Source organism: Chroicocephalus ridibundus, chromosome 15 (genome assembly GCF_963924245.1).
Source record: "Chroicocephalus ridibundus chromosome 15, bChrRid1.1, whole genome shotgun sequence".
Classification (NCBI taxonomy): Eukaryota; Metazoa; Chordata; class Aves; order Charadriiformes; family Laridae; genus Chroicocephalus; species Chroicocephalus ridibundus.
In genome coordinates this window covers 7,757,039-7,828,554 of record NC_086298.1, presented here as the reverse complement: position 1 = coordinate 7,828,554, position 71,516 = coordinate 7,757,039, and positions in this window count along the sequence as shown.

The following is a 71,516-nucleotide window of genomic DNA, read 5'->3' as shown; positions in this document are numbered from 1 at the left end:
GGTGCCGCAGGTGCGCACGTGGCACACGTGGCCACGTCCCGCCTGCATCAGCCACCTTTCCTGGGGTGGGTGGTGGCTCCCCTTTGGGGGGGCGGTGGGGACCCGCGGGCATCCCCGAGGAGCACACCTCCGGGCCAGTGCCCCCCGCGGGGAAGGGGCCCTCCTCCTCCCGCCACCCTGACACGCTCAGCCCTCTGGAGATGGAGCCTGGGAGAAGGGGGATACCTGGAGTGGCTGGGGGGCATCCCCTTGCCGCACCTCCCGGGCATCTCTGGTGGTGTCCCCACCCCACCGACGTGGAGGCTGTCCACCCAACTGCTCGCCTGGCAAAGCTGCTGCCGGGGCAATGGTGCCCTTCTCCAGAAGAGCGCAGACCCCGAGGGGAGCAGGCACACCGGCAGCGGGCTCCGGCCCCAGCGCATCCAGCCCTGCCGCCTTTGGGGAAGCAGAAGGGGAGATGGCGGGAGCTCCTCTGGCACCGGCACCGCTCCCCGCGCCGAGGCTGCTGCTCCCCGTGCCGCGGAGCGAGGGCCTGGCACCCGTGGACGGCTCGCTGCCTCCCTCGCCGCTCGCTGCCGGCAAGCCCGGGCAAGGCTTCGGGAGAGCAAACGGGGCCGTTGCTCATGATACGAGATCACCTATTAACGCTATCTATTAGCATAATAAAAGGCTGTGTTTTTTGTGGTAAAATTCAGCATAAAGAGCACGCGTCATTAAATATGGAAATCCAGAATTTTATTAGCAATCTGCTAGATCTGAACTGACGCCAATTAAACAAAAAAGATATCATTTATAAAAAGGCAGAGTTCAAGTTGTATTAAATACGAAATGCAATTTTCTGCTGCTTGTGATTTATTACCGGTGGTACATTGTTCAAAGAAGCATGTTATATTTCAATAGAGAAATATTGTTTATTCATTAATATTTTAAAACTTGCTTATTGCTGTGTATGACTCTCCTGCAGCATGAAACTTATGATTTAAAACATGAATTAATAAACACATTTGAAAGTGTTAGACAATATCATAACCACTCATTTTTCATTTTACTGAGAGCGTATTAAACTTTTATAATTCTGTGTGTACTATTATTTTCCAAATAAAGGTATGGACTCTAAATTGCTAATTTCAGGTAAAGATGAGAGAAAGCAATAACATATGTTGGGAATCAGTCACTATGTCGTGCTAATATGGGCTTGGTACTTTTTTCGTTACATTATTCATAAATCTTCTGCTTAGCGCCTCGTCCCCCGAAGAGGGTTCCCGGGCGCCCCGAGTGCTTCTCCCTCAGCAGACGGCGAGGGTGCCAGGTACGCCGGCGCCACGGGGATGCGTCACGCTCTTAATGCAAGGAAACGTTTGATAGAGGCTGACATCCTAAATGAGGCCGAAAATATTTTATACAAAACGTGATAAAGCAATAATGATCTCGGAGGCCTCAGGTTATCTTGGTTATTACCTGCACCCACCGCTTGAATCAGCAGCATTAAGGGGGCCAGACCCAATACGTAGATACCTCTGAACTCATTAGTCCTGAGTACTTTATATAGACTCACCTATCAGTCGCTTGATTTAAACTAACCTTTTTTGTATCTTAAAATCTCTCCTGCCGCAGCCTCGCTGTATTACCATAACAATAACCAGTATTTCAATTTTAAGAACTCATTTTTCCTCAAATAGAAAGTGCCAATCAATTTAAAGAGCAGAAGATGCACGCTGAAGGAACAGGCAGGGCGCGTGCTCCGGGTGTGCTGCCCTCCTGCTCCCAGCCCGCTGTGGCCGGGAAGCCGGTTCTACATGTGCGGCCCCTCGCCGGCCACGGCGGCTCGGCACCGTGGCACGCCTGGGCAGGGGGGATTTACCTTGTAACCTTTATTCGCGCGGGCGCGGGGTGGAAATAATTGAGCTGGATGGGAAGCTGACATTTGGAGAGCTTCCCTGACTGCTGGCGGGGAAATGCCAGTAGCGGTGAATCGTGCGTGACTGACGGCAAAGCCCTGCTGCCGGCGCTCTCCCCTCGGGAGCGGCAGCACGGGCTGAGTGGTGGCCAGGGGGTGCCGGCAGGGTCCCCAAGGGTCCCCAGCACCCAGCGGGGCACAGGAGACTCCCCGACGGCTCAGCCGGAGCTGGGTGCTGAGCGCTGCAGCTTTGCCCGCTTGCAGAATCTCCAGCCACGGGGATGGGATTTTGGGGGGGTCCAGGATGCGTGTCGGCAGTGGAGGGGGCACAGGGGCTGGGCGGGGGGGGCAGGCCCCCCGTGTGCTCTCCACCTTTGATGGAGAGGTGGAGGAGAGCGGCTCTTTGCACCATGGCAGCCCTCACACCTGACAGTTCGTGTAAATTAACTATTCACTTCTTCGTGTGGCAAAGTGAATCGGCAAACCTTATTACTCCAAGCCAGTCAATTAATTAAAGTTCAGTGCTTAATCAAGTTCCAGTGGTCATACACAGGGCACCGGGAGCACCATGCTCCGAGGTTAAGCGAGAAGCAGAGGGAAAGGGCAGCAGGGCTGAGCCAGCCCCACGCCGTGCCCGCACCCCGCTGCCCGATTCCTCCCCAGACGAGCCCCTGCCTTTTTCCCGCTGGACCCAAGGCAGCCACGCGTGAGATGGTCCCTCCCGGCAGCACTGGGGTGTCCATCGGTCTCAGCAGTGACCTCCGCGTCGGTGGCTTTGCCCTGCCAAGCCTGGCTGCCCGCGGTGCCGGGGCGGTGCTGGGAGGGGAGGGAGGTGGCACTGCGGGGACACAGGGGGTGTGAGGCATCAGTGTCAGCCCCGAGAGCCCCTCACCACCACAGCCCCTCGCCGGAGGGGGACACGCAGGAGGGTTCACTTGGAAACCCCTTTCCCCACCACCGCTTGGCAGACAAAGAGCCCCAATGAAACTTGCTCCTGGTGCAGAAGAAGCGGCTGCAGGAACGGGAGCGCTGGGTCCTGTGGGCACAAAACTGGAGAGGCCGGGGCTGGTGGGCACAGGCTGCCCGAGGCCGAGAAAGGAGGGGGTACAGCATTGATACTGCAGGTCCCCTCGCAGAAAAATGTCTTTCAAATAGGCCTGACCGTGTGTTTTAGTAACTCTGAAGACCATCCATAACTGGGAAGGAGATGCTGTCCAGTGCACACGGGCAGCAGATTCAATTAGGTTTCTCCCTCCCCAGAATGTGGCACGAGAAGCAATCTCTCTTTTTTGAAGAATGTAATAACAGAGTGCAATGGAAATGCGTCAAAGAGGCTCAGAGAACAGGATCCCTGCCTTAAATCTTGAAAAGCAGTCAAGAAAAATATGTTGTTTACCTGAATTTGTTTTTCATAAGGTCTCCCAGTGGATTAATAAACTAACCTTTCGTCTGTGAACACCTGGTCCTACATGCCATCAATAATGCAAGCTTCACCTACTGCATTAATACGCACTTAGTGCGGAGAGGCAAATTGCAGGAACCTGAACGAAAGTTACCAAAAAAGACTGTACTTGTGACAAAGAGGTCACCCAGGGCCTCTGCCCGTCCCTGGGTTTGTCTGGCTCCAGGAAGGAGAGAGCTGGATTCGGCCCCCTTGGCCCGACCTCACAGATGTGCCGTGCCCACTGCCCAGCAGCTGCCGCGAGTGCAAGTTATAAAGAACCGACAGGACATTTTAGCTGCAAAACATATCCAGAACGAATAATTAAGGCTGGAAAACATGTTTCTTTACAAGCTCCTTCATCCTTTTTTGCAGCTCGTAATTCAGCAGTGAAACACCACACGTGCTGGGGCTGGCCATGAGCAAGGACAGCGGAAAAAAAAACTCGAGTTCAGACGTCATCATGTGGTGGAAACACCCCAGTCAGCAGTGTTGTGGGGCACTGGGTTTGCAGCTTGTGCTGGAGAGAAGAGCCCATTTCCGTGCCCTTCAGAGAAGAGCCTCGCTGGCCGGCAGCCTGCAGCGCGCGGGGCAGGTGCCCGGGCTGGGGGTCGGAGGCTGTGGCCTCTGCTCCTGCCCCCCTTGCATGCGACGTGCTCATCTGTTTGTGGGGTGCCAACGCCGGGCAGGGGCCTGGCTGACCCCGTGTCTTCCGACGAGGCCCTGGGTGCTGCCTCTCGCCATGTGTCCCAGACGTGGCCCCGATCGGGAGGCTGTGCTGTCCCAGGGACCATTGCCACGGGAGGAGGGAGCCCCCCACCCCCGGCACTGCCTGGCCTTCATGGGGGTCTGGGGGCTGTCCAAAGAGCGAGGTGCCTCCAGAACAGCACACCGAGAGCAGCGCGCTCCCACCAAGTGAGGCTGTAGGCTCGAGCCTGGCATCCCTTAATTGATTGATAGGCTAGGACTGTCAGCGCTTAAAGAGATAATTCAATTTATAAAATCCTATTAAGTGGTGAAAGATTTTTTGATTGTTGAATTGTTTCCTATGTTATGCAAGTCATTTTGGTCCCTCTCACTTGGAAATCCGCTTCCCATTTGCAAGAGGGCTGGTGATGGAGTCGTTCCTCGCCGCCGGCTGATGCTCAGACGCTCAGAGCACGGGACATGGGCAGGGAGGGCAAAGATGCTCCAAGCCTGCTGCATCCCGGTGTCCCGTGGTGTCCTGTGGTGTCCCACTGACCCGCAGCATCCCAGCGGGCAGGATCGCCCCTGTGGCCTTACCGTGACTCTTGTCTCAGGCAGAGGCAGGGGCCCCAGCAGCAGCTCCCTCCCAGCACCCCAAACCGTCCCCTCTCCCGCGGGTGTCCCTGTGCCAGAGCAGCCCCACGGCACGCCAGGGGGGCGGCCCCTCCCTTGGGTACCCCGACCCCGCCGCCCCGGGTGACCCCCCGGGATGCAAAGTCCGGGCGCAGGTAGGAGGCCCCCGGGTTGCCATGTGGCAGCTGAACTTTCTTTTCTATTTTCAGTGTGTGCTCTTTGTTTCCATCCACCACCCCCACACTGATGCAAACTCCCCTCTTCGGTTTGTTTCCATAGAAATCCTCAGCTGTAAATCCTTAAGTAACTTTTTTTTTTTTTATTTATAGTGTGCTATTAATGTCCTTTCAAGCCGAGGACTCCAGGAAATGAAATAATAGAAAAGGCACCACTTTGAAATGCATCCAGGCATTTATTGTTAGTAAGTGAAAAAGTAACATGAGCATTTAAAGAAAATATTGGCAGATAAATTGGGTTTTAAAGAAAATATAATTGGATATAATTTCTGCTTCATTCAGTTAGATATTTATTGTTTTATTGACTTATTTTCTTTTATTTATAATAAGAAGCTTAAGCTGAAATTTAATTTTGTTGATATAAATATACGTTTTCATAGAAAATTTGGCATTTAAAAATGTTATCTAAGACGTTACTGGCTTTGATAAAAGCATGCAGCTTTTGCAAGGGTTTGTTTTAAATATTTCCAATCTCAGTAAATATGAAGTAGTGTATATAATCATCATTATCATAACAATTAGCATTATTCTAATTAATGGGCAGGGCTAATGGCAATGCATCCACGTGGAAAATCAGTGCTTTCTGCGTATCTGAGTTCTTCCCACAGTTTTTGCTGAGATCTACAGAATTTGAGCTCTCCTTAGGAAAAGCCCCACCCCGAGCAGCCTCTGTCCCTTTTGGGGCGCGGATGAAGCCTTTTCCCCGCGGTGGGCTGGGGACAGAGGTCTCATTTTCTTAGCAGCCAGACAGACTGAATCGGCAGCACCATCGGAGGCAGACGCTTTCCATTAATCTTCGTGGAGAGGGTCAGCCATCAGGAGATGTCACCAGGAGGCTGTGGTGCCACCGCTGCCGGTGGGACACACTCGCGGGGTCTTGGTGGCCAGGAGCGTGCGGTGGCCGCCCCACAGAGCAGCGCTGGGCTCCTGGCAGCGCCCAGTGAGCTCCCTGCCCAGGCTGCCCAGCACCCGAGGGGCTGCTCTGCAAGTTGTTGCTTTGAGTACAGGCGAACTCCGGACACAGGGTGTCGAGGGACCCTCGGAGCAGCTCAGAGCCGGGGGTCTCAGCGGTCAGGGGTCCCTGTTGTCTGCTGCCAGGTGGGCAACAATGTGTCCCCAGCGCTTTCAGGCATTGCTGCACCTTTCCTGCAGGTCTGTGTTTCTGCCGGCCGGAGTCTCCCAGCCGAGCCGAGGAGCCGTGTGCCGCCCGCGCCAGATGGGCTGGGTGCATCCCATGTCCCCTCCCGGGGTGTTCCAGCCGGGCACCAGTGCGGTGGGTGCCTCCGGCCAGCGGTGCCCTCGCCGGGGCGGCAGCGCCCAAGCACCACGGCATGCTCTTCCGTGCAGCAAACAGCCGTTTCCATGGCAACGGGTTTTCCAAACTCTCCTTCAGTGCCAAGCTCCCCTGGTCATGCTGGAGTGCGCCGATGGGACACCGGGCTCCCCTGATCCACTCCCCAGGAGCTGCAGTGGGACGGGGACACTGGTGCTCACCGGAGCTGCTGCCCCAGCACCACTGCTTGGGTGCTCCCCAGCTGGCCCCTCCTGGTGTCAGGAGGACTCACTGGTTTTTGGGGTCTCATGAGCTCTCCCCTCCTGTCCCCAGCAGTGTTTGTCCCAGGGCTCCCGAAAGCAGCAGGGAGAGCTCGAGCCCCTTCCCCTGCCCTCCCGAGCCCCTCTGACAGGATGGCCAGGCACCGTGCCAGCACGGGGGACCCTTTCACCACGTGAGAGCTTGGTCATTAGGACCGAGAACAGCCCAACTCGTAACAGGGATGCGGCCAAACGACCTCCAGATGGTAATGGCTTTTGGATTCAAACCAGCGCTCCAGAGGTGAAAGGCTGCGTGCTCCATTACCAACCCCCTGAGTCACCCGGTCCCCCTGAAATATGTCATGCACACTTCAAACCTTTCCGTTTTTATAGGCAGATTTAACTGCTGCACATTACAGCTTATATCAACAACATGCGAAAAAATGTCCTATGAAGAACAGGCCTGAAACGGTAAATATTTAACAGGTCCTTTCTGTCCTTTCCTTATATGTATTAAAATAATTAGTTTAACAAAGAGGACTTTGTTCCCCTGTGTTTGAGCCACGACGGTGTCTGGCGCAACAGTACAGCTGTAATTCAGTCTCGGGGTTTTGCTGGCATTTATACACGCTGCTTTGAGCTGCTCTCCCAGTTTATAGTGTCAGCAGAACATCTTGATTGAATTACAGCCTTGTATTCAGTTAGGAGCCATGTATTATTCTAGATGCAGTTGAGTTGTAGGTATCTGTCTTTGCTTATTTGGGGGGATAGACCCTCAGGAAAATCAGGAGACCAGATGTGGGACGGGTGCTGCTGGCCCCGGTGCCGCAGGGCAGAGAGCCCCGAGGTGCCTGCCATGCCCACGGCGGCTTCGGGCAGGCGGGAGGGTGGCAGCTCACCTGGGTGCAGGACGAGCTCCTGCCCCTGCCCCGGCAGAGCCAGCATCCCGCACCCTCCGAGCACGTGGGACGGCAGCACTTGGTGGCCCTGCCTGGTGTCCTGTCCTCCCCACCAGTCCCAGCCTCCTAAATAAGCGTCAAACAGCAGGTTCTGGGCTGAGCCGCTCACCAGCCTGTTGAGCACATTTATTTTCCTCCCGCCAGCCTGAGGTTCCGCCTGTTCCGAGCCCTGCGCCAGGGCCGCGGCAGCGCCTGCAGAGGGGGTTTGGTGGGTGAGCCCGGCTGTGCCCCCACGCAGCAGCACCCACCCACAGCAGACCCCCATGGGACCCGCAGCGGGCGCAGGGGTCGGTTCTGGAGGGGAAACTGCACCTTTAGTGTCCCCAGTGAACCCTCCGGTCTCAGCCCCTGGTTCCGTTCTGAGAGGCAAGAGGAAATCCTGTTCTGCTGCACCGTTGGCATGCACCACCGAGATGCCTCGTCAGCTCAGCTCCTCTCTTCAGGCGATTAAAACGAAAACTATGCTCTGGAAAACAGGATGGGAGGGATGAGGTGTCGGGAGGGTCCCAGGGCAGGCCAGTGGGAGCGGGGACAATACCAGCCCCTGGGGACAGCCTGGACCGCGCCGTGCCCGATGTGCAGGAGGGTGATGGAGGGGACGGAGCTCTGCCCAGCGTCACGTGCAGCACCGAGGCCACAGGGAGCTGCCGGCGGCCTCCGCACATGGCAAGGGGCTGTCCGTGTTCACAAGCTAAAGGGTGGCAGGTTTCCCTCCGTGTCCGGCATGTCCCACTTCACCCGCTGGGTGCTCCGAGCAGGGGCTGTGGGGCGCGTGGCTGCAGGAACTGTATGTGCCTTGCTGCTCTTGAACATGGCATTTTTTTGGAAGTGCTGTGGGTCCTCCCTCAAGGCTGGCAGCAGAGGGGCAGTGATGAGGCCACGGGCTTTGCTACCTGTGCAGGAGGGAAGCGCACGTGTTCTGGGAGAAGGACGGCTCCATGCAAGGGATGTCCCAAGGGATGCTGGGCGCTGGTGCCGCTTCCTGCCTTTGTCCGCACCCACACACGCCCCAGGACGCGGCGGCAGCGGCTCTCGTCAGCCATTGTCATAGGAATGCCCTTCCCCTAATTTGTCTTATTAATCAGAGACAGCACATTGATCAGTCATCGTGAGAGCTGGAATAATTGCAGACTCAAAATAGCACAGATTTAAATGTTTCAGATGGTAATCTCTTGCCTTGGAAATACTCATGCTAGCGTAGCTGCAGGACCGGTGCTCAGCAAGCCGCTTCCCGGGAACGCGGTGCAGGAAGGAGAGGAAGCCCTCGAGCGTGGCAACGCCGCGTTCCCAGACTGGGGCGGGGGGCTCTGGACCTCGCGCCTCGCAGGGACCCGTGCGGGAGGCCCGGGGACGCCCCGCTGGAGCAGCGCCCACCGCAGCAGCAGCTCCGCGGCTCCCGGCTGCGCTTATTTCCACCTCTGCCAGCGCCGGCGCCTCTGCCCTCGCCATGGGAGCCCGCATTAGCTCTGCCTCCGTAATGGGCTTCCTCTCTCCTCTGCAGTGCCAACATTTCCAGTAGGATCTATATCTTTCCATAGGCAGTTTGTTTCATCACAGTAACATAATAATGTGCTGAGAAGAGCTCATAGTTGTGAATTAATGTTTAAAAGCTCTCACTTTTGGGTTGTTGAAATGAATGTTAATTTGACAAATGGCAGTCATTGGGATTGAGACGGCATTAACATGGAAATAAGAGTTAACCTCCAGCAGGGCAGATACAAGGTGAGATGAGCAGACGCTGCAGAAGCTGTAGTTTTTCACCTGATGCTCATACTGTAAATACTGCCAGTGTCCTATCTATTTATAGAACTGTAATTTAAAGGCTAGTTCAGGAAAATCTGAATGACATCTCCTTAAGAGAAGCAATCGTAGGGTATCTTGGAATATGTCAGGCAGCTCTCTTGCTTTCTCTCTCAAAAATACTCATATGTCCACTAAATCAATTTGCCTTTCTCTTGTAACTGCATTTGCGGGGCCATTCTTTTCCATTTTCTGTCACTGTCATACGCTAATTCATGTCACTCTGCGGCGCGGGAGGGCCCAGCCACCAGCTCTGCAGCACCAACACCAGCATGGCTCGGCTCGTGCAAGCCACTGGCCAGGCCAGAGGGCTGCTGGGGGGCCGAGAGGTCTCAGCTTCAGGCCAGGGCTGAGGGTCCCACCCCAGAGCACGCGCGGGAGCGACTCCTCCCATGGAATCTCTGCACACCCGTGCAGCTCCAGGTGTATCTTCTGTGGGCTTTCCCTTAAGGATTTCAAAAAAACCTCAGTTCTTTACTTACCCTGCTTCCATGCTTTTTCATCCGGTTCTCACTTAGGAGGAAGGAGGAGACTTTTCAAAGAGGAAAAAAAAAGCAATGCCAAAGCCCAGATCTAGATCCACAAAATTTGGAACAAAAAGAATCTTGAAAGACACTACTTTTTGGAGAGAATCTTCATTTTGGAATAAGCTTTTTTTTCAGTGAAAACATAATGCAAAAGCAAATGTTTGGCTACTCTACAAATTAATTGTTTCCAGTGCCGTGCCTGGCTGGCAGCCTGTGCCTGAGCCCCCGTCCCAGGTCCCCATCCCGGGCCTGTGGGACTGGGCACGCACCGGAGCGTGCGCTGCACTAGCTGCCACCTCTGTCCCCTCGGCAGCTCTGCTGAGGGGCTTTCCAATAACTTTTAGCTTTATATGTGTCATGCAACAAAAAAAACCCCTCCACCCAAAGTTTTCTCCTTCAGTTTTGACACCAGTCTCTTCTCTCCTCCTTTTTTCTTTCTCTTTGGCCCAGGGATTTCATTCTCTGTGACAGACGACACGGCCTCTTTCCCCCGGCCAGGGCTCGGACACAGTGCAGACGCACCCGCGCCGCTGCCTTCGCTGTGGCCCACAGCCACCCTGAGCTGTGCAGGGAGGAGGGGTCCCTGCCCGGGGCTCGGGAGCCTGCAGGGACACGGGAACGGGAGTTGGCGCTGCCCAAAACAGGGCTGTTTTCTGCCCGGGGGTCTGGAGCTGCCCCCTCTCCCTGGCTCTCTGGAGCAGCAGTGGCAGAAGAGAGCAACATTTTTGGTGTGAGCAGCAATAACAAGACCAGGAGCTGCATCACGTAACCCTTCGCTTCTCTGCGCTAGGACGGGGGGACACACGGGGGAAGCTGGTACCTTGGGGAGATTTTGCTGCCCACGAAGTGGTGTCTCATCATTGTCTCACCACCCTCAGAAATCCTTTGCCGTGAGGGTGGTGAGTCCCTGGCCCGGGTTGCCCAGAGAAGCTGTGGCTGCCCCATCCCTGGAGGGGTTCAAGGCCAGGTTGGACGGGGCTTGGAGCAACCTGGGCTGGTGGGAGGTGTCCCTGCCCAGGGCAGGGGGTGGGACTGGGTGATCTTTAAGGTGCCTTCCAACCCAAACCATTCTGTGATTCTATGTGAGCTCTTGGTGTCCTCAGAGAAGAGGCTGCTCCTGCCAGCCCAGCGCGTGGCTCTGGCTGCAGAAAGCGCCTGTCCCTAATGCCTGGGTTTTTGTGTACGGCCACGTCCTTACTCTCCAGCCTGTGCTCGTGGGAATAAGTAGAGCAGAAAATCCAGGGAGAAAAATTCTGAGCTTAGGGCACTGGCTCTTGAGTGAAATTACCCCCACGCAGGGATCTTCTAATGGGGCACATACCTGAGTCACTCCTGTGTAAAGGTGTTTGACCACCATCTTCCAGGAGGTAACATTTAATTTGTCCCTAAACAAACAAGCAGAGAAGTCCACATTCATTCTCTCCACCTCTGGTTTTTGCAGCCATTGTTTTTTAAAACCAAGGTGGAGCAGAGTCTGTAAACCAGACAATCTCACCCCAAAAACGGCAGCTTTTTTTTTGCAAATTGTTTAATGTTTTGAAATGTTCCTTACATCTGCAGACATAAATATTCTGACTTGCAGCTGGGAAACTTCCTTCCAAGTTGTTTTGTTTGTCAGGTTCAAGTACAAATTTTCAGTTAGAAACCTTCTTTCCTTGACTTTTAATAGTTACTGGCCAACAAATGAAAAAGAGGAAAAGGGAGTGAATTACATGACCTGTCTCTTTTTGTTTATTAAGAACTTCTTTCCAGCGTCTGATTCTTACGGAAATATGGTTTCAATTTTCTCTTTGAATTGTGGATCAAGAAATGTTGCCAATACATATTTTTCTCTGTCAAAATTTCATTTAATCTGGAGTCTGTAGATGTCTTGAGAGCCATGTCTCCTCACTGGGTTATTACCGTGCGCGCCTGTTGTCATGTTAGTTTTCAATTGGAATCACGTTTGTTCCGGAAAGCGGCGCCGGCGCTGGCTCGTTAGCGGTGTGGCGGAGGGGTGGGCACGGGCTCGTTAGTGGCACGGTGGAGGGGTGGGCACCAACCCCTGCCTGCCCGGGGCTGCGGGATGCCCCGCGCTGTGCTCACCCCGGGCTCCGGGGCAGAGGCCTGCTTGCTGCTTCGGGCTCCCACGGGACCAGCTCCCGGACCTGGTGGAGCAGCACCGGCACCCGCCGGTCGGGGACCTGCCAGAGGTGGCTGCAGATCGCGGGCGATGCCCCAGGGACGAGGGCCGGCTGGGATCACCCGGGATCACTCTGCTCCTCTGGGTGCTTCGGGGTCAATCAGGTCCATGAGACGATGTCACCCCCCCTCGCCGAGGGTGCGCACCCTGCAGCAGCCCCGCTCCCTGCAAGAGGAGGGGAGTCCGTACAGCCCGGCTGTGGCTGCACCATCACACACATAACCCAAACACACAACCGGCTACAGCTGTGACAATTTATTCCCTCTGTTATTATGACTTCTCTTGCAGGATTACAGTTTCTCCAGATACTGCTCTGGCCAAGCACTTCTCCTCTTGCATTGTGGAACGGCACGCTCCCTCGCAGTTAGTTGTGGCTATTTCAGACTTTGAAAGGATTAACCTTTCCTATCTAAATGAGAAGAAAAGGGAAGAAATGACTCACAGTCTCTCCCCAGCCCCTGAAAAGAGCGTTTTCTGATGGAACTGGAATGCTGGAAATAATCCAGAGGAATTCAGAAAATGAACCTGTCAGAAGAATATTTTAATAAACCCCCTTTTTCAGCCGCAGTATCAACAACTCGCTCTCTTCCCTTGTCAGCTGAAAGGAGCCCAAGCAGCCATCAAAGAACAAAGCCAGCCGAGGGGCTGGACCCCGTAGCGCTGTGGACGTTTCCTGGGGGGCAGCTGTGCCCCGTCTCTTCCCCATAAGCGCTTGTAGGTCACAACATGCCATATCATGTTGCTAAATGGCATGTGGGGCTTTGACCATAGACCTTCCCAAGGGACTTCGCAGAGGTCTCACCAGGCGCTAGTGTGTGTGGGCGGTGTGGGGACACAACTGGGCTTTCCCTGGAGCTGCTTTACGGATGGGTGAGCCGTGCTGGGTACCTGCAAAACTGGGTATGACACTGCAGTGGTGCTCCACACATCTGTCTGGGCCGGCAGGGCCAGGGCAGGTCCAGCCCCGTGAGGTCTGGTGCCCAGAGGTGGTCTGCAGAGCGATCCCAGGTACAAGGTTCAGCAGCGATGGGTAATGGCCACGGCTTCCCGGCCGCTCTGTCCGGCACATCACGGCGGTACCGACACTGCTTGCAGGACTCTCCCCGCAGGGAGCAGCAGCCTGGCCACGCGGCCGGTCCCGCCGGCCCTGCAGTGCCCGCGCTGCACGGGGCTGTGCTGCGGCACCAGCGCTGCCTCGGGAGAGGAGGCTCTCGAAGGCCGGCGGGAGCCGGGTGGGCAGTGAGCTGGGGCAAGAACGCGGCTGGTACGAGAGCAGGGCACACTAACGCTGCTCCCTTCATGGGACTCATAGCAAATTTTCTCCAACCTCATCCCGTTTCTGTGCGCCGCCTGTGCAAAGGTGGTTCTCTTTCTAAAGCCGTCTTTCTCATCGTTCATGCTGCTTTTAAGTAACTGACACTCACGTTTTAAAGAGAAATCAGCGAAGGCTGCACTAGATGAAATGTATAATGTGGCAGCAATTTGCGAAGTACGGCTTCTAAAATAGACCTTTCCATCTGCAGAGATTCAAAGATCCCAAAGAAATCCAGGAAGCAGAACTGCTGGAAGAGGCTGACCGTGGGCAGTAAATTAGCCGTGCATGTGCAGTGTAACGGGGGAGCAAGCAAATATTTCGGTCACATGAAGTAGTGACACATCAGAGACCAAAAAAAATAAAAGGAGCTCTACAGGGCTGGGCAGAACCGTATTTGTTGCATTTAGTCCTGGATACCTGATACTTCAGAGTTAGACACTTCAGAGAGGATCTAAAAATAAAATAAAAATGCTTTGGAACTGCAATAAGTCGTCTACTAGAACACCAGAAAGTGAGTCTGCTTGTGCTCCTGGGCTTGGGTGGCATCTGGGAAGGGCACAGTGGGAAAAGGCCAGGTTGGAACGGAGCCCCCGCGGGTGCAGGGCTGCCCTTCGCTCTGCCCTGGGCTGGGGGCTCGTGGGGCTCTGGGGGCTCTGGGGGCTCTCGGGGCAGGGGGCAGGTGCAGGCGAGGGCAGGGCTGCCTCGCGCTAAAGGGAGGACCATCAAGCGGCCGCTCCGGCCGGTGCCTATCTGGACACACCGCTGAGTGCCTCAGTCCTCGCCTGGAGCCGTGTCTCATCCGGGAGATCAGTGTACGCAGCAGGGTATCTTCATCAGTTTGGAAATTCATTTCCTGGTGTCGAGGCTGCGAGGACGCGAACAGATAAACTGGGAGGCTGCTGGCGGAGGCTGCGCAGGGCCCAGGGTGGATAGAAATGTCAGTCACTGTCAGAGGGGAAGACGCCCGTCCCGCTCTCCCGCAGGAGGTGTCCTGGGGTGACAGGAGCTGCTCGGCTACAGCTGGCGCTGGCAGGGCTGGCTGGGATGGGGCCGTGGCCAGGCTCCTGGTGGGAGAGAGGTGACCCCAGCCCTGGGAAGAGGGAGCAGCCATCCATCACCTGCCTGGCAGAGCGGCACTGGGAGCGTCGCGCGAGGAAAGGCGCCGCTGGGGCTGGCCCCGGTGCAGCTCGCTGGGGCGGCAGAAAGCCAGGGCTGCGGGAACTCCCGGGGTGCCCAGAGCCTGCGCTGGAGGCTCCCAGCTCCCGGCGGTCCCTTACCGTGCCTGGACAGCCATAAATTAAAGGGGAGAATCTTGAAGGAGGCTTTAATCAAAAGTTAGGAGTTGCAGCCAGCATGTCAGAGTTCCTCATTAGATTGCCATTATAATGCTCTGTAATTGGAAAGACGTTAATATTGACAGTGTTGTGAAGAATGTCCTGCTTCTCCTTGCATGCGTGGATTTGATAGAGTTGAATAATGGAGCAGATATGATGGATTAGAAAAATTCCCTAGTTAAGGTCCCTAATTATAGAGTTTTACCTGCCCAATTAAGGTGGAGTACTTGAGAAAAAACTAGACACTGCCTCTCTCAAGGAACCCGAGTGCTCTGTGAAGTACCAGCAGCCCCAGCCTGGAGGATTACTGGAATTTTATCCTACTTGAAATGTTGTCTTCCTGCTTTTTCTGCAGTATGAAGCTAAAATTCACTGAGCGGCTGAAGCAGTACCAGCAAGTCCTGCTCCTCGACACGGTCTGGAGCTGCACAGCTGTTTATCCTGCCTGGATGTGGATTCAAGAAGCAGGAGTAATTTAAACCAGCCACCACCATGCCCCTGCAGCCCAAGTTTTCTTTGCTCTTTTTTAACAAATCGGAGTGATTCTGGGAGGAAGAGCCCATGGCTTGGCTGGCGTGTCGGACGGAGATGCAGGGAAAGGTTTCAGCAGCAGGACCCATGGCCCGGCCGCTGGGAGAGGCAGCAGGAGCGGGGCCATTGCTGCTTCGGACAAGAAATGACCATCCTCCGTTCTGCTTTTGGAAGATATTTTGCAAAATTTAAAGATAAAAAGGCCAAACCTAGTCGTAAGGGGACGTATGTGAAGTCATGCTGCTTGGCACAGACTGGGACGGGTGGGACGTGGGCAGGACAGTGCAGAGCACCCCCCCCTGCCCCCAGCCCCACGTCAGCCCCACCGCAGCCGCCTGGCGCTGGGCTGGGAACCCCCGACGCACCCGGGGCTCAAGGCTGCCGTGCAGACCCTGAGCGGCCCTAAGGCTTGAAAATTCAGTATCTTAGGCACGCTAGAGATATAATTTTTTGAAGTAAATAATAATTTAGCTGTTTGCAGCCTAAGGATGAATCACGGCCATTTTCCTTTAATCATCTTAAAAAAACAAAAAGGCAATGTTGGTCCTGGAGGAGCCGCCGGGTGACACCCGCAGTGTCCGCTCGGTGACACCTGTCCCATCGAAAGGGCAGGTACAGCAGCACAGACCCCGCACCTCCCCTCCTGAGGGGCAGCCGGCATGCCACTGTAGAGGAAATTTTAGCATCCAAGTCTCCCTCTAATCCCTCCCTGTAGTGGTGGGACAATTATCCCATAAATTAGGAAACAAATATTCCGCATGGGCTCTGGAGTTTGTAATTATTTACCCAAGGTGTGCTTTCTTCTCCGGAGATATTCCTGCGAGGCTGCTGAGGGATGGAGACGTGCCTCTGCTTTTTTCCGTGCCCCTGCCTCCCTTTCATCTGCGCCTGTGATGAATTGTAGGGAAAAGCTACCCAAGCCCGTCTGTTTTGGCTTAGATCAGCTTTTCTTCTCATTATAATTTAAGTCTTTAAGGGTCTTCAGTAGGAGCCTGTAAAAGTCAGATCATTCATTCCTGTTGACGCCATGTGTTTCATGGCCATTCGGGCCGTGATTCATGCGGCGGTGCCCGGGACGCGCCTCCTTTGTGCCGCGGCAGAACAATGCCTTTGTGCGCCGGGCTGGCGCGCCCGCGCCGGGCGGCAGAGGGTTAACCAGAAAAATCTTGTAATAGCTGAAAACTATGGATTGAGCAAAATCTCCCTGTCAGCTCTCTGTGATTTTGCTGAGAGCACTTGGACATGCTGGCATTGGATTTACAAATTGAAAATCATTAATAATTCTAACCAGGCTGTGATAAATCTGAGATCAGTCTCGATGAACCTGGACACCATTTCATAAATCAAAAAGATTACTTAGGAATTTTTTAAAATCTGACGTCAAAATGTCATGGTTACTAATGGTTTTTGTAGATCTCTTACAGTGATATATCATTTATCTACGCTACATCTAAAATGTGACACCAGGGCAGAAATGTGATGTCTTTAATATCATGAATACATTTTATCCCATAATAAAGGTATTAACAACTTCTTGCTGTGACTTGTACTTGAAGTTCTGTGCCTGATTTAGTGCTATTGTTATCATATTAACTGTTTTCCCCCCAAAAAGCTGCAGGCAAACTGTTGCTTATTTTGTGCAGTGACGGGCTGAGGACCTGCCGAAGCAGAGGATTCCTGGGGCTGGGCTCTTCGCGCCTGCTCCCACCTCCCCGCTGCCCCAGGCCCTGGGCACCGCTGGCTCCTGTGGCACGGCCGCAGCCCGGTGCGGCTCCATGGGGCTGCCCACCGCCGGCTGGCAGGGTCACCCTCTGGGAGGCTTCTCTTCCCACGGGGACGCGGGCTGTGGGTGCACAGGGCCCTGGGTGCGATGGCAGGCGACAGTCTCTGCTTCTGATGGACCAGCCGTCAGCTCTGCCCCTCTCCCTGACGGAACCGGCTTCTGGAAGGCTGGCGACCTTTGGAGCAGGGGCTCCTGTTGCAGGGGCACACGCTGCTGGTGGGTTTTGCCAAGGAGGGGCCACCAGCAGACTACGGTTCGGCCAGCACAGCCGACGCAGCATCTTGCTGTCCCCTTCCGCGGGCGTGAACAGGGAGCTGGGTGACACGCACAGGGAAGGAGGGAGCTGAACACCTCGTGGTGCCAGTAACGCGTGCGAGCACAAGACCGCATCCAGCACACAGCCTGGGTGAGCACCAGTGGCAGGGACATGCAACACGGTGATGAGAAAACGCCAGAGCCAGAACGGAGCTAGCACCTAGGCATGGCTCGCAGCACTGCGTTCTGTTTTATAGTGGTCCTTAAAGAATTTTTCCACTCCTTTTAAGTGAGCTCTTCTGAGAAAAGTTTACCAGACTTATGGAATAAAAACCCAGCAAATAAGCTCCAGAAAATACCCTTCAGACCACTCCTTCAACCAATTAATGAAGCTAATGCTAAAAAATATCGCTGAGGATGTAGGTGACGTCTAAAATAAGGGAAGAAGCTCCACCTATGCCACTGCTTTGGCCGTGGGATCAAGCCCAGCTGTTATTTTGCACAGCCTGATGTGGATGCCCTGATCTCCTTGGTGAAGCTCAGGTTTGTGCTCTAGGATGGGTCTGTATTTCATACCACACCTGGCGTTACCTCTGACTCCAGGCCACAAAGGAAAACCTTGAGGTGGAGGGAAGTTTGCTGGAAGCAAGCGGCAGCCAAAGCCCAGGTCCAAACTTACCCTGAGCACACATAAACCTAGTCTAGCAACTCAACAAACCATTAAAATACCAAAACTTAGTGTTAAAAGAAGGCCTAACAAACATGGAGATGCTTTTCTCATTTCGGAAGCAGCTCGCTCCGTGCTTGTGTGGCAAATGGTGTGGGTGTGCGGAGACTCCGCACCCTGGGCATCCGCACCCAGCCGGGCAATGGTGAGGCGGGTTTACAGCTCTGTAGGGGTGCACATACGTGTGCAGGGGTGCACATACATGTGCTGGTGTGCACATACATGTGCAGGGGTGCACATACATGTGCTGGTGTGCACATACATGCGTGCTCCCACATCCCTCCACCCATACTGAACCCTCAGTGCCGGCTGGCGTGGGGAAAGGCACAGGCCACGGATGCTGTAGCGCAGCACAATGCCACTTCCTACAAAGCGTTGTTGTATTATAAATGACTTTGGGAGACTTTGCTATAAAATGTTACACTGCTTTGGTGCATTCTTTTTAAAAATGAATGGTTCAACTGTTAAAAATTTAAAGACTCATTCCCAGTCTTTTCCCAGTAAGTCCGAACTAGGCTGCAGGGGCATCCTGCCTCCCCGCTTAAAGAGCTATCGGAGCCTAACAGGTAGCTGAGGAATTTAAAGCAAAGCTTTATGGGGAGAGATTACATTCAGAGGTGAACAAATGGCGGTACCAAGTCTATGCAAAGCAAGTGACAAAATGTAAAAATCCTCCCCGCATTTTGAAGGAAAATATATCTTTCTTTCTGCGCGGTTCCCATGAAAAATAGGCTTTTTTATTTCCTTTTTTTCATGCTAGGAAATTAATATTTGCCTTTAAAAAAGATTTGGTGGAGGTTTGCGTGAAGGTCATTAGCAATCTCGCTGGGGAATAAAGAAGGGAATGATTGAAATCTGCATGGGTTTGTTACTCATTTGTGGCTTTGCTTTACACGTAACATTTTTATTAAGAAAATAATACTTTGGGGCTGGTAATTGTGTTGCCAGCTGGGCCGGGGAGGGGAGAGGAAGAAAGCAGAGCACTGAAACCTACTATTTATGTCCCTGCTAGGTACAATTCCAGGCAGGTATATATATGGTAAATCTCCTTGAGCTGTCCCCAAAGTCACCCTGAAGTGCTGCAACTCTTCCCGCGATTGAGCGTGTCCCTGGGGGCCGCAGCTCGGTGGTGGGGCCAGGGCCGGCGGTGGCAGGGCCAGCCCTGCTGCGCTGCGTGCCAGCCCGGGCACCGCGGCACACGGGCACCCCCAGCCCTGCGCGGGGACAACGCGGGGGGACGGCAGCACTGGCCTCCGTCCCCTGGAAGGGGACAAACACCCCCAGGTCCTCCTGGAATGTCAGGCACTTTCATGGCAACTGCTTTTTATCAGGTAGTAAGGTCACCCGTTTCTGTTCTATTTAACCCCAAAACACCCGCGGTTAGGATTCCAGCTGTAAAACCCTGCTATCGCTTGCAAGTCTTCCTAAAAATTAGCATAGCACAGAGCAGATACAATCTGAAGTTGGCTTGTAAAATCTTTTGGAAGGATCATTAAGGGTATTTCATTATCTCCATATTGCCAAGGTCAGGCTGTCCATATTTCCTCTTTAGTGCTGCAATGGGAATATGCCGCGACTGTGGTATAATAGACCAGAAAATGTCCACACTGGGAATGATGGTAAATCAATAAAAACTCATCAATATAACTCCCACTTTCCCAAGGTACTGCAAACAGCCTCAAGTTTGTAATTTACTTACGTATCTTCACCTTTTTCCCAACATTTTTTACACCAACTTCTGAACTTTTTGTCTGTGTAAAATCTTTATGAGAGACAATATATATAAGGGATAAAATGCTTTATTGAAAAGATTATTGATTTTTTCGGCCAAGCTGCTTGTGCAGCAGCTCCACGCTGCTCTCCCAGCAGGGAGATCTGAATTTGAGCGGGGCTGGGGCGGGCAGGTGGGAGGCCAGCAGAGGTGGGCACGGCAGCGCCGCGGGAGCTGGGGAGGGCAGTCCCTGCCGTGGGCACCCCGGCCGAGGGGGGAGAACAAAGGTTTGCAAAGCCAAAGCCACACTGCAGAAGGGGAGAGCACGCTGCACAGCTCGGGCACGGAGAAGAGGGTTACACACGTCTCGCGACTGGCCATTAACGTTACAGTATAGCTGTGCACAGTGCTGTACAAACACCTAAGCGATACCAGGCACGCTTTGGTCCTGCTCCCGCGCGCTCCCTCCCAAAGTGCTCCTTTGGGGTGCTCCTCGGGGCGAGCCCAGAGCCAGGGCAGCTGCTCACATCCCCCGTGCCATGGGGTGGGTGCCGGGAACCGCGGCTGACAGCTCCCCACAGCGCTGCTGGGACTCAGGCGCCTGCGAGACCAGAGCAGCACTTCGGCCCTTCAGGGGCCTCAGTAGAACCTCGAGCAGAAGGAAGGTAAGAGTTGGTTGCTCCTTCTTTCTCCATAGCACCGTGCTTACGCCCTTCTCTCTTTCTTCTGTTTCTGTTTTCTAATTCATCTACTTTCCTCCCTGTCTATTTTTCTACTCTCCACTTTCTTCGGAAAAAAACAACCTCAAAGCATAAATACACTATGTGTTTTTTAGACATCCTCATCACGCAGCATATTCTGCCAGGGACAGCTGGGCAGTGGCTCCCGGTTCCTTCCCAATGCTCAGAGCCAGGGTCCCTGCGGACACGGGCACGAAGCTTGCACTGTGCTGGGTGTCTCGGCTGGAAGCCGGGAGGGCTGTAGTAGCGCATGCGATCCATCCTGATTTTGAGAATGCTGAATTCTTTATTTGAGAATGCTGAATCCTTTATTATGAGCCAACCGCTGAAATAAAACCAATCCCATTTTATTAAAAGCCCAAAGACACAATTAGATCTTGCAGATTATGCAAATGATGTGTAGCCCTCTGACTGTTGGCAATTTGCCGCACAGACCTCTGCGCTCAGCGTTTGGGAAGCCCTGTCTGAACACCGGTTAGAGACCCTTACCCCCTCGCACAGCTCCGCAGCCTGGCGCCCTGATAAATATTCCGCAAAATACGAACAGCCTATTTTCTCTTGCTACTCTGACCTTTTCCCCAAGACGTTAGAATGCATTTTTTTTTGCCAGCTACTGTATGCTTATCCCCAGGGGTCAGGGACCTACAGGGCTCTATTAACTGTCAGTGGGGTTTTTTTCCTGATGTCTGAGTTTACCCATAGCTAAGCTAATGTACTGAAGAGAGTCTTGGCAGGGGCAATAGACATTGTGTCACTGAGGGCATAAAGGCCAAGGAGTGGATGGAAAAACCTGGTGGTGAAACTTAATCAGCAAGTAAAGACCTGAAGCCAGACTGCATTTGATGGGAGGGACCCCACAAACACCTCATGGAAACAGAAGCAGCTGCTTTCCCTTTCCCTTTCCCGCGCTGTTCTTCATCCCGGTCGCCCAGAGCCGGCAGGCAGAGGGTGCTGGTGCTCGCCCAGTGCTCAGCTGGGACGGCAGAGCCGAGCACCCAGAGCCGCGTCCTCCCACAGAGCGCCCGGTTCCCGGCTTTGGGGCTGCCGGCAGTGCTCAGGCACTCGTCTGGGGGATAAGTGCCTTCTCTCATTCTGTCCTCTATTTTCTCATTTTTGACTTTTATGGTTTTTCATTTACAAGTCTAATCAGAGAGAGGCAGCAGGATGGAATAGTGCAATCATTCAACATAGATTAACAATAGAGTCGATGGCCTACAAGTGTTTGCAGCATCCCCTCTGCAGGCTCCTTCCACACCGAGCCAGGAGAGGCCCTGGGAGGCTAACGCAGAAAGAAGCTGCAAATACAAAGCTCTTTCTTGAAGACTTCGGCTAAACACACCTCCTTCCAAGTGGCCCAGCACCTCCTCCCCTTGCAGGAAATTTTCAGGCAAAGACAAGAGAAGCATCTCATTTCATCCGTTTTGGGACAACTTCAAGTACCGCCACTGCTGTGGCCACAGCCCCAAGAGCAGCTTGCCATGGGTGCTGCGAACCCTGAGCCACCACGGCTGGGTCGGCGCGTTGCTGGCCAGACGCAACTGCAGCCGTGGTCCTACAGCACCCGCTGCCGCCAGCGCAGCTCCCCAGCGGGGTGTGCTCCTGCAGGCAGTCCCAAATATACCCTCGGGACTGCTCTTCACACCTCTACCACCTCACCCTCTAGGTTTTCACCTCCAAACCCAATCTTTTGCAGGAAAGAAATAATCTAGTCTAATCATATTGGTAAGAACACACATCACTGGTTGAGTGCGTAAATCCCTGGCGGTGAGACCCTAAAGAACATAACACCCAGGCGAGGTGTGTAATTTCAACCCGCTGCAAAAGTAATTAAGGACACAATTCAGCAAAACACTAAAACCCTGTTTGTTTGGTGTTTTTTTTTTATTTTATTTTAAGCACCTGCGTAAGCACCATATTGAATCAAGACTTAACACTGCTTATCATCGCTCCGTGCAGGGCTGGCACAGCCAGTATTGCCCTTGGCCGTGAAGCAGCAGCAGGGGAGAAGGTGAGCCTCCCGGCACCGCACCGCGCTGCTCCTCAGCCCCGCTGCCCTGCGCTGTGCCGGCACCGCTGGCACGCAGCCCCTCGGCCCGTCCTGCTCAGCCGTCCCGCTCCGCTCGTGACACAAACTGGCTTTCAAAGCCTAACAGACTAAAACCGGGGCTTTAAGAGCAGTCTAAAGTTAAAAATAGTTGACATTTTAGAAGTGACTGCAAGGTAAAATTCAAGCTTCCGCTAGGTTTGTTATCCGTCGGAAAGCATTTTGAAAAAGAAGTGTGCAAAACGTGATTGCTGCTAAAGACCCCAGCTGGAAAAAAAGGTCATGTTTTTATCAGTGCTGTATACCTAATAAAATATAATAGATTTACTATCAGTTGAAGAATAGATTGGTAAACACAGTAAATTAAATCCTATGATGAAGTTTATTAAACTTCAAGGCAGTGCCTACTGAGACAGGAAGGATGGAAGTTATCGGAAATTCTGAGCCTGCCACCTTCATCTTCCATGTTATTTTAAGCTGCTGTTGCCCAAAAAGGTGCAGGCTGTGGTACCTGAATATATACAGACATGCCAGCTCCATGATGCGACTCACTACGCCTGGCCCATAATTTACCAGCTTTAACCCTCCTGTGAAATGACATCTATATAAATATTGTTAATAGCACTAACATAATGTTAAGTCAGGTTTTACTGGACTCCCTCATACACCCTTTGGATTTATTAGCTATAGGATTTGAAGTAAATTTTTATTAGCCCAAGTTAAACCCAGGTACCATGGGCTTGGCATTTGGGCTTTCTTTTCCCCCATCTTTCTTCCTTTATCTGAGCCCTGGCCCCCTTTTTGCAGCCCAGTGCTTCCTCCCTCAGACTGAAATGTCCTCGGATAAATCTTACGGAATGAAATATTTATTAATTTTCCTAACCAATGTTGATCTCATAAATTACCAGGACTTTTTCATGAAATGGTTATTAACATCCATGGCTGTATGTTAATGGCTTATTGACCAAATATGGGATAATTAGACCCTAGGAGCACTGGCCACTGTGATCTATGAGAAGCAAATTTGGCCCTTATTACACCAATGACCTATTTAATATCTACTGATGAATTTAAGGTAGAATCACAGGCAGAATTTGTTTCAAGGAGCTGCCCTCCAACTAATGAGCAGAGAGATTCTTGTATAAAATCTATTGATCCAGAAAAAAATATTAACAAAAATCATTTTTTGTAACTGATGATTAATTGGCTAAATAAGTGTTAGACTGAGATACACCAAGAAAACACTGGTAACCAGATATTTCCTGGGATTAACAAAACAGCGAGTGCGTTTGACTAGAGGCCCCTGCCTTCTCTCCCAGCTTTGAAGGATTTAGGTCCTAATTTATACTGTGAAGATTTATACCCGTATTTTCAGAGAATTTAAAACATTTATCCATGCTGCAGTTTCAGGAACAACTGTTTAGACCTGGTGCAAACGAGCGAGCTGTGTTTGGTTTAAGTTCCTAAGAACGCTGCGTGTTGGAAACGGGAGAGTTCGCATGCTGCACGCTGCTCAAGGAGACCCTTTCCTCTGTCATCTCACAGTGTTTAAAAATCAAATTAAAGACAAAAGAAAAGAAGTCAAAGCAAAGGCAGAAAGGAAGGCTATAGCCTCATTGTAGGCAGGATGCACAAGTCTGAAAATTAAGTTTTTCAGTTTCAAAATTAAGCCGCTGATGTTTTTGTGAATACAAACCAATCCCTCAGCTGATGCAGCAAACGGACATGCACTCTGGGCCTTTGACCCAGAAAGGCTTCTGTAGAAATACACGCGCTGGGAACTGTTACAGGCACATCTCAGCCAGTGGAGAGGACTGAGCTGAATTCCTCATTGTTCTGGATGCAAAGAAATGCAACGTAAGCAGCGGAAGGCGCTGGCGCGGTGGCTCCGCGGGGCTGCGCCTGGCGGGCGCTGCCAGCCGGGCTCCCTTCCACGGCTCCTCGCCTACTCCGGCTCCCAGCACCCGGCACCAGCCGCTTCCCCAGCTCGCCCGCTGCTCTCCCAGCCTGCGGCGGCACAAACGAGGAGAGACTAGTTTGGCAGGTCATCCCCGAGATCCTAATACAACTGATGAGGGAGAGGAAACAATTTATTGCCCCAAATAAATGCTATAGTTCCAAATATCAGGCAGCTACTGCTCTTCTACCACTCGCTAACTTTTAGGTCCCGTGCAACTGCTAGCAGCGATTCAGGTTCTTTGTAAGGAGGGATTAACCCAGTGCTGCAAACAGAAGTGCTGCGAATTCTCACAATTCAGACCTTGCCAAAGCTCCAGGACACCGCAAGTGATTTTAACCTCCATTGCATTTTTAAAAAAAAAAAAAAAAAAAAAAAAAAAAAAAAAAAAAAAAAGACTTCCACAGCAGTTCCTCCATTGAGGCTGCACGAAGCAGAGCTTTCCGGGTCAGGACAAGCTCAGGCTCCCGGCCGAGGCCGGGCACTCGCTGGGGTGTGGAAGCCCCGCAGAGCCCGCGCCGCAGCCTCGCTGCTCGGACACGCAGGTTACTGCCGCAGCGCATCACTGCGGATAGCGTAAATCCAGTAATAAATATGGAGTGCAGGAGTAGACTGCGAGGAGTAATTCACAACAGCTATTGTACCTCTCCAATTCACTGTACTCGGGGAGATCGCCTGGAGGTAGATAGCGGAAATATTAGAAGGCAAAATAAGAAGGAAGTTTCCCTAACTGAGATGAGGACAAGCTTTATAGGCTAATGAAGGAACCGATGACACAGACAAAAGAAAAATACCACAAGAGACAAAAAGGAAGAATTAATACATGAAAAATGAAAGCAAGCAGATTAAAAAATAGAAAGCTACCAGCACTCCCTTTGCTCACATATTATTCCCTAATTACAGACAAGGAGCCAGGGGCTGCAGTCAGACACACTGTTTTAATCATTTTTATACCTTTTTCCTGCTTCTTTTGCCCTCTCTTAAGGAATCTACTAACGGCCATCACCGGAGATGGATGGACGGACAGACAGACAGCAACGCACCCAGGGCTGCAGGCATGCTCAGCAGAGGTCCCATCCCAGCCCAGGCTGCAGCCGCCACTGTGGCTCTTCCTCCATCCACCTCTTCCTCAGCTGCACTAGGATGAGAGCCAGCCCCTGTTGGCTGATGGGTTTTTAACAGCTCCCCACCTCCCAGATTGCTTGATTGCAGGCAGGTGAAGTGGGCATCGAGCAGAGTGACTCGTGCAGGACCAGGGCTGACACTACCTGGGGAGGAGGAGGTGGCCTCTGGACCTAGCCCATGTGCAACCAAAATACCAAAGGTGATGAGAGCACGACCCACGGGGGCTGCCCCAGCAGGGGGCTGGGAGCCTTCCAGTGCCAAGGGCAACTGAGACCCAAAATGTTGAAACCCTGGTCTCCAGAGCAGAGCGAAGATGTCTCAGGCCCAGTCCCACAGCTCCCGTCCTCGCACCGCCTGACCGAGCACCCACATCATGCTGTTTCCTGCACGGAGTTTTAATACCAGCCCATGAACAGCGAGATTTAAAAACTAAATACAAAGGAAAGAAAAACATCTTCCTTTCCACTATCTATGGAGTTCAAAAGAAAAATGCTGTAGATCTTCCCTGTTTTCTCGCAAAAACGGTGTCAATTTTGAAATGGATCACCTGGCTGCGCCGGGCTCTGCGGTGGCAGAGAATTCCTCTCTCCCTGCCTGTCCCCGCCAGCCTGCGCGCTGCTACCTCTCAGCACCTCTCCCACCCGAAACTCGCTCCTTCTGCTTGTGACAGGGCGTAAGAAAGAATAGGTGCAGATTTTAACCTCTGTAATAGACACTAAATCACATATATTTGTTTTCCTCTATGCTGGGAAAATGTCCCCAAGGAAGCATGTTAAATTTGGGCTTTAAAAGCACCAATTTAGCTATTATGAGTTTTCTATGCTTTTTCTATTCAGGGAATGTTTGGCTTGAATACAGTATGTAGAAGAAATAAGATCAGCTCAACTGTTTTAAAGCTGATTGACACCTTGGGTTTTTTCCCTTGTAATCTGAAGCGAAAGGAAAAAATATAAAGGGAACCAGACACTCATTTAAAAGAAATTATTTCCTTGCCTACAGTCCCTGATCAGGGCTGCCTGTGCAGGGAGAATGAGATCTCATAAAAAGCCTTTCGTGGGTTCTTTTTCACATCATTTCGGTTCAGGTTTTGGTGGCAGATGAACTGTATTTCATCAGAGTTTAGAGGAAATTCAAAGCGAAGTTAAGGAAGTTGCTGTAAATGAGAAAAAAAATTCCCAACAAACCCTTTCATTCTAGCTTAACATATCAGCCAAATCAGGAAACAGCTGTAGCAGAAATATTGTTTTTAATAATCGGAGAAAGCAGCGGAGACGCAGCTTTTGTTGGAACAGTGACCCCCAACGGTGAGAGCGACTCGGGCTGCGGAGGATGAGGAGGCCCTGGACGGGGTGGAGGAAGAGGGTCCTGCTGACAGCCCAGCCGGGCCAGGGTGCGCCCTGGGCCCCGTGTCCCCCTGCCCCAGCACCCACCGCCCGGCCCTCGCCCCCAGGGGCAGCCCCAGCCCCGCGGGCTCCTCCTGGGGACGCAGCTGTGGGGGCACACGCGGGCTGGTGGCCCTGTGCCCCCTCGGGAAGTTTCCCCTGCGGAGGCTCTGGCGGGCATGGAGCCCCCCGACACAGGGCGTCCCGCTTCCACCAGAGCTCCTGCTGCCTGCGGACACCGTGCTGGGAGCTGGGACGACAGCTCTGGGGCCCAGCTCTGGCGGGAGGCAGGCAGCGGGCGCGGGGCTGCGCGGGGTCCCGGGGGGGTGAAGACGGAGCACCCTGACGTGAGGCGCTGCTGGCCCGAACCCGCCTGTGCGCCCCACGGCCATGCGGGGTGGGTGAACATCGGGGCAGCACGGCGGGCACGAAGCGAGGGCGTGGGGATAGAGAGAAGCCCTGCAAAGCCGGTGCCGGGGTGTCTGTTGGGAAGGCAAGGGGGGCCTGACGGGAGCGGGGGCCACGGTGGCTCATGGCCAGCGTGGAGGAGGTGGGGTGGCCTGGGAGCAGCCCTGAGGGGGGCTCCTGGCGCAGAGGCTCTGCAGGAGGCAGCCCCGACCTGGGGACCCCGGCCCCGTCCAGAGGCCAGGTTTCTCGCTGCTGGGTGGGGGCACCCGCTGCTGGGGGGCACAGAAATGCCCTGTTGCTTCTCCAGCCCCGTGAGCGCAGAGCCCGAAGCCCCAGCGGCGGCGCGCGCTCTTCTGCGCTGCGGTGCGCAACACGTTTCGATGGTTTGGCTTGGGCGACCGCGAGGGCGGAGGACGAGGAGCGGGACGTTTCCTGCGAACAAGAAGAACAAGGGACAAGAAGTTGCAATGGCTGCACCAAGGGGCCTCCGCCCGGCCCTTGAATTTTTGTGTCTGTGCGGCTGCAGAACTGGAAGTGCCCGATGCGCTAGGTGCAAATATTGCTTTTCTTTCTGGTCAGTACTCATAGTCTTGTGGTTGAACGGTTTGTTTATCCTGACAGAATGTCATCTGGCTTGGCTTTGATTTTGCAAATAATCCACCTCCAGCTATGAATGCTCTCACTCCGAGATAGCCTTAACTTTCGTACCGCCATAGGGCATGGGATGATTTCATGATGGTTAAGGGGAGATGAAAGGATTTTTGCCCTTGTCCTTTTCCCTTGTTTTGAGAAGAAAACAATAAAGTTTAAGCCTTCCCACGGAAAATTTGTAAAAATGTGAGAAGACAGTAGAGACCAAATAATTATCCATAATCAATACAGTTAAAGTCAATGGACTCTGCGTGTCCTCTTCTAATAGACTTGGTTCTGGGTTGTACCTTGACAGTTTATTTAGAAATATGAACTCTGTAAGGAATGGCTATTTGACTATGTAATCTTGTTAAACTCATAAATTCGGTTGGTCTGAAGTCTGTATCATTGAAGCCAGCTGGAACTAAATGTTTTGATAGCTAAAAAATGGTTCATTGAAGAAAATTCTGAAATAATGGGACTAATAAGTTGCCAAGAGAACTGTTTACATGGGCCTAAGTGAAATTATCATAAGACAAGGGGAAAAATTTTTGACCCACATCTTACATTCTTGCTTAGTCAAGTTATGCAGGCAAATAGCTTGTATAATGGGACATATTTATAAAATAAAGCTGATTAGTGATGTTGGTGTCTTATACAACCTATGTCCAGCATTAAATCAGATTAATTTATAGGTGATTTTGTTGATGAGCGCACACTGATGCTCCCATGGTGTGAATTTCAATAACTTGCTTTCCTCTTTGGAATCCATAATTCTATTATTTGAGACACTTCATTGTTATAGATAACACATTTTAAGTGATATTATTTATGCCGTTTCATCTTGTCACTTAGGTTCTTGCTCAAGTTCATTAATGTATTGTGCTCCTCTCTGTACAAGAGGGTGCAGTGAGAGCAATTGATTTTAAGTCCACATAATGACTGATGATATCACGCATGTTTACCACTTTGACACTGCAGACTAGATGCTAATGCTGCAGAGATAAACATGATGTCATTTTATGCAATTAAACACTTAATATACAGCAGGTAATGATTTGGTAAGCTTGGCACATGCAAGCAGTGGCTTTTAATCTTATTAACAGGGGTGGGATGACGCCACAAGTGATATACACATACCCAGTCTGTATCAATAAAAAAATCTTTTACAGGCTTGGGTCATTCTGCTGTGATAGGATGAAGATACCTAAAATATGTCCCTAGGAGCTCATGAGCAGCTTTTATAGGGTCTAGGAAGAGATGTCAGATTTGGACCAGCCTGGAAACAAACAAGGGAATTGTTCCTTATGTACCTGCGTCCTCTCCCCATGCAGCGGTTGCAAGCAGAAAGGCTGGGTTGGTCACTGCCTGCTGGCACTGCACGTGCCCCAGAGCGTGCGAGCACGGGGTGAACCCTGGCACGCCAGTGTCCCACTGCCTTCTCTAACCCTCTCTGGCCCTTCTCACTGCTGCTGGGAGTCCATCTGTGGAAGCTTCTCGATGACCACACCACCCATGCTGTTGATTTAGGATTGTGTCCTGCTCTCTAGGGGTAAATGTCTCAGAAATGCCCCTCAATCTGCCGGACGGCCGCAGTCCTGCCCCTTCTCCGGAGCGGAGCATCCTCTGCTGCTCTGTGTGGCTCTGCTCTCCCTCCTGCTGCAAGTGCCTTCAGTGCCCAGGAGCCGCTCAGCGTTTGCCTCAGCTCCACAGATGCGGTAGCAAATGGTCTCCTTCCACAATAGTCAATATTTCCCAGCTTTGACAGATTAGCTGGAGTAATCACAGATTTTATGTGGCACAATTAACATATCTTTGCTTTATAGCTATTGCACACGAATTTGTCTGTGATAAGCAAGGTCAAGCTGTGCACCAAGCCAGCACCATCCTTTAGGGCAGGTCCCACGCTTGCACCGCTGCCTGGCAGCAGACGTTGGCAGGCGGCCACGTGCCGAGTTGCTTCAGTAACTCAGCAGCGCGTTGACTGCAGCACAAGCTTCTCCAGCGCCTGTAGAAATGCCGCCTCTTCCCCGTGGTTGTGTACTTCGGAGGTGGCAGGTACAGGTTTTAAGACCTGCTCACTGTATTACTGGAAAACATGGACCAACGCAGTGATTCTGTACGCGTTTCTGGACTCTCATCAGTTTTGGAAGAAATGCTTGCAACTAGAGATGCTTCAGCTGAAGGAGGAGCTGAAGGAGCTGAACCAGCTGGAACTCACTGGTCAGACCCCATTTGTGCAGCCCGGTCTCTGTGGGCACCTGTGCCACCCTCCCTCCTGCGAGAAAGGCAGTTGCTCTGCCCTGCTGCCCTCTCTGACAGATGCCGCAGTCCCACTGACCCCTGTCACGGCTCACCCCTTTCCCACTTCCCTGAAATCAATTATCTGCTCTGCGCTGCTCCATATTCATCAGGGCTCCAGCCATTTGACCTCTCCAGCCGGAGTGCTGCTTCCAGGCTTTGGGGAGGAATGGCTCTGTCTTTGCTAATCAAGCAAAGAGGGGTCAAGCCAAGAGGGATGGGGGGGGGCTCCAGGGCTGGTTCTGCTCTTCTCTGGGGTGCAGTGGTGCCTCTGCCTTGCTCCGGAGCCACAGTAGTGTTGAGCTGCTCATGTGTGAGAGCAGAGGTGCTGACAGTGCCCCAAGGTGTGACTGGCTGTGGTGGAACACGTGCGCCTTGGTGGGGAGAGGGTGCTCCTGGAGAAGGAACAAAAGGAGTTGAATACATCAGGGAGCACCGACAGAGTCAAGGACAACAGTTGGGTTTCACTCCCCACACCTGGAGCAGGGACCTCCTTGCTCCCAGCAGCTGCGGGTGCTTCCGTGGTGCCCGGTGTCACGCCAGCCCAGAGGCTGCCCAGGGGCTGGGGCTGTACCCCACCCTGCATGGCAGAAAGTGCACAGCCCCTGAATGGGGCTTTCTCCACTTTTTATTTCACAGGCTGGGCCCCAGAATTAACCCCAACAGCTGTCACAGAGAGTGTCATGCTTTGTGCTTCATTTACTCTCAAATAAAACAATATCCATGTGACAGGGGATGGTGAGCCATGAGTAATTCAGCTCCCTTTGCAAAGCAACGCGCAGCCCGTGCTCGTCGCTCCAGCCCCTTCCATGCCCCTGCGGCAGCAGGACAGGCAGCTCCGTGCTGCCAGGACCATCCCTGCCCACCGCTGCCATGGCTGCCCTGGCCTCTGGCCTCTGGCCACCCTGGCTGAGCTCTGGGGCAGAGGCAGGAAGGTGTAGAGCAGAGATGTATCACGCATCATGAGGGGACACCCAGCACCGAGCACAGCTTGGTGCTGCGGTAGCCATGTCCCTGAAGTCACCGCCGCATCGGTGCTGCTTGTCGGAAGCGGGGACAGGGCTGGGGACCAACTCCCCACCCCTGTGGAGGCTCTCGTGCTGTGCCCAGCGCCTTTGCTGAGCGCCACGGGAGCAGGACCCGCTGCCAGCCCTGCTGGGACCGGGCTGCAGGACCTGATGGAGAGCAGGGCAGCAAGGGAAGCCCTGTGGGCAGGAGGGAGTGGGTGACACCGGGGCTGGGCGCTGCCGTCGAACAGAGACGAGCTGAACGCAAAGCCTCGGTCACATCGGCACTGAGCCCCGTGGTGCTCCGCAGAAGATGGTGCTGTTTCTGGACGGCGTCCCAGAGCCTGGCTGCACGAGCACCTGTCCCTGTGCTGCAGCGGGGGCTGAGGCTGGACCTTTGTTTCTCTTTTAGGTTTCCTTTCCAAACAATGGCACCTGGGCTCATGTTTGGATTTCATTTCGTCTTCTTTCCAAAGTCTCTGGGACGCGCCTGGGTTAATATTATAGTTTATCAACAATCAGCGCTCAAGAAATAGGCTCTCTTTGGGTGATATTTAATGAGCTTGGAAATGAGAATATTGCTGTGCTGTTGTAGTAGACAGGAATGAGAATTTTAATGAGGGTTTATGTTTAATAAAAGGTTAATAAATTTTAATTAAATTAAACCAATAAAGTTCAATATTTGCTTAGCATATCAAAGTTCTGTTTGGCGTGGTGGTGTGTGAAATGCTAGCTCACACTCTGCTAACACAAGGGTCTGCCTCCTGCTTGCACCGGCATCGCCAGCTCCGGCAGAGCAGCTGTGGGAAAAACCTCTGGCTGTGGGAAGGGACTGTAGAGATGTTTGAATTTTGGTCTATTTTGCAGGTGGGTCATCACCAGAGGTACCAATGGACCCTCCTGGCTGACAGACCCCCACATTTGCTGGCAGTTGATGCTCAACTACCTCCGATGTGCCAGAGCGGACTGGTGCACACAGAGCACCGTGCTCCGGCGCGAAACAGCTTCTAGGTTGAGGAACGCGTTTGCTGCTCGTTTGCTCCCTTGGAAACCCCATGGGGTTTCATATTCAACAAACTTTTCTTTAGTTTCATGTTTAAAAAAAAATGAGACCTATCTCTGTATTATAAAAGACTATTTCAAGACAAATTTTAAAGAAAATTTGAAATAAATCCTGTTTAGTTGTGAATGCGGTGAAACAGACACCAGTCTGACAGTGTAACGGTTTCCCAGGCCTGCGCTGTGAGCAGCACATGGCGCTGAGCCCGGCCGCCAGCTCCGCGCTCGCTTCGCCGGTCCAGTCGCCGGCCCGGGCCCTGCCCAGGCTCCAGAGGGGAGCCAGGGGTGTGGGGGGCCTGGCATGGCACTGATCCCTGAGCTGGGCACAACCTGCCGGGGCCATGAGCTGTGCAGTGTGGCCCTGGCACGACAGAGGCGTTCCGATGCCGTGGGCTGGGCGCAGGGACGGGCGCAGCCCCGTATCCCTGCGGCAGCTCCCGGCTGTGGCTGGCAGTGACCCGGTGGCCTTGCACAGGCCCTCCAGAGAGAGCCTGAGCACCGCTCTGCCATTGTAAGCGAACAGCTGGCATGGAACATGGCTTAATTGTTTACAGGGTCCTAAGCCAGATGTGGTGCGCGCCCCCTGCGCCGGGTCACAGCTAATCAGCCTGGGAAGGACAGGGGACGGGCAGCTGACACAGCTCCCGTGTGGCAGCAGCCAGAGCCTGGCACAGCCTTTGGCGCAGGCAGAGTGAGCAGCTGGTGTGGCATGGCATGGAACGGCACGGTGTGGCATGGCACGGCACGGTGTGGCACAGCACGGCATGGCGTGGCACAGCATGACATGGCATGGCACGGCACAGCACGGCACAGCATGGCATGGCGTGGCTCAGCACAGTATGACGTGGCACAGCACAGCATGGCATGGCACCGCACAGCATGGCACGGCACGGCACAGCACAGCATGGCGTGGCACCGTCAGAGCACTGTGCAGCCCTGGTGTTCATGGTCTCCCTCAGGCAGCCGGGGTGGCACAGCAGAGTCGCTGTGGGCAGTGGCATTGGTGGCTGTTGCTGGCATTGGCGAGACCCAGAGCGCCATCGGGGCCATGACAGAAGCTTCCCTTCTGCGGGGGCTGTCAGCGGCTCCTGCCCTGGCACACGACACCCCTGCTCCCCATTCACTGCCGTGGGCAACACACATCAGCACAAAGTGTGAATCCCACTGGATCAGAGGCTGGGAGCCCCTCTGCTGTGAGGACAGGCTGAGAGAGCTGGGGGGGTTCAGCCTGGAGAAGAGAAGGCTCCGGGGAGACCTTCCAGCCCCTTCCAGTCCCTCAAGGGGCTCCAGGAAAGCTGGGGAGGGACTCTGGAGCAGGGAGGGAAGCCATGGGATGAGGGGGAAGGGTTTTACACTGAAAGAGGGGAGATTGAGATGGGATATCAGGAAGAAATTCTTTACTCTGTGTGTGGTGAGCCCCTGGCCCAGGTTGCCCAGAGAAGCTGTGGCTGCCCCATCCCTGGGGGGGTTCAAGGCCAGGTTGGACGGGGCTTGGAGCAACCTGGGCTGGTGGGAGGTGTCCCTGCCCAGGGCAGGGGGTGGGACTAGATGGCCTTTAAACTATTAAACTTTAAACTCCAACCCAAACTATTCTATGATTTGCAAGAAATGGAAAAGCTCAGGGTTTATTTCAGAGCAATGTAGGTGGATAAAGCCACGGCTTTGTGTCAGCTGCCAGTGCTGTCCCGGGAGCCCGTCGCTGCTCAGCCCCTCTGCTGACTCCAGAGGAGGGTCTGGGCTTCAACTCTTGGTGGGAACCGTCCTGTCCCGGCATGGAGAGGGAGAGTGGCAGGCGGGGAACCGATTAAGAAATGTCATTAGGAGGCTTCACAGGCAATAAATGTATTTCTTCTAAAAGAACTGGAGGAATATTTGGATTATTACATTTATTAGAGTGCTCAGCAAATGTGTTACACCCATATGACAAATAAATGTGATGGTTTCAGATTTCATTAGGCAGCCCCGGGCAGCTCTGCTTTGTCCCAGCCACAAATGAGCAGGGTCTCTGTCATGATTCCTTAATGGTCATTTTTGCATCAGTAGTAATGAATGTGCCGAGCGCAGTTGTTACGTCCCTTAACTCTCGCCCAGCGCCGAGGCCGTGGTGCCGGAGCTGCCGGGGTCCGGGCACAGCTGGCGGAGGGAGCAGCCACTTCGGTCCAGGGGAACCAGTTTGCAGGATGAGGTGCTTCTGCGTCCCCGAAGAGCGATGGCAGCGAAGGCAAGGGGGCTCCGGGCACCCAGCATCGCCTCCACCGGCCTTGCCAGGGCTTGGGGCCGGATCCTCGCTGGCAGGAGCCTCCCGGTGCAGGGCCAGTGTTGCCGGAGCCCCGCACTGTCTGCAGGGAGTGCAGGAGAGCGGGGGGTGGAGAGGGACAATAATTGCTCTTTTTTTTTTTTTTTTTAAATTTACCAGTGTCAAAACCAATCTGAGCAGCGGATGCATATATTTAAATTAAAAGTAATTAAAAATGTGCTGCCAGAAAAATGCATGATGGATTCAATGTAAGAAAATGAAGTAATAAAATACTTTATGGATTAACTCATATCAGACTGTTTTGCAAATTTATTTTTCATTATGATACATCCATATCAGATAATGTCTGAATTTATTATGCTGCCTTCAGGCAGGCAGTGTCTGAAACCTTCGCAGCCCCATTTGGGTCCCGGTGACTGGTGAGCAAGGTTTCTGTCATCATTTCTTAGTGGTCACTTCACCTCAGTAATAATGAACGAGTCAAGCAGGGCTGTTATTTTCTTTAATCTCTTTCCTCATATTAAAAAAATACAGCCAGCCACATCATTATTGCAGCAGGCCCAGAGGACTATTTCCAGGTCATTACTCCAGTTCGTCTGAGCGTCTCAAGGTCCTAAAGGGTTTGGGGTTATATGCAATAAGGCGTTCGTCGACAACATTTCCCTTGAGCCCTAGGTGTTAATGAGAAAGATTTTCCATGTGGCTGTTAACACTGTGCGGTTTAAGAACTCACAAAGAAAATGGGATTTCCTACTTCAGCTTTCTGTCTCGTTGCGGATCTTTTTGTTTGCATACCGCGGGAGGGTATTTACCTCTCTAATTGCTTGAATTCACATGGTTATTTTTCTAGAGGGGGAATCTTAACCGTGTGCAGGGTAGATTTCCATGAGCCAAGTTTGAAATTTTCTGGTTTATTCACTTTTAATTGTCCCCATATTATTCTCACGGAATATTTTTTTTCCTTCGTGGAGAGATGAAATGTCAAATTGCAAACCTACAACAAGGCTAATGCCACCAAAAATTCCATTTTTTGCCCAAGACAGAGGCCTGATGTCGTAATAAGCATTTGAATGTTATAACAGGGTTATAGATTGCAGTTTGGTGCCTCCATGCTGCGTCTCACGGGACAGCCCTGTAAAGCGATCACAGGACTGGAATGTGCTGCTGAAAAACCTCGAGACTAAATGAGACCATCCAGGGCTGAGTCCCAAACCCCGGGCAGGGGCACGGCCCCACCAGGACCCCGCTGTGGGGCTGAGCCACCCCAGGGTCTGCTCAATGCCGGGCTGGGCGCGGGAGGAAGCGCTGGAGGCCATGGCCGGGGCCTCGGGGCTGCGGAGCGAACGCTGCCTTTGGCACCCCTCACCCAGCTGCTGCTGGGGGGCTCCCCATGCCCGGGGGGCAGGGACCTGCCCTGTGTCCCCAGGTGGTGCCAGGAGGCGGCTGGAGCCCCGAGCCCCCGCTTGCATGGGCGGATCGGGGGATTTCCAAACTCAAAGGCTTAAACTTTCTAACTTTTCACAAATATTTTTGTCTGCTCAGCATCTTCAGCTATTTACAAACCAGAGCCCGCTGCATTTGTGGTGTGCTTTTAGAGCTGCTATGAATTTCAAAATGTGTAAAAATGACAGAATATTAAAAAAAGCATTGATTTTCCTATTTATTTTTATGCATTTTATTAACTAAAACACTTTAAAGTGTAACCACTGTGTATTAAATTTACTCTGCAATATTGGATATGAAACTCAAACAATAAACCAAATTGAATTCTTTATAAAGCAGAAATTTAGAAAAAAATACAATTAGAAATGCTGCCTGCGCTGCCAGGCAATGGCTGCAGAACGTTGTCCCTGCGGATGGGGCCCGGTGCCGGCTGCCCTTTCCTGGGCAGGATTTTGCCGAAGCTTCCCCCACAGAAGTTCTTTACGGAGTCACGAACAAGGAGATAATGCACCAAGAGCCATATAGATAGTTTTAGGCAGTTTGTATCTGAAGACAGGCCTGGAGCCAAGATACGCTGTTATGTTAACAATTTTTATAAGCACTTACTCAGAAAATCTGAGCTCCTTTATACTCCGGACCAAAGGCTTGAAATTGTCTCACCCCGTCCTCAGAAAGGACAATTTTGAAATTCTTTGAAAATCTACCATAGTTTAGTGAAAGCACGCTGCTTTGAAGCTCTGGTTTTGCTCATACTCAAGTGAATTTTGCAATAAAACTAATTCCAACTATGGAGAGATTTTGGTGTATGTAGGCATGCTCACATCCCACAGACCTCACAGCCATTTTATCATTAATTTTTAAAAATCCTTTGGAATAGCAACGTAATCCCACCAGGAATGCAATCGAGTGGGGCCCCGTGCTTGGAACATGTGCAAGGCTATAGAAATGCTAAGTGTTCTGGGAGGAAAAAAAGCATCTTAATCCAGGTACTCAGAGTTACTGAATACATATCAATTTTCCCCTTAACCTGTTCTTTTAAAGCTGTGCAACTGCACAAATCTAGTTATTAGCAAAACTTAGATGTAAAAGGAGTGCAGAGGCATAAAAATATCTTGGTTCCCCAACGGGGATAATATTAGCACGTCACTGTGTAGCGATATTGTGCAGGAGAGTTTAATTTGCGTTTGAGAAGCCCTTGCGTTACGCTGCTGAGCATCGGGAAAAGCCGATGAGGAAATTCACAATCTGTGTTCAGCGCCAGGTTTGCATAATCCGGGGTCACCCGGCACCTGCTGGCTGAAGAGAAAATGTTTGTCCAGGTCCGAGCAGCGAGGGAGGCTCTGCTTTTGTATCGCTTCAAAAAAATGCAGGTTACGTGAACAGGTCGCTACAGCCGCGTGGCAACGTGCAGACAGTGGGGCTCTGGGGTGCAGGGCAGCCCGAACCCCTGTGCTCCAGGGTTTTAAAGCGCTCTTGGCTTGGTAACTGAACTGGCGGCGACGGCCTGTGGCTTTTCCGGAGGAGCACTGGGATGCAGCATTGGGATCGCAGCCGGAGTCGCGGGGTACGAGGTGCAGGGCAGCCCCTGGCACTTTTCCGGAGGAGCACTGGGATGCAGCATTGGGATCGCAGCCGGAGTCGCGGGGTGCGAGGTGCGGGCGGCCCCGGCGCGGGCTCACGCGTGCGCAGGCTCTCGCTGTGCCCTGCAGCAGCCGCAGCCCGGCAGGGCCCCCGCCGCCGCCCCGCACACGTGCGCGCGTGCCACAGAGAAATCCGTCTTGGCCTTAATGAGCCCGCGGTAGCCAACCTCCCGCCCACACCTGTTCTTTTAAATCTGCATTACGGTGCAAACCTAATTAAGAGCAGATTTTAGAGGCAAGCTGCACGCATGGGCACCGAGTACCGCAAGCTGGAATACAAAATCTATATATAGATCCCTGTATCTTCCTGACTCTAAATAGGCTGCACAACAGCTATTTTGGGGAGGAGACGCCTGCGGAGAGCTGGCCCGGGTGAGGGAGGAGCGGGAGGACAGCGGGGCCCAGGTAGGCTCATTAATGCGCCTGGCCTTTTCAGGGAAGATTTAGAAGGACTCTGTAATCTGCAAATTCTAAAGAGCTGACGGAGACAGTTATTAAGGGCTGGTAGGTGATGGCTGCTCCCTGTGTTATTAAAGTGCTAAAAGATTATGTCTCTGATAGCTGTGTGCTTACAGTGTCCTTCATGACCACTTCCACAGGGACACGGGCAAGGAGAAAGGCAGAGGATCGATAAAAGGATATTACCACTGGGCCAATCCCAATAATAAGAGAGGTGATATATACACACCATTTAAATTGTCCAACACATTTAATGTTCATTAACACTAATTTTCACAGTGCTGGTGTTTAACATATTATTGCAATGAAATTAATAAAAAATACCCCACAGGAAATATAATTTAACTGTTTATATACTCACCTTTTGATTGCCAATTTCCTGCCGAGCTCCGCTCCCGCACCAGCGTCTGCAGGAAACAGCAGCCGAGGGAGCCGGTGGCCAGGGCCGGGGAGGTCCCCGGAGCCCCGTGTCCCGCAGCCTCGGCGCGGCACAGACCCCCCAGAGCCAGGAGAGACTGCGGCAGAGCCAGCACCGCCAGCACGGCGGGCCCACGGCCATCAGGGATGGGGCGAGGGTGCAGCGACCGGCTCAGCCCTGGGTTTCCCCGGTGTCTTTTCTCCTCCTTCTGTACTTCCCCTCTCTCAGAATTTCCCTTTCTTCTTCTCCTTAAGAACTGCCTCAGGATCAGATGGATGACTGTTCGTTATCCTTGTGAAAAATCTCGACTTGGATTTGTTTTAGTGTATGGGCATCTTTCGCTTAACAGGGAAAAAATAAACATGCAATAGTTTTGTTATTATGCAGTAATTACTGGGGAATTACGTATTTATTTATCTCTTATGAAGCACATGGAAATTGTATTTGGCCACAGTGTATAAATTGTGGTATAATTACTATAAAATTTATAGTTTTTATACTTCCAACAAGTTAGCTTTTAAATCACACAACCCCCATGTAAATACTTTAAAATTATTCAGTAATTACTTATTTACATTGTAATTAAAATAAGTAATTAGCATACATTTACAGAGGATTTACATACTTATTTGTGAAAATAGTTCCTTGGCAGATGCAAAAGAAATCTTTAGCTGATCATAAAAGAAATAGAAAATATATGTGCATGGAGAAGGAGACTTCTCAGCCGCCTGACGGCACCGGCTCCTGCAGGGCTGGATTCACTGTGCCCGTCCCGGCTGGGCCGCAGGCGCTCCCCGGCCAGGCGCAGGGAGGCTGAGAATGGGCTGAGCACCGGTGCTGTGGCACGCAGGACCTGGCTGAGCGCCGGTGCCCGTGGCACGAGGCACCTGGAGCAGCCAGCGCTGGCTGGGCACCGCGCAGGGAGGTGACACCCAGCCCCTCCCGGCAGCTCCGGGCGGGCTCTCCCATGCCACGTGTCCCTGTGGCCGCCGGCTCTGGGTGACCTGCAGAGCCTCCCTTGCCCCACACGGGAAACACGGGTGCTGGTTTGAAATCCTAATTAAGGCACGAGCATTTTGCAAGCGATGCCAGCAAAGGTTCCTTGGCCCACCTCTGCCAGAGGGCTGGCAGAGCCTGCTGCGCCTGGAAAAGGCTGGAGTTGTTCCGAAGGAGCAGCTGTGTTCTTAGAAAGTGTGTTGGCGTGGAAGAGAGCAGACTTCCAGCCAACACTAGCCCTTTAAAAACCCACGCAGGGACAGAGAGGGCTTGGTGTGCAGGATTAGCAAAACATCCGCTGACAATCTTCAGGGCTGTGTAGTTACTGTGTATGTATTTCAGCTAAACAAGACAAATCTGGCTGATGATTGTGTCTAACTAGGAAGAATGATTGAAGGTCTGTGCCCTCGTCTGTAAGGATAACACAAATGATGATTGGTTTGCGGCAGGAACTCCCAGGCCAAGGCTCGCCGGCACAGCCGGAGCAGCGGGCTCAGGCACAGCCGCCCGCAGAAGGCACCCGGGGCTGCCGCCCCCCACCCAGCACTGTTGGCAGGCGTTTTGCCGACGGGGAGGCAGGAGGAAGCCTGTGGCACGGCCCCGGCAGCTCCCCTCAGCCCAACACCAGCCTGAGCAAGTGCTTCTTGCAGCACAGGATTAGGGAAAGCATTTTTTCTTACAGATTTGCGTCCACTGTGGGCTTTCCACTGAGAAAAGGCGCCAATCCCCAAGGAAACTTTTCCATCAGATGGAGCATTTATTAGAGTTTGGGCTGATGCACGTGTGGGCTCTGGTGTCTAATACCTGCTGCTCCTGATGCAGGCATGGCAGGGCAATGGCTTTTCCTGGGCCAGGAGCAGCTTGCGGAGGCCCAGCAAGGAGCATCACTTCTGTCTTTTAAAAAAGCCCATTTCTGTACCAGGTGAGTGCTGGTGGGAAGGGCTGGGGACCTTACAGGCATCCAGCGCGTTGTATAAAAGCAAGATATTTTTCTGGAAATGCAGGGTTCTAGTGGGCAGACTAATGCTCGTTAATGAGCAGGACCTCATTGCTGGAATTGCGTTAGCCACGTTCAGCCAGTTCAGAAATCCCTTCCTGGCGAGACAATGCAAGGTGTGCACAAAGGGAGTATCCGCGGCACAGTCTCCGCTGTGGAATTGCATTCCCTCCCCAGAGCCCTCTTGCTGGGCCGTTATCACATGTGCTGTATTATTGGATTTCTCCAAAGTCTCCCTTTATCCTTATTAATGCTGTGAATGTTGTAGCAAGGAGTGATATGATCTAACATTGGATAAAATCACAATTTGTCCTTCTTCTTGGTGTAAATGTAACAAGGGCTTAACTGTACAAACAAATAAGCCTAAATAGAAACATTTGTGATGATAAATGGGCAAGGAGAGCGCGCTCTGCAAGGTGAGAGATGACAGTGCCTGTGAACAGAATGGAGAATCTCGCTGCTTCAGGGTCAGTCTCAGGCAGCCTCAAGGTCAGCTCTGCCGGCTCTCCCTCCTCCTCCTCCTCCTCCTCCTCCTCCTCTTTCTCCTCCTCCTCCGCCTCCTCCCTGCAGGGATGGCAGACATCCCTGCCCCTCTCCAGGCCAGGCTCCGGGCTCCTCTGGCTGCTGCATGCTCCCAGGGTGCCGCTGCCGGCGTGGCCGGGACGGCAGGGCTGTGCCGCGTGCGGGGCACGGTTCAGCTCCGGCAGGTCCTGCAGCAGGTGGAGAGACTGAGCCCATTCCCCATCACAGGACAGAGCCTCACCAGGAGAGGAGAGAGCAAGTCTGCTCAGCAGCACTTAAATATATTGCTGACGTATTATTGAATTGTTTATATTACTGGATTGGAATATGGTGTAAAACATTTCCCTGTTTTTAGCTTCTTGTTGCCCATGCTGAGCAAACAGCACAGACCTTGGCTTTGTGTGCGGTGTGCGGTGCAGTGAGCTCCCTGGGCACACCGACCCACAGCCCGCCAGCCCTCGGGGCCCGGGGCGCAAAGAAAACTGAGCAAAACAAGATCATGTCCCCTGATCTGCTCAGGGGACGCCGGGTCTGTACTGGCCCTGCACGAGTGAACAGGGCAGAGGCGATGGTGCCGGCAGGGATGGCGGGGACAGGAGCGCGCTGTGGGACCCTCCGGTCCCCTGTCCCGGTGGTGTGGGGCTGCGGGAGCTACAGGGTCTGCGGGGTCTGCGGGGCAGGTGGAGGAGCGGGCGGCGTGCCCCCGGGGTGAGGTTTGCCGGCACAGCCGAGCACGGTGCGCGGCGCTGACCCCGCGCTCCCGTCACGGCGCAGGAGCGGCGTGTAATGAGGCCCCGTGCGGATATTGATATGACAGAACAAAAGGCCAAGGTGCAGTAAGGACAGCAATCCGCAGGTCTCAGTCCATTTGTTTTTCACACCAAATCCATCACGGTAATGGGTCACCTTTCTGTGGCAGCTCATGATTACCTGCTTACCGGGCAGCGCGGCAGGTGGGCGGTGGGCTGGGGCAAGGAGGGAGTAGGTGCGGGCCGCCTCTCCCGCCACCCCGGGATTTATGGCAGGTCAGCGCCGCACGTTTCCCTGATAGATCAAGTGGATTGGAGTTTATTTGGGTCACAGCGACCGGCGGTGTTTGCTGTGACAAAAGACTGATGGGCAGAGCCCCGGGAGCTGCCTGGGGAGCCGGCAGGAGGGGAGCCGGGCTGCACCCCCTGCCACTGCCCCATGGCTGAGGGAAGAGGCAGGGGTGTCTTCTCCCATGGGACGCCCTCCCAACGTCACCTCCGTCCTGCTGCGGCTTCGTCCGGGGGTGGCAGCCCTCACGCTGCCCACCCTCCTCATCTGCCGGTTCCTGGGGGCACAGGGAACATCTGCATCTCGGGCAGCAGCTCCAGGACCCTCTCGCCCCACCGGCACAGGACCGGACCCCCCGGACATCCGTCCAGCGGCGCCGGCAGCTGTGCCCAGCACTGGTCTGAGAGGAAAAATGCTCCTTTCTGTAGCGTCCTGCTCGTGCACGTTCCTATTTAATATTCATGCACCAAAATGAGACAAGTGCTTAATGAGATCAGCCATGAGTTTCATTTGAACTCCACCAGCAAAGGAGTCCTCCAAATTGCTTTGCGGTTGATGTGCTAAAAAGTTTAATCCTGGCAGGCTGATAACCTCTGCAGGGACCCCGCTGCGCTGCACAGCCAGGCGTCCCCCGCCGCCCCCGTGGCTGTGCGGAAGAGGGAGCTGGAAATCAGAGCTTAGTATAACCCATCTCCCCACACGCTTCACAGAGGCGTGAGCAGGTTCACTAAGGTCATGAAGGCGCACATGTTGCCTGTGTTGTTCTGCGGGTTCTACCTCTCCTTTCGGGTTAATGTTATCAGGGAACGCACGGACAAAAGCTAAACAACGCTAATTATTTCAATGCATAGGAAAACCCAGCCTCAGAAGACAGAGCTAAATCTCACAACATCTTAAGGCATGGAAGCCATCTGTGATAAGGATGGTTGCCTTTCAGAGATAAGGAAACAAAATTGAAGCATATTATACATAAATGGCTTCAGGCAATGAATCATTCTGCGGCGTCCTCGCTGCTGGATTGTGGCCATCACAAAGAAAACAGTAATAATGATAGTAACAATAATTAATACTGTGGGTCCTTTTTGCTGCTCCTGGCTGGAGGGCCCTCAGCCAGAGCCCAGACACTAGGCCAGGAACAGTAAACATACATTTATGGTAATTTTATTTGAACTCTTGAGAATACGTCCCACACCACTATGATTTGATGGCTTATTAAACCCTGCAGGGTACCTTCTCAGGACGGGAGTGCTAGGAGCAGTTGGAGGGAGAGAGCGAGCCATCAGCAGGGACCAGCATCATTTCCCTCCTAATTAAAAGTCAAAATGTCATCTAGGTTTTTGTATTGTAATTGCAATGGTCATTGCAAAGACACCATGAAATCTGGCTGCATTAGCACTTCTTTGGGGGGAGGTCTGGTGAATGAAGATGTATGGAAGGCTGCTCTCTGGCATTCTTCTTGTACAAGTCCAGGCTTTAAGTGCAGTAAATGAGCCCCCTGCCAAGAGCTCACCTCACCTCTGGGCCCCCCCTCCCCCCAACTATATCAGGGGACTTGAGTGAAAAAAAGAAATCATACATTCCAACCCTAAATGATACCAGTAAGTTTGTGCAAGCTTATGTAAATCACACAAAAAGTGACAAGTTTTCCTATTAAAAGATAATTGTAATCAGGGTGCTGGACGTGCGGTGCACTGATGATTGGAGATAGACGGGCAGCGTGAAAAGATGGATCGTTTTAATTTGCACCAATTAAATTGAAGTTCATGGGATCATCTTCTTCAATCTTCATGAATACTTTATTTTCTGGCTGCTATGGAGCTATTAAAAAGAATGATTGAGCCAAGAGCTAGGCATAGTATATTTTATGAAATATCACCTTTAAAGAATTTGAGTGCGCCATTTTCATAATGAGTTTTCTAGTACCTAATACCCTTCTATATTACTACATTTTTAAAGTGGATTGATCTGGAAAGTGCAGAAAGTGCAGGTAATGATACATTTTGCTAGGATAAGGTGGCTGATAATGTATCATGTTACTGCTCTGAGAATAATAGATTGCCTTGTGTTTGAGATGTGGCATTCTTATTTTGGTGCTTGCCTTGTGCAGACAAGGGGAATCCTCTATGTCTCCGGAAAAAAAATGTTTAATTGTTTGTGCAATTTCCTTCTTGTTTCTTCTTCGTCTTTTCTGTATAGTTTGTGACCTCAGAAAAAGATTTCTGAGGTTTGAGGGAGGCTGTTCTCAGGTATGCATTTGTCTTGATGGATGTTGTTAGAACAGAACAGCATGTAGGAGACAACACACTATGGGAGATAAAGAAATACACAACCCTATATTATTTACCAGTGCCTCACATTCTCTTCCCAAGAGAAATGAGTGATGATAGCTTCAAAAGGATAAGTCAATGAGAAGGGTGGTCATCTCTCACTCACAACTGCCAAAAAGGCCCCAAGTCTCACTATTTCACACACAGACAAATCAAAAGCGTAACGGGAAACTGGTGATGCTCAGCCATGTGCAGGATTGGAGCCTACCTTGCTGCACTCACCCAGCTTTTGTGACCGCAGAGCTGAGCGATCCCTCCTCCCTCCGCCTGCCCCGGCCCCACGGCTGCCCTGCTCTTGCCCAGCTCTCCCCACTGGCAGCACCGGCGCCCGTGCCCATCAAAGCTGGCCAGAAACTTCCAGATGCTCTGAAAGCCCAGAGTGGCTGTCAAGGTTGGGGTTGGCACCAGTTTGGTGATCGCACTCTTATCTTGTAAATAACTCGCTTTACAGTTACACTGGATAAAATGTGGGCAAATACACAGGAGGCCACAGTCCCCTCAGTGCCTGCGGGATGGACTGGTTGGGTTTGTTTCCGCCACCAAGGAGCTGGGCGGTGCCACCCTTTGAGGAGCACTAATGGGAACAAGCAGGGACACGACTCCCAAGCTCATGGTGCTGTAGGAACAAGCGAGCGTGTCCCGCGGGGACTGCCGGCTGCTAACACGCGCTGGTCCCGACTCCCAGGGGCGCATCCTCAGCACTGCAAGTCACAGCAACATGATGCCATCTCTCTCTACATAGGTTTAAGCAACAGCAATCATAATTAACCCTGCTAATTAATCAGGGCATAACATATTAATTGCCAGCACACGAGGCTCCAATTGAGCAGGTGCTGTGTGGGAATCTAATGGGATAATGAACTGAGGAGCAGTGCCACGTGCGGCAGAGTGCACATCACTGGGAGGGACAGGCTTGGCAAAACCCAGCGCTTGGCCAAAAATCGCTGCCTCTCAGTGCCACCACCTGCAAACCGGCGGGTGGGGGCTGGGGTGCGGAGGGTGCGAGCCAGAGAGGGAGGTGGAAGGTGGGTGCTGTGGCTGCCCGCCGTCCCGGAGCCACGTGTTGGGAGCCGCTGGTGAAAGGCGGCTTGGGAGGGATGGGACAGGATGGCCAGGACTGGCCGGGAGCAGCAGAGCCGGAGCTCAGCACCAAAAGATGGGGCGGGAGGCTGGCAGCGGGTAACCGACGGACTTCCCTGCTGGGGCTGGAGCTGGGCCAGTCCCTCCTGTCCCCTGCTCCTTCCCCTGCCGCAGCCTGTCTGGCGGTACATGGTGTCCTTTCGTCCTTCGACTGCACGCCTGGCTCCTGTAGTTAGAGGAAGGCTTTAAGAAGCCCTGGCAGTTGAGGTTTGTCAGGCAGAGGAGTAGGTTCAGACTTTAAACCTTTTTTTTCTAAAACTTTTAATTTTTTGCTGCTGAGAAAGCACTAGAGGCAAATGGAAGCCACTGAACTTCAGGCGCTTTATAGACAGATCTTGTAGTTAGACCTACGTGTAAATTGCCTAATGCAGTCCACTATTAAAAGAAACTGTAAATTTTTGGTCATTAGAGTTATTCAGACATTACTGTCTGATGCCAGTGGTGGCATTTATTGCAGCAGCAGTCGAAGGCGCGGGAGGGACCCTCCACGGCAGAGCTGTGGCGCCCGGGGAGCCGCCAGCCCGGCATCTTGCAGCCTTTGTGATGCTCCTGCGTCACGCACGTTTCTGCTCCACACAGATACAGGCTCAGCACCAGCCTCCGATTTAGTTTGCACTACACGGTATTCATAAAGAATACAGGTATCTGTGTGCTTTTATACCAGCTGTCTGACACGGTCTTTATACATTCCATCTTTGTCTGGACTTGGCAACGCCATGGGTGCAGCGCCAGCCCGGGTGCAGAGCTGGTGACACGGAGGTAAGCAGGGCCGGCCGGAGGTCTGCGTGCCAGCGGTCCCCGAGCACAGAGGCAGGCTGCCCGCGGCGGGGACGGTCCCATCGCCCCGCAGCCCGGGGAGAAGCCCTTTGCAGTGACCAGGGTGCTCCTGGACAGAGCGGGGCCACAGGCTGTCACGGCTCTGCACCAGGACCGGGGAGGGGAGGCAGGAGCCTGTTCCTCCACCTCCACATCCCTGATATTTAATAACGTGTTATTTAGGGCAAGAGCATTTACTGGGATTGCACAGGACCCTCTGATCTGCTTCACCATTGTTTAGTTTAATTGTCCTAAAATTGGCAATAGATTAAAAGAAAATAATTATCCCTAATTATGTTAATTAAATGGCTAATTCATTAACGAGCTTAACATCTTTTACTTGGACCATCTCTGCTATGCAAGATTGTGCTTCCAAGAGGAAACGCCAGGCGCAAGCTGCATTCTGTGTAAACTCAGTTGCAGCGTGTTTAGTGCGAGCTGTACGAACAAAATCCCCTCATTATTCAGATGACAGAACAAAACTATAAATAGTGGATCGCAATTAAAATCAGAACAATTACTTTTTATCCATTATGCTGCCTTTTGCACAATAGCAGCCTATAAAAGGAAAAAGCACAGTCCTTTTAGATCTTTCTCTCTCTCTCCCCCCTTATCCAGAACTGTAGCTGGCTTGCTAATTAGGAAGCTTTTGAATTAGATTATTTGCATGTCTGAACAGGGCTAGGGTATTAAACATCCCCGAGGACATACTATAATAACCTCTTCAGTGGCTTTTAGGATCCCTAAGGAACCAGGAACTCTGAAAAAACCTCCAAAAGGAGGGAAAGTGCATAACGATTTCATCCAATTAGGTATGGATTAGTCGGCTCTGTGTCTTTGAATCCTGCTCACTGTGAGAAGGTGTTCTCCTTCAGGAACATTTGACAAAATCATCAGGGAAATTATAATGCAGTACCTAAATGAAATCGCAATACCTTAGTTTCTCCTCCAAGAAAAAATAAACTACAAAATCAATACAGTGGTGTATAAAGTAAAAAGAAATGCACCAGTCACTTTATTGCTTAGCTGCAAGCATAGCCCCTGTGTTTATAGCATCCATGAGCGACTATCAAAGTCAGACTCCAAAGGACAAATGCTGCTGCTGCTACGATTGGCTACAGCAGATTTTAATTTTTAAATACCACTGGTATTATCCTGCTCGCAATGGCTTTCCACGCTCTCCCAGTTTTAAGAAATCACCAGCCCATTTGTCTTTAACAAGACAATTAAGCTGCCCAAGCTCTCCCAACGCAGCGGTGGTTTGCAGCCCCTCCAGGAGGCAGCGCTCCACGGGCTGCGGGTGCTGCGGGGCTGCGGGGGCTGCGGGGCTGTGCTCTCCCACAGCCACGTGCTGCTGCATGAGGGCGAAACCCAAAGACGCGTTCGGTCTGTGCACGCAGCCCGCAGGTCTCGCGGGGAACGGGGGAGGTCAGCCGGGCTGGTCCCCGCTCTGCAAACGTGGCGATGGAGGAGAGAGGAGCGAAACCCAGGCGTGCGCTCGGCCCCACACAGCAGAATGGCTGCCAGCGTTTCTTCCCATGGGTGCCTCCAAACGGCTGCCGATGCCGGGCCCTGCACCCCCAGCCCCGCACCGCGGCGGGCGCCGGTGCCCAGCCAGACCTGCCCCCCCCAGGACCGGAGCCTGCGCGGCACCAGCCAGAGCAGGGCTCCAGCAAAGCGCAGGCAGCTGTGCGAGCAAGGTGAAACGGGTTTGCTCTGAGAGACCATTGATTTTCCTCCTTTTACTTTTTTTTTTTTTTCTTTTAGTGCTGAGATCTAATTTGAAGGCACTGAAACTAGCGCTTCATGAGAAGTATGATTATTATAAACGCCCGTGGAGGTAAGCCATGCTTATAAGACTGCACCTGCAGGGACCACTCAGTGTCACCTCTCTGCACCGCACCTTGTGCTTGGATTGGAAGCCTGAGTATTGGGATCCGATTGGAATGGATTTCGAGAACAGCAATAAGAGAAACCACCTAGAAACTGAACATGCAGCACTAAGCTTTATAAATCCTAAAATGTATGGATAAATTGCCCATGCTGGTGTTTTACAGCTAGTGTATGGTTTTGCGTACCTGGAGCCATAGGGTTCGAGCCTCCCCTCACCCGGCGCCATCCCTTCAGGTAGCGCAGGACTGATCTCTGACCATCAGACGCACAGGGATTCCCCTCACCTCTGCTTTCTCTTGGCCACCAATATTTAGCGTGGGCCTCTCATGATCTCCAGCAAGCAGCACCACTCCGCACCAGGGGAGAACGTCATTCCTTGTATTTTGAACTTCCATCTTTGAGCTCCCGTCAGTGTCCCCTTGTTCCCGTGCTGGGGAGGGGAGCGAGGGCAGCTCCTCTTTAGCCCTGGTAACACCTGTAATTGTTTCACACTCTTCAGACCGAGTTCCCAAGACCCTGGGTCGTCTCCCTCTGCTTTCGGAGCTCAGTCCAGCCCGGCGGTACCTGCCTGAGACACGCCGCACACCAGCGCTGCGCCCGTAACCAGAGAGGAGAGGACCAGATACTCAGACCAGCTGGTTTAGTATTTTCCGTGCTCTTCTCATTCCCATTCCTCTGAGCCCCTGGCATCTTGTTTGCCATTTGGCTTCGAACACATGTTGTTCAAGGTCTCAGCAGCGACCAGCTTTCCAAATTGACCACTTGCATGCTGGGGAAGTTCTGGGTTTTAGAGCACTCATATTTATCAACATCAAACTTCAGTAGCTATCACGTCATTCGTTCTTCGGCCTTGGCCAAATTTCTCTGAATTTCTTTCATCTTTTTGGAATTTAACTAATCTATACAACTGTTTCCTTTTCCAGGTGAGTAATTAATATATTAATGCCATTAGATTGAGTGCGTAACCATGTAGCACACTGCTAGTGACCCTTTACATTGATTAATAAAAGACTATCTACCACTTTTGTTTCCTTCCTCTTAGTCCATCTTATTGATTCATAATGCTACTGTATCTCTTACCCCCATTTTTATCTTGTTTCCTAAGAAATCCTGTGGGAAGACCTCATTAAAAGCCTTTTGAAAGTCTAAAAATATGTCAAGATATTCTCTTTTATCCATTTATATATTGGTAGGTTCAAAGTATTCTAACAGATTAATGAGACATGATTTTCCACAGCAGAAACTGTGTTGATTGGATGTGATCTTCAAGGTATTTTATCATTCTATATTTAATAAATGTTTAAACCATTTTGCCAGATACCTGTGCAAAGCTGAATAGTGTCTAATATCCTGGATTACACTTAGAGTCTTTTAAAAATGTATAACATACAGATAAAACCCCTCTGCTCTTCTTGCCGAAGGGAAAAACAGTGCAAATGTTGCTGCCGCATTAATTGTTTTTCTTAAACGCCGTGAATATCTAAATATGTGGCCTTTTATTTTCTCCCAGATCAGCTCCGGGATGAGGCACAGGGAAAATGTCAATAAACTGTAAACTTGTCTTCTTATATATGCAGACATACTGCAATCCCCCGAGCAGCCAACTGGGGTAACTGCCCACTGCAGCAGCACCCCTGGGATGGAGCCGAGAACATTCCGGGGGGTGGGAGGCGGGAGGCAGCCTGCAGGTGCCCTACCTTTCCCCGCCCGGACCTATCCGGATCCCCCCCACAGACCCACCACTTAAACTTCGGGCACTTTCCACTTCCTTGGAGTTTGTTCATTTTTCCACACGTTTTTATGAGAAATCTCTCACATTTTTCCCCATTATTATTTTGCTCTAAAGATTAGCTTGTCAAAGTTTGAAGATGGAAACTATAAAACACGTCTTTTTTCCTTCTCTGTTGAAGAACAGTTAATTTCTTTAAAATGAATACCATCTTAATTACAACCCGCTGTTCATTATAAAACATATTACTGGGAAATTATTTGTCCTTTCAGTTGCTTACGTCTCTGCTTCACAAAAATGGAAACTTCTTACAAAATTCTCTGCAGGCTTAGCCCTTTCCAGCACACCCAGCGCCTCCCGGCAGAGGGGACAAGCACTCGGTGGCCCGTCCTGGTGGCGCTGCCCTTGCAGAGGTGTTTGTGGTGGGGGTCTCTGCCACCGCACCGCGGGAACCAGCCGGAGATGCTGCTTGTGTCCCTGCTGGAGGCAGAGGGATGAGTCCGGGCAGTTCCCAGAGCAGCTTCTGAGGACAAGAGAAGAGAGACCATCCCAAAGAGCCGTGACGATCGCTGCCGGCAGGGGATGAAGCCGCGGCACCCAACTGGCAGCTCTGCCCTCCCGGCCCAGCCCCTGCCCCGCTTCCCCCCACCATCACTGCTGCCCCGCTGCAGGGCCCCCTTCATCACTGCGTTCGGCCCAATTCTGTTCTCAACTATTGAAGCAACCAAGAACTAATAAATCAACCCAACTTCCTCTACAGCCAGAAAGCGTTTTGAAAACGAAGCGTGTGCGCCTGCATGTGCCGTGTGCTCCCACGCTCAGAACACCCCGACGCCGCCTGCAAATTTTGACGTAAATGGAATAGGAGACAGGCCCTTTAAATGGGTAAGCAGGAGATTAAAAAAGGAAAAAAGAATGAAAGTTCCCTGCAGCCTAATCACATCTCTTTGGGAAATTCCCGCACCAACCCAGCCGTGAAGCCAGCACAAATCAATGTGGCCCAGGGGATCAACATTTTACATATATATAAAAAATTGTAAACATCTTTTATGTATGCAATGTAATAACTACACTCAGCATCATGGGCTTTAAAAGCAAATGTTATGGGCAGTTGTATTGCAATAAAGTGGTTAAATGGGAAAGCTTTGAAGGGCCGATAATTTGTACTCTTTTCTTTACCGAACCAACTTATTCCTGTATGAGCATGACAAATTACAACATTTTTCTATAGGAAGAAGTTTTCATTCATCAGGATTTTTTTTCCCCCCTCTTTCCACTTCGTGCCACATTTCAAGTTCAAAAAGAAGTTGGTTACAGCCTTGATTATGAAAAGACGGTTGCAGATGCAGGGCAGGCAATACAGAATTGCCAGTTTGGGGCGCAGAGGCGGCAGCGGCAGGGCCGGGGGGGCCACACACCGTCGCCCACCAGCGGGACGGCTCCCAGGGTCCGCGGGACAGCGTGGCCGGTGTGTCCATCCTCCCCACCGAGCCGCTGCGCTCCAGGGGGTCCCCAGCCCCGGTCCGTGTGTTCCTGCGTCACTCAGGGATCCACACACGGAGCAGACGGAGGTGCTGCTATTGAATTGCTCCTGAAACCGCTCGGACTTTACTCTGCCGTATCTGGTAGCTATAAAACACTGTCTACGAAAATAGAAATTAATATTTTGAAAATTTATTAACCAATAAAATTTAAAATCAAATGTTATTTCTGACTTGCAAATAAAAACAGTGATGCGGGTTTGCGCTGTGCCGCATTAATTACCGCTGGGGAAGTGTTCTCCAGGGCCATGTCACGGCTTCTTCTGGACCAAAATCTAAGTGAAGCTGTGGGGCTGGTGCACTAAACGGACAGTTAATAATGCATTCACTGCCTTTAATTATTTAAAAAGCACAACAGTGACCCGAGATAATTTAAAATACGTACAAAAATGCAGTATGGGAATACAGTGTTGTTGAAGGTGTGGGGTTTTTTGCACTGGAGACAGAAGTTCTCACTTTATTGAAACAGGCAGTGGCTCCATCCCCCCTGCGCTCCTCGGGAGCCTCACTCTTTCCTGGGGCTGAGACGCGACTTCACCTCCGCGCTCGCTTCGTGCGGAGTCTCTCCCTTGACAGAACTCGTGGGACTGATTATTTTATCTTATTTTATTATGCTTTGGGGCATGCACCTTAGGGGATTGCGTGCTCCCTTCTCCCTTTACTCCTGCGGGGGGTTTGCCCTTTTGTTGCAAGGCGAGCACCGTCTGACACCATGCACGGCGCTGGCGTTCAGCGTTTAATAAGCAACAGAGAAATGCCCCCGTTAGCATAGTTAATGCCAATTTCTCCTCTGAGGTTTGGCCCCAAGTTTTACAAAACGACAGGAGAGAGTACGCAGTATTTCATGCTGCTGGTTTTCAGAGCAGCCAGGATTTTTCTTGGGAGACCCGAGAACTCTGCGGGCACCTGGGAGCCCTCGGAGGGAGCAGCGTTCCCCATCCGTGGTATCAGCCTGGGCTGGGGCCGGTGCCCCTCCGCAGGGATGGAGATGGCCCCGTCTGCCGTCCCCCCGCCGTGCAGTGCCAGTGTCCCCCCGCTGCCACCCCAGCCGGCCGGAGCTCCCTGCGCAGCCACCCCATGCCCAGGAAGCCTTTGGGCAGGACGGGGGTTTGGACACTGCAGAGTCCTCGGGTGGTGGGGACCGCGGCTATGGGACACCGAATTCCGGAGGGATGGTGCAGGGAGCACAGGCGACGGAGCACAGCAGCGAGGGGCTGGGCACCCTTTGCTGCCGGCAGCGGTTGCAGCCCCAGTGCAGCCAAGTTCTGGAATGGACAACGTCGAATTAAAGGGAATTGAGATTTGTGGGGACTGAATGGTAGAAACTGCTCGAAAAGCCATCGATGATGCAGTACGTGCGGCACGGACGCCACTACTGTTTAATAAGCTGTTTCCGATGGGGTGCCGGATCCGAGAGGCACCTGGACAGTTGCTGCGTCATCCCTGGTTTTTGCAAATATGGTGTAAATAATTTGTAAACTGTTGGAATATTTGAGGAGAAACTGTTTTAGAATTTGTTTCGATAGGCTGTATCAGGGAATTTTAAAAAATTAAGTGCTTTACATAAATAAGAGGAGATTAGTCTCCTAAGTCTTCGACTGGTACCAGCAGCTACGATCAGTCCTTCCTACTCGTACTGCCTTAACTGACAGATCGGACGATATGAAATTACTGCCCAGCACCAACCACGCTTCATATATAAAATCCCCTATTGTGATGAATTGGAAAGAAAAACTTCCCAATATTACAGACTTTGGAAACGTTTATTAACAATTTGATAATACTGCATGTGGAGGCTTCATGCTCCTCAAATGCCTCCTTAGCTCGGAGCAGAATGATTTCCCTCCGTTTGCTTTTAACTCCCTTGCATTTATCTTGCCTGAGTGTCTCCACTGGATATTGTTTACTCTTTGGATTAGTAAACTCAGGATTAATTCCACTCTTTATTGCTGAAAGTGGCAGTAAATCCAGTATCAGGGAGAGCCAGGAATCTGCTTAGCTATGCTACATGACCCTTTCACGGGCAATAAAAATACACACCTCCCAGTACGGAGGGACACAGCACTTAGAGGCACAGCCCGTGTCATTAGGGGATGGGTACGCACAGAAGCCCTTGCTTAGCTCTTATTTTCATTAGAAATTATAGACGCTACAGGATTTTTGGTGTCTCTCAAGGGAAAATAAAACAAAGGGAAAAAGGAACCCCTCTCCTCCCTGCCCCGAGCCAGCCTGGTGGGGCTGCGGGTCCTTCCAGAGCGGTGGCAGGGAGCAGAGGGAGCAGGGGCTTCCCCCCAGCCCGCGGAAACGTCGGGGGCTGGCACAGCCCTGATTTCGCTCTGAAACCGTCCGGCATCCGGCAGGGAGGAAGCGGCGAGGGTTAAAGCAACAAAAGCCTGGTGTGCTGCCCCTTCCCCAGCTCCCGCCTTCAGCCGGGCTGGTTTTCTCCTGCTATTAAATCAGCCAAGAGGAATGTGGGGCCAGGAGCTGAGGAGAGCTTGTTGGAAAGGTTACCTAAGTGAACCACGCAATTTTTTTCCCTCAACTTTGTTCCATCTTAAGGTAAAAGGTTCATGCAGAGGGCTATAAATTCCTGTCACATTTTGTTGTAATCTCTCTATGGTTTTATTACTTAAAATGCTGCACTCTCGAGACGGGGAATTTTCCAGGGGTTTGAGGCTGACACGGAGCCACATTTATATTGTGCCGAAGCTCCTCTGGAGTCTCCTTGAGACATGTGGCCGGCAAGCCCGGCGTGAAGGCCTTATCAGTCACTCCACCACGGAGTCAGACCATGAATTATACGGGGAATGGAGGTGGCTCCGCGAGAGCGGGATTGCGGGCCGCCGGGTGACAATAAACATGTCCCGGGAATGTGTCCTCCATCACTCAAGTTCAGATAGCAGATCTGGACCTTAACTACAGCTCCCCATCTCTAAATCTCCCTGTGACCTGCGCGGGAGATGGAGGTGAGTCTCAAGGATATCTGTCTGCAGGGAACTCACGGAGGAAGTTTATAACTGGCGTGTGCCGCGGCCGCCACCACTCCCGGCCCGGAGCAGAGCGATGGCTCTGGCTGCGGAGCCAGGAGCCGGGATGGCGCGGGAGCCCTGCACTTCTGGGGCCCTTCTCGTCCCCCGGGCTGCCCGACCGGCACCATCGCTCCGCCGCAGGGAGCGCGAGGGACCAGCAGGCAGAGCTGGGCTGCAAAGCACGACTCGGCTTTCAAACGCTGGCAGAAGGCACGAAACTTTTCCTCGTGACTGCTCCCTCCATAAACACCCGGGTGAAGCATTGCAGGGGGTGCACAAGCTCCGCGAGCCCCTGGCTCAGAGCCGCTCGCAGGGGCGGCAGCACCAGGGTGTCAGAGTGAAGGGTATCCCAGAGGGGCTTCTCCTTGCTCAGGCTCGCCGTGCCGCACACCAGGCTGGGACTCGCGGCTCAGGAGCGCCGAGGCCGGGTACGAATTCCCCACCGTGTCCCAGCTCCGCTCCTCCTGCGAAGGCAAAGCGAGGGTACGCGCTGTCCCCAGGCGCGGGGCCCTGCTGGACACCTGGCCTTGTGCAACGGCAGAGCCCGAGCGGCCCCCCACAGAGACAAGAAATAAATCAATTAAGCCTGTTCCTAAATTAAAATAATAATAAGAAAGAGTATAAATGCAAAGTGTTAATGAAGTAATGAAGGAAAGCGGCACGCTCGGTGCCACAACTAAATACAGCCATTAAAAACCATAACCTCTGTAAAATTTGTGATAAAATTACAATTTAATTTTATAAAGATAATTTATTAGCTAATACCTCATTGCACATGTTAATAGCTTGTGCTTAAATAATAGTAATCTTGATTGCTATGCGGTCGTTAAACTATTTTTTTTTTTTACATACTGTTTAACTGACCATTTTGCATGTGGTTTGGGAAGAAAAAAGTAATTATTGAAGTCTTAAGCAGTGAGTTAATTTCTAATGAAAGGATAATTTTATTCCAATGATTTTACATTTAATTAACTAAAGCTACACGTAATTTGAAGTTCTAAGGCAGTGCTGATTCATTTGTGTATTGGACAGAAGGACAGGCCACGCGAGCCCCCAGCCCGGCGGGACACGGAGGATGAGCCAAGGAGGCACCGGCCGCCGGAGTGCGTGGCCGGAGCAGCCCCTGCAGAGCGGGTCTGGGACACGGGCTGCGGTTCCGTGCTGTGCTGGGGTGGAGGTTGGAGCTGTGATGGTTTCAGACCCTTTGAAGTGGCCACTTTTCTCACTCTGAGGATTTTTGCACCACACAGGAGTTATGAACGAGGATGGGAGGAGGCGGGATGGGGAGTGTGATCCACCCTGGAGCCGTCCCCTGGGAAGTACAGAGGGACACTCTGGCAGGGCAGGTTCTGTCCCAGGCGAGGTCTCTGCCTGCACTGCCCATCTGAAAGCATATGGCTCTTCCAGCTTGGAAAAAGCTGGAAAGTTGGGAAAAGAACACTTCAAGTCAAATAGAAAAATTACTTTGGGGATGGACGAAGGAAAAGGACAAAACCAGACAGAAAACTGTGCTTTTGTCAGTCTGAAAATGTTTGGGTTTGATAAATTCACCACCTTTTGCTTTTGATTCAGGTCAGTTTTTACATGTACAAGTTCTCTTTGACATAAAATGCCAGAAAAATCCCCTAAAAGAAGCATTGAACAGCAAATAGTCAAGATCAAACCGTGGCATTTTTTACATCCCTCCCACCCTCTTCATTTTTCCGCTGGCCTCACACGCTGCCATTTCGCCAGCTCCCAGCAGCGCGGGGGCTCTGAGATGCCGCATGCTGCCGGTGCTGCCCGCGCTGCCCGCAGGTCTCGGCACGCGTTGGGCACCGCCGGCGTGCGGCTGCCGGGGCCCCCGGCACGGACCGCTCCCATCGGTTATCCGCCGTACCGTGTAGGTGTTTCCATGCTGCAGGGGAAACGCTTGTCAGGTTATTGATAAACAACAGATCTGTGTCAGTGCAGATGCCTTTTTAATGGCATGTCCTGAGGTGCAGACATTAGGGTTATATCCTCCTGCCTGCCAGCGAGCTGCGCAGCCATCACTCCTCCTCAAGCAGAGAGAGGGCTGCCACCGAACCTGCTTCCCCTGCCTTATTAATGCATCTTCCTTTCGCTAATGCAGACAAGAAGAGACAAATCTGGAGCCCCGCGCCGCGGTGGGCTGGGGGGGGGGGCTGCGCTGGCTGGGGGCGGCTGGGAGGACCAGCGCAGCATCGCCCCAGCGAGCCGCGGGAGAGGCTTGGGCGAGGAGAAGGCAGGGTGAGGGATGCTCGGGGTCGGCAAGGAAGACCGAGGACAGTGTTTGGTTCAGGTACCATCACCCCGAGTGCCTGCCGAGGCTATAAGCAGGACAGCTCGCCCCACCGTGGAAGCTGTAATATTTAGTGTGTCCCATCCTGGGGCAAAAGCTGACCTTTGTGCTGCTGATGGAAAAAAATGTTCTGAAAATGTTTCGTTTGGGAAGTAATTTGGAATCTAAAATAGTTAACATTTCAGTTCTGATCATTTTCTCCAAACTATATTTCAAAAGAGAAACTTCAAAAAGCATCCTACCCTTTACCAAACCAGTGGTAAATTTTAAAACAGGTCTTTGCAACCCCCCCAGCTCTCTGGGCTCCTCGGAGAGTTTCGACATGTGCGTGAACACGGTGGTGTGCCATGCCTGAGGTGGTCACATCACACTGAACTGATTAATTAATCCGTGTTGATATTGCTGTCTGCTCCAAAGGTGTTGAGAAAGGCGGCGACTGAAAGCTACCTCCCCAAAATAAAAATTGAGGTTCTGCTTTCTGACTTGCACCAGGGCTCCAGGAGCCCAACACACCGATGGAAACACAGCGGTTTAATCCAGCCCGGACCGTGCACAGCGCAGGTGAAATCTCCACCATGCTCCGGACCAGCTCCGGTCCCTCTGCCCTGCGCAGGCTCCTGACGTACCCACCTCCGACAGATGATCGTCCTGGGATTATTTTATTTTTGGTGCGCCTCCAAAGTGCTCATTAGCTGAATGAAGAACTACTCATGAGAAACGTCCAATCTGTCTTAAAGGGCTGTTGAAGTCGCTGCGCTTGACACCCCTGTAATGGGAAGGGAGAGCCCAGTGCTCTCTGCCCCCCCGGGACCCCCAGTACTCCCCGGTGCCACTGCTGCTGGGGGTCGCTCCCCGCCAGGGACCCCTTGCCCTCGGCACAGCCATCCTGCGGGGCCACAGCGCAGGACAGTTCGCTCTCGTTGTGAGTGTGTCCTGATGACTTAATTATTTATGAGGAATGTTTTATCCCGGCTTTCAAACTAACGCAAACAGATGTTGCCAGACCAAAATGGCTCTTTTTGCTAGATCCTGATGGATAGTCACAGTCGCGGAGTGACGCGGCGTTATGGGCAGAGGTCGTGCCTGTGTGTCGGTGGGCTGCAGGGCACCTCTCCCTGCTGAAGGAAGAGCCCTTCCCGCTTGCCCTTATCTTATTTGCAGAGCCCCCGTCCTACCTCCCCGTACAGCTCGGCTCTCCTATTTATTGGGCTTGGCTGCATGACGTGCCTGAAGGCAGCACGGACCGGGGCTGGGTGGCGTGGGAAGCCCGGTGGGTTCGCACCCCTCGCGTCTGCTGCCCAGCGCCCCCGCAGCCGCGCTCGCCCGGGCCGGGCTGGCGCAGAGCCACCGGGGCACGGCCGCACACCCGCTGCCCTGCCGCACCGCCCTCCCGTTTCCTTGTCGGAATAAAGGTGCCGGTCTCCGACGGGAGCACCAGACAGCTGGTATGTCGGAACCTGAAGCAGCTCGGCTTCGTTCACGCTTTTACTCCTTCAGGTAGGTTTTGTTTCCCTCTTCCCGAACAGTTGCTGTTGTCTCTGTCGCTGCAGCTCCCAAAAGCAGGCGGGTGTTTGTGCTGGGCCGCGTACAAACACCTACAGAAGCGTGCCCGAATAACAGAGTTTATTTTGCATCTCTTAGTACATCAGCTATCAAATGCTCCTGCCCATAGACAAGCACTTTGGTTCGGAGCACTCGCCCACTCGTCAGGGAGAAACAAACCCGTGCAGCTTATCTGACTAATCACAACTGGACAGCAGGGCTCAAACTTAAAATATTCATGACTTAGCCCAGAGTAAACATTTCTCAAAAATATATTAGCTGCAGGAATATTAGCCCTGGGAGTCGCAGGGAAACCAGGAACCTTACCACATCGTGCATCGACTGCTGCAAAAGATTACGATTCTTTAAGAAAAATCTCTCACAGCCACGGTTTACGGGTTTTAATATTCTGCCCATTTCCACAACCAAGCACCACCCTTGGAGCACACATGCAAATAGCAGGGGAGAACTGAGAAAGACAATAAAGCTGGAAGCAGCCTTTGGAAGGGCAAATAAATAATTTGATTGCAACGTGAAAGTGTTTTCCGGTTTGATGGGCATTTCCTTTTCATTGAAAATAAACCAGGCTAAATGGCTCAGTGGGTCCCGCGCACCTAAAAATGGGCCCAGCTAGCTTGTACTCTCAGTAACAGCGGGTATCACAGAGGTACATAAAAACATAGTTTATTGTTAAATTAAGTGTCCTGTTCTTGAAAACAACCCTTAAATTTAACATTCCAAGGCTGCTGCTGTTTATTTGCACTCTCGGAGCACTCTCAGTGCTGTCCACTCAACTACTTGAGAAATACATTGTAATAAAAATAAATGGACAGTTTGGGTTTCTCTAAAATTAAAACAGGATATACAGCAGCCTTGCACTCCCATGCACTGAGGTAGTCTGTGATAAAGTCACATTGTGTCAGAGATGGCAAATTATGTATGCTAATTACTTACCGGAATTTCAGATTTGTCCTTACCATAATTAAAAAGGTGTCACTTTATTAGAATAGGGCTGGAATGATGGGGCTTGGAGCAGTGGAGGAGATTTCTGGTTAGAGATAATTACCAGTGATGTATTCCTTTCCCTCACTGCCATTTTTGCTGCATTCCCCCCATTACTGGGTAATGGATGGCGAGCGTGTCTGCCTGCGGAGCCGGGCTCCTGGCGCGGGGGTGCCACCGCGGGACCTCGGGCCGTGCTGGCGCGGGGGGCCCGGCCCAGCGCCGCGTCTGCTGCGCACGCTGCTGCCCATTGCGCCGAGACAGCACCCGGGGATGCCGCGACGGGGAGGAGGAGCGGGGTGAGCCCTGTCTCGGGGTGTTCCCTTTTCCCCACTGGGTCATTCCAGAACTTCCCCGCGGATGGGTTATGGCTGCTGGTGCCTCCACACACCGCCCTCCCCAGGGACGGGACCCCACACCCCGCAGACCCCGGCTCCATCCGCTGGGGACTGTGGGGAGGCCACAGAACTGCCCCGGGTTAGAGGAGGGGGGGAGGTTAGAGGACCCCCCGCAGCCCCCCACAGCCCCCCGCTCCCGGTGCCGCTTGGAGCAAGGGTCCGGGTCTGCACCAGCTGAAGCCTGCCCAAAGACAGACACATTATTTATATGCATTGTAATATCTTTCTGTTGGCAGAAGAGACTTGAACCTGTCGAGGGCAAACTCAAGTCTCTCCCAGGGCCTGGCAAAAGAAAATAGCAGCATTTAACCGCGATGAAAGTCACAGCGTAAACAGGGGCGCAGAGAGAATAATTGCATGGCTGGAAAGCTGGGCTCCATGTTATCATTACACATTGAATTCTTGGTCTGTAAGTACAGGGATGGCGTTAACCCCAGCAGAAGATGAAGGTTATAAAAGAGGCATTACTCGGAAAGGTCAGCAGGCTATTCAAACATGGTGCAGATGCAATACAAAGATTCAATACCGAGAGCTATTTGCAGTGGCTTGGAGAGGCAAGAAGAGTGGGAAAGGCAGACACTTGCCCATTTGCTACAGGGACCGGGAGGCTCCTCGTGCGGCAAACTGGTGAGCGGAAGACGAGGCGGGAGCAGCCCCAGTTCGGCCCCGCTGGCACCGTGGTGTTAATCGGCCGTGCCGCTGGCCGCAGCCGGGCTCTGCAGGGCGGCTCCGCAGCCCGCGCAGCGCTGAGCTCGAAAAGGAGATGCAGCTTTTCTATCTCGGTACCACCGAGGTCTGCCTGCCAACAGTCATTGATCCGGTCTCTAATTCAAGATATTTGGGCAGTTAAAAGCATTTTTTTCTTTTAGGAGAGACATCTCTAGGTTAAGCGCTGTACTGCAGCCCGTGCACTCCACGTCTGGGGTATCCACAACACAACAGCTCTTATGGTTGATGGAGAGACCCATCAGACTCTACATTTTTATAAAAGATTGTTTGGTTAGCTCATGAGACAGTGTCGTTATTGCCAAAGGGTTCTGCTCCCCAAGCCTCTGCTGAATATTGTATTACTTTGCCATGCTCAGAAACTAAAATTACAACAATTTAATTTTGAATATGGTGGCATTATTACCATTTGTATTTGCCATTTCATAAGACTTTTCATTTCAACTGCTTTGCTTTCCTGTCAAGAGGAAAAACCTTCAATCTATCGGCTTTTACCAGAGAGAGAACTGTGCCGGAATGTAATGCAGTATTGTATATTTCTTCTCTAATGCTCTTTTGAACAAAATCATCTATTTCATCAACAGTATATCAGCGGTGACCAAAGACCATTAAATAATGCATCTCACTCAGGAGCAGTGGAGCAGGGAAAGGGCTCTGACCTGTTTTAAACCTTATTACTTTCTTGCATTATGCCCCTCACTGCAATCTTTTTGTTTAAGTGATTTCAGCTGAGGCGTTGCTTCCTGCCTTAAAATACAAGGCAGACATGTTATTTCTGAAGTGGTTGGTAGACTCAGCCTCAGCATTTCCCATTCTACACCAAAAACAGCCTCTGTGTATTAATCTTTGTTAACCTCGCCAAATACACACGCACACGTGTGCATGTCAGGAGTCTGGGGTGAATAACATCCCTCTTTGTTTTGGATTTCACCTGCAGAGACTTTCCATTTTATTTGGAGTTGTGGCTTTACTTCCTAGCAAACGTTCGGGGCTTGCAATTAGCAATCGCAGGGTTGGTAAAGTGTGCAGGGAAATTAGTCTGGAGTGGAACAACGCAGAAAAAGAAGATACAGTCATAACAATGAGAGGAGGTCAGGACCGGTGCTGCGGACTGAGATGGCAGGAACACGGCTGCAGTGAAGAGTTAATTGACTCCCCGTAGCCCCCGCACTGGCAGGAGCATCGCAGCACCAGGAGGAGCTGGCCATGGCCAATGTGAGCCATGGATGGTCTCCTCTTTCTCCCCAGTGGAGCCCTGCGCCCAGGCACCTCTCGTCTCCTGGAGAGGCTGGTCCGGAGCTGGCTGCAGGGCTGCAGAGCGTGGCCGTCCCCACGCCCTGGCAGGAACCCCCTCTGTGGGGCCAAGCGTGGTCCCAGCCTGTTGGTGCCCATGCAGAGTCGGCCGCTGCTGCAGTGCCCAGCACTGCCCACCCTCCCTGTGGCACGGCCAGGGCTTGTGGTCATGCCCTGGGACAGGGACAGGGACAGCCTGCCCCAGAGGTGGCTCTTGCTGCTGCCTCTCCAGCCTGTGTCTGTCCTCCCATCACTAACACTCCACACGGAGAAGGTCCTGACTCTCGCAGATGACGGCCAGGCCCTGCTGCGCCCATCCCCGCAGGGAGCCCATCTGGAGCTCCTCCGCTGGGACGCGGGTCTCTGCTGAAGGACAAAAGGTGGCACGGGGATGGCTCCGGGAGGGGGTGGCAACCTCGGCGGGGTGCAGGGGGACCCACCTGCACTTTTCTCCTGGATGAGACTGTGTGGGCGCTGTGGGAGACCATGTGTCACGCCAGTGGACGGCTCGGCTAAGGTGCAGTGCAGACAGCCAGGGTGCAGGGCTTGCTCTCCACTGGCCCTTGTGAAGCACAATCCCCCACCAGCCTGCGAGGAGGAAGCCTCAGAGACTTACAATTACATTTTCTCACTAGTCTAATGAGGTGAGAGACAGACAGAGGAGAGAGTTCCCTGGGCTAATTTTCCAGCCAGCAACCGCTGCATCGCCCCTGTACTGCGAGAGGCAGAGGGAGAAATGTCTCTTCCAGATTAGAGGCTCCTGCTGAAGGCATTTCAGAGCATATTCCTCCAGGACACTACAGCAAAAAAATGAAGATGACAAACCATTTTACTATGTTCAGCTGGAATGAAGTAACCCAACAAGAGAACTGTGCGGTGCTGGGGCTGCACTGACCGAGAGAGAGCTAGGAGGGAGAGCGGGGAGCTGCGTCTGGCCTGAATCATTACGCAGGGTGCTTTCCTCGAGCGAGGGAGACAGCAGGTCAGCACCTGAACAGGGGGAGGAATTAGCTGTAAGAGGGAAGGAGCATTGCATTTGTCTCCCCAGCTAGAGAACAATTTGTTATCAGGAAAATGTTAGCAATGGAATAATCACCACCCAGGGGAGCAGCACTGCTCTCCAGAAGGCAGGCGCTGGCAATAGAGCGCTCTGCCTTCCTCCCAGGCACGCTGGGGCCTTCAAACCGGAGAAACCCCAGAATTCCCTTCTCATGTGTGCAGGGAACGCGGGAGGAAGGACGCTTTCTCCGTTCATGCCCTCCGTGGTCTTTGCACTGGAGTCAGGTCAAGGTCAACGTTTGACTCCTTGTGGGTTCTCTGATGACTTCAGCTGAGCCCAGCGGTGTTGTGTGCTCCTCCCGCCTTTCTGGTTTCGGTACACCAAACATGCGTCTAAGATGCCAGAATGGACCCGAGAAACCTGAACTTTCTAATCTGGGTCTAAGTCAGGAAGAAGAGTAAGTGAAATCCCTCTTCCATCACGACAACATATGTGTGTTAGCACGGACATGCATTCGCATGAATATGCAATGTTTAATCAAACCAAACCAGACCCTAAACGAGATTGAAACTTCCTCATTGGACTGACAAATCCAGCTGGTCTGATTTGTCCCTCGCCATCCTCTCAAGAGTTTGGAGCTTGTAGTTGGTCCTGGAATTAGTTTTAGCCTGAGGTTAGGTCTTGGTTCAAAGGGTGAATGCAGGAGGCACCCCTGCCTCTCTGTCCCTTTTGCTGTCTGCACACCACTGCTCTGCTCATGCAAACTAGCAAGAGGTCTGTCAAATATCAAATAAGAATTTTGTTGCTGAAGCTCTTGGAAAATTGACAGGTAGCATGCAAGCAAACATTAAATCAATAACAGCAAATTTCCCCTGGGAAACTTGTAGTGTTTTCTCATCAAAATCTTTAAATCCTTAAAGAAACCATAAAAGGTTTACACACCTCGCATTGGTTAATCTGGTTACCTCTGCATTGCTCAGTGCAGGCTGATCACCGAGCAGCGAGTGTAATACCCAGTGCTGATCACCGAGCAGTAAGTGTAATACCCAGTGCCCCGCGCTCTGATGTATTGTAGCTTTGTTAGTCACTGTGGCTCCTTGGTAAATTCATTTGGAGTCCTCCGGGGTTTTAAATCTCTCATTTGGCCAACAACGAGGTCTGAAAAGATTGCAGTTCATTTCGACCCACAGTGGATGGAAGGCTCATTTACTGGCTGCAGGCAACTCAATCAGGCTGGCCGCTGATGAGTGAGTGACTTGTTCAGACCGCTAGTCAATATGTGTCTGCTGTGATAGAATGTCAGCATCTGCTGGCTGCTCCTGTCTCCCACTGCTCTGGCTTTTTTCATTTGGTCTGATCAATGTTATTAAAAACACCTAGGAGTTCCTTAACTGCTCTGCCACTTGAGGCTTTTCTTTCTTTCTTTTTTTTAAACACAACTTTGTATTATCTGCAAACATGTGCAGATGATGTACATGGATTGATTTTTCACACAAATGTACAGTGTGCGGGACAGCGCGTGTGTCTACGTATGCTCAGGCACGGGACTTTGATACAGGACATGGCTTTAAAATTACATCACCCTGGTTTGATTTTTGTGCGTGTGTTGCCCTGACGTAGCTCAGACTTAGAGCCTTTTGCAGACATCGAGTAATTACTATTTGTGATTAAATCTTCAAATGTAAGCATGCAAAAAATAATACACCTTCCCTAAAATTGAAGCTAGAATTCCCAAGTGGAATCAGTAACACCCCACGGACACCTGTACGTTAAAAATCAGAGTGTTACTCCAAGTAAAGGGGAGATACCGCTTAAGTAAATAAGCACAGGGTTAAAATCCCTTTATGTGACAGGTCTGAACCACAAACCCATTTGCATTGCCCTTTGGCCAGCCCACCCACTCCCTGCCCAGCAATCCATTTCCTGGGGGACTAATGACACACCATGGCACAGGCGGGTCAGCCACCAATTACGTAAAAAAAGGAAGCAGAAAACAGATACACCGCTAAATGTTTTAATCTGTCTGCAAAACGTGCACGCTCCTGCAGGAATTGCACTTTCCCATGGTGGAGGAAGGAGAACGCCGTGTCCTCTGGGCAGCCACCCGGCTTCGCATCGCCCAGGAGTGAGGACAAAGATGACTCGAAAGACTTCCAATGATACCAGCCCCTGCTGCCCTGTCCGTATTTGCACTTCAATGGATGTTCCTCCTTCATAGAATCACAGAATGGTTCGGGTTGGAAGGGACCTTAAAGCCCACCCAGTGCCCACCCTGCCCTGGGCAGGGACACCTCCCACCAGCCCAGGTTGCTCCAAGCCCCGTCCAACCTGGCCTTGAACCCAGCCATGGATGGGGCAGCCACAGCTTCTCTGGGCAACCTGGGCCAGGGGCTCACCACCCTCACAGCAAACAATTTCATCCTCCAAAGACACAAGATCACCTAAAATCTTGACCATCCCTAGGCTCCAGCTTGCTCAGGACTGCTGGTGCTGGGAACGTGGCCGGCAGCCTGCGGCAAGCCCGGTAAGCGCTGAGCTGACCTTGGCTTCCGCTGTCCCGCTCTGCAGAGGGGACGGGCAGTGGCTGGCCCAGCTTTCCTGGGCCACTCCGTGCCTGTGTCACACAAAGGAGAGACAAGGTGATCTGCTGTGACCTGAGGACATGCTTCAAAATCCTCCCATGCTTTCCTCCCTACCCCCTACCTCTGCAATATGGCATCCAAAATAGATACCAAGAAATGACCTGCCAGGAAAAAAATGGAAGCCTGTAATTATGTTATTGAAAAACTGCTCCATACTGTATTATTTAAGGTTATTTTATTATGATGTTGAGATGAGTTTCTTAAAGAAGAAACTCTGGTTTTATTGCACTCCTCTCGGAGAGAAGCCTTGGGTGATTTGATAGCCTATTTGAACAAGAGGGATGCTTTACGAGCCCCTATAAAAACTGATGACCCCACTCACATTTGTATTTAATGAAATAAGGAGGAGCTTTGGTTATGTTTTCAATAACCTTCACTGCTATTTCAAACCTGCCTCAAATAAGAGCCAGAATCTGCATGTTTCTGGGACAAACTCCGGCTGTCCTTAAGGAGGGCGCTGGGGGTTCAGCCTGGACAGAGACCCGTGCTGCCATCCCTGCTGTCCCCTGCGGTGACATTGCCAGGGCCGTGTCCTGGAGATGGTGATGATGGGACGGGTGAGAAGTGCTGTCCCATCAGAGGAGGGTGGCTGGGAGGAAGGTCGGGATGGGAGGGGGGCTCCGATCCTCATCTGCCTCAGCCTCCCCGGGCGCCAGCACAGCTTTTATTTCTGAGTAACTTCCCACACACGAAATCAGGCTTTTTCATTACACAATTTTGGTCTGTCATAAAACATTAAATCTCTCTGAAAAGTTCCAGTGCTTGGATCCTTCCCGTTAGATTAAATAATTGCCGCTGCGGGAAGGAGCAGAGGCTGCGCGTCTACAGCTCCTTGCGTGAGATGAGCCCCGCGCCCAGCTCGGGACCAGCCTGCACCGCAGCGCAGCCGGTGCCGGGGGGACGAGCAGGTCCCGGGCGCTGGGAAGGTCGTTGGGGTGATGGGTGTCCCTCCCACAGCCAGCAGCTGCCCCTCGGGACGGGGGGAGGCACAGCCCAGCCCGATGATCGAAATATTTAAATGGAAATAAGCATTTCCCTGAGCAGGTTCCCCGGCGGTTCCCACGCTGACAGCGTACGGGGACACAGCTCCACGCACACAGCAGAGCAGCTACTTCTCTTACGGTCTTCTAAAAAGTAAGGCCTAATTAACTTTAATCAATGGGGCTTTCTCCGTTGAGTTGTCCAGATTTTGACTGCTCCCTGCAGCCAGCACACAGCAAGGTTAACTTAAGATGAATAAAAAAGAGAGAAAAAACTGCGACGGGAAAGGGAAGGTCTGGGACAGGCGCTGCGACGGGGCGTCACTGGTGGCCACAGAGTCCGCAGATGTCCGACGGCTGCAGGAGCCGCTTTCTCTCCGGGGGCTCAGAGGTGAGGCGGGGGAGCCTGGCAGGGTTTATTAAAGCACATCCCAGCCCTCCGACTTCCATTTGCATTCACAGTTTGATGTAGATGCCACATAAGCAGATGCCTATGAATAAGCTAGAACAGGGTTATAACATCCTCGTGGTGGAGTGATTCAGTGTAATGCCTCGGCAAGCTGTTCTTTAATGGGCTGGAAGTCTTATTTTTACGATCATTGGAACGTAAAGGGTCAGAATCTTAATCTTCTAATACTGTGTTTTTAACAACATTTACACTTTAACATATTGAAAAATCTCATCTCTTTCTGCCAACCAGCATGACAACACAATTCAAATCGATCAGTGCAGCAGTATATTTAGGTATTTTAAACATAAATCAACCTGGCTGAAATATTTTTTTCACTTCCAGTACTTCTTAAAACCTAGGAGTTTCTAACTTTTATGTTTCTTATTTGAGCCTTTGGAGTTCAGTGGAGTCTCCCACCTGAATAATTCAGCAGCATCAAAGAGAGAACAGAAGCGGAGGTTACGGTCCGGCATCCAGCACAGACACGATGCTTTATGGCCCATTGCAACGGGGGAAACCGGTACCTGAAGAAAACAGAAAGTTTGCAAATTGTCTGCAGGAAGGGAGAGAATGAAATCATGCATCACCCTACAACAGTAGGTGACAAGCAATGGGAACACATCAGGAAGAGAAGACATTTTTGTTTCCATAAAAACTTTGGGACTGAAGGGGAAATATTTTTCAGAGTTTACAAATCTTACACAAAACATGCAGCCCGGGAGCCAGTACTCAGCGTGCAGGAGTGACTTCTCCTCCCAGAATAAATGGATTAGGTTCATCTCTGGAACGTGGAGGGGGGAAAAAAAGAAAGAAGGGACTGTGGGAGCTTCCTCATTAGTGATACCTTCCCTCGCAGTGTCTCTTGCTTCCCTTTTCAGTGCCCTTTTCCCTTAATGTGCCCCCCCAGCCCTCTGGGCTGCATGTCCAAATCCAGGCTCTCCGTCTGGGTCGCGCCGCGTGGGACCTCGGCCCGGCCCTTTCCCACGGCTGCTCCTTTGCAGCGGGACACCAGGCCCTCACGTCTGATTTTTTATTTTAATAAAAGCTCCTTAACCAGTTTTACTATTTTCTGGACGAGATTTCTCTCTGGTCCCACGTGAGGAGGGAGCTGGGCATATGGGCTGAACCACAATGATTTGATTCATGGGCTGAAATCATCATTGAACAAGTGTCACAACATGGCATTAGATTAAGAACTAAAGTGATGGGCTATGGTGAGCCTGTTCATTAGTATTAATAGAGCTTAATTAGGCACAAGCATGGTGTTGCAGGGAAATGTGAAGGTGGCTGCGGTTTCATTGGTGGGAGAAAAAAAAGGTGTTATTCATTAAAGGTGAAAGTCCCTACGCCTTGTGCCTGTCTCTGAACCCAGCAGAATTCAGGCTGGGGACATGGCCCTGCTGCCCCAGAAGAGGGAGGGAGTTAAAGACTGGGTCGAGTTCAGGAGCCAGAAGAGAGGACTGGAAAGTCCAGACTAAAACCAGGCAATGAAACCCTTCGTAGAGGGGGCTCTCGCACAGGGAGAGCCGTTCAGCTCCCACCCGTTGTGATGGAGGAGATGCCGTGTCAGATCAGCTCTTCCAGCCACGGGGAGGGGAGCCAGGAATGAAGGGAGCTCCCGAGATCCATACCGGGAGAGAGACAAAGGGACAGGAACAATAGGTGCCTGCAGGAGCGAATCTCCGTGTGGCACTGGACCAGCGATGCAGGTGGCTCTGCCAGGGCTGGGGCTATTTTGCAAACACACATCCGATGCTTTTGTAATGATTTCAGTTGTTTCCTTATCTTCGATATCCTCCCTCTTGCACCAGTTCACTTCCATTCATGCTGCTCTTTGCTTTATGGTTCTTAGGTCATTGTGCATCTCTCCCCATTTGGCAGCATTAAATTTTATTTACCATATGTCCCTTCTGCTACAAAGATGATAAAATCCTTTGGATTTTTGTTGTTGCTCTTGCTAGCTCGTTCGGCGCTCACCTCCATTTAGTGTCCTCCGCAAGTGGAGCTGATTTGTTGTTGGTTTTCCATCTAACAGAGGTCCAAGCTGGGACGACTGCCAGGCGGCACTGCAAACCTGCACTTGACTCCTGCTTTTTTTTTTAAAAGCACTTTGCCAGATACCATCCCCTCAGGAGGTCTCTAACACCTCTGTGGTGAGAGAGAGCATCATATGGACCTTTGGCAACAGGACCAAGAGAACTGCCAAGAAAATCCTTTGTACATGGTTATTTTTCATATTTTGTTCATATTCTGTTGAAAATATCTCCCCTCGTTGATTATACCAATCAACGCCGTTATACCTGGGGTTAATGTGCGTTTCAAGCAGCCCATGACTGCAGAGAAGTGGAAACACAACCCGGGAATAATACCCAGGGCCAGATGGACTTTGCCCTTACCCTGCTCTTGCCTCGGGGGGTGGGCGGCCAAGGGAGGCACCGCGCGGCTGCAGGGAGGCTGGTAGGGACTGGGAGGAAGAGAAATGCCCCTTTGGACGCCGTGGAAGAACTTCTGGCAGCCAAAGGCACAGAGTCGGGGAGCTCCGTCATGCTGCCTCCTATTTCTGCAGCCAGAGATACATCTGCATTTTCGGCTCTGCACTCGCTCGGCGAAGGCAATCTCTCACCCACTTTTTACCAAAGCTCGTACTTCCCTCCTATTATGTTTAAATTAAAATGCAGCAGACCATTTTAGCACTCATGAATGAGTGAAATGCAAAATGCTGGTACATCGGGCTTTGCTGCTGCATGCAAATATATCTGGAAACAATGGATTAAAATTGTTTCCACCTTCAACCACATCAGGAGGTGATTTTGAGATCCTCTGTGGAATACTAATACTTACTTCTAGAAGTCTTTTAATTTTCAGTCACTGAAGGGGCAGAGTTTGAGATGCAGCTAGCTCTCCTTTTAACAAAATAATAATAATCTCTCACTTCTGTAATATCTTTCAATTGAAAAGGGTCTCAAACTGAGGCCCTCATCTTTCTGAGAGCACCACACAGCCAGAGCTCGGAGCCTGAGCCAAGGCGTGCTGAAATCAGAAGGGCTCCGCATGGACCGCTGAGCCCATTTGCATGATTGCCTTGCAGGATAAGGGCTGAACTACCAAGTCCCAGCCGCCTTCCGTTGACTTTTTCTCCCCAAGAATGGCCTGTTTCGCAAACGCTGCCACCGAAGTGCTGTTGTTGCTGGGTTAGGACACTAGAAATTGAAGCTCAGAACTGCCACTGCACAGCCCCGGGCTGCTGTGGGCTCGCCCCTGGTGACACTGCGGTGCCTGAGGTGCATGTCAGCCCCCTCTGCCGCCATTGGGCTCCACTTTGCCTGACCCAGCGATGCCTGACGTGCACCAGGCGGAGGTGCGGAGGGCTGGTGGGACGGCTCGGGCCCAGCACGGGACAGGGCAGGGACCTCGGTGGGGTGGCACATGGCCCCGGAGCAGCTGGGGAGGTGCCACCGCCATCAGCCCACGCAGTGCTCCTGCCACCCTGCCTGAGCCCGCCAGCCCCCGCCGCCGATCTACGGAGAACCAGACTTGAAGAGAGCTCAAATTAAAGGTAAGTAATTTCCTTTTTTCCTACCTTGAAATTCCTATTGATTTCCTACCTAAATAGAAATTCCCATTGATTTCATGTCTGTTCATATTAGTATGTTACGTTGTCACCTTTTGTTTGCAATATTATGTTGTTTTACGTGTTGGTGCGTTTTGCAGCGTGTTTGGCGGGGCCGTGCCCCTGCGATGTGCACACCCCACGCAGGCGCCTCGCCCCAGCCCCACAGCCAGACCCTGCGGCAGCTCCTGGCCCCCGCGCGGAGCCAGCCCCGGCGGGACGCCTGGGCAGGGAAAGAGGTGATTCATGCACTTGCTGCGGTCGCTGCACGGGGAGCGGAGGGGAACCACAGTCCCAGGACGGGCTGAACCCCCATCTCAGGTGCTGGCGCCCTGTGCCGCTTCACACCCTGTTTCTCTGCTGGCAGAGGTTCTAGGCTCTCCTGCGACCGCATGTCACAGCCAAGCCAGCGCCGGCACCAGCGAGCTCAGCCGGGACTGCTCACACCGCTGCTCCGCCGGCCCTGCAGGGGTTATTTTTCTAACGTTTCCTCGTGAAAGCTGCTTTCTGTTTAGAAATCCTGTAGCTAACAGCCTGTTGTGGTCCTCACATCTCCGCTGGTCAGACAAGTATCTTCCCCCTGTCCCCGGCGTCCTCTATTTCTCACACCTCACTGAGCAGGCACCGCCGCGCCGAGACCTCTGACCGAGTTGTCAAGGTGACGGGTGCTGTTATCCTAAAGTAGTTATTTCACATACATGGTATTTTGTCCCTTGCTTTTATTGAAATACAGAGGAGAGACCAATTATCTTCCTAATGGTTTGCGCAGCTTCCTTCTTCTTTTAAATGGGAGTTAATGATAAACGGCTGGGGCAGGGTGCTGGTTTTGCCCAGGGAGCTCTCGGGCGTCCCCTGCTTTCCGGGTGTCCAGTGACACGGGGCAACTCCTCTTGCATGGCATTACCACCAATTTTCTCCTCCTCGCTCAACTCCTGCAAAATTAAAACATTTTCCTAAACGCCTGAGTGCTGAGCCCACCGTGCCGCAGGCAGTGAGGTTTTCAGGGGTGCCAGCAGCGTGTGGGGCTCCCGGGGGGTTGCCGTGGGAAGGGAGGGCTGTGGGCAATGGTGGAGGGACACCAGCGTGGGTCGGGGTCCTTGGTTGTCCCCTGGCTGGCACGG